Source organism: Apium graveolens, chromosome 3 (genome assembly GCF_009905375.1).
Source record: "Apium graveolens cultivar Ventura chromosome 3, ASM990537v1, whole genome shotgun sequence".
Classification (NCBI taxonomy): Eukaryota; Viridiplantae; Streptophyta; class Magnoliopsida; order Apiales; family Apiaceae; genus Apium; species Apium graveolens.
In genome coordinates, this window is record NC_133649.1 from 185,274,476 (window position 1) to 185,346,032 (window position 71,557).

At 37.7% G+C, this 71,557-nt stretch overlaps 4 protein-coding genes across 16 annotated transcripts; 1 reads left to right on the plus strand and 3 right to left on the minus strand.

Annotated features, from left to right (window-relative positions):
• The first annotated feature begins 8,327 nt into the window (after positions 1-8,327).
• Positions 8,328-11,055, plus strand: LOC141710937 (uncharacterized). Of its 2 annotated transcripts, XM_074513426.1 has the most exons (8): positions 8,328-8,448; positions 8,615-8,702; positions 8,786-8,909; positions 9,012-9,147; positions 9,811-9,892; positions 9,992-10,140; positions 10,234-10,534; positions 10,627-11,055. In XM_074513426.1, the coding sequence occupies exons 3-8, from the start codon at positions 8,894-8,896 to the stop codon at positions 10,744-10,746; spliced, it is 804 nt and encodes a 267-aa protein (XP_074369527.1). In that variant the 5' UTR covers positions 8,328-8,448; positions 8,615-8,702; positions 8,786-8,893; the 3' UTR covers positions 10,747-11,055. The 2 variants fall into 2 exon arrangements, with proteins under 2 accessions (XP_074369527.1, XP_074369526.1); XM_074513425.1 differs by having other exon boundaries at positions 8,338-8,702.
• A 5,759-nt stretch (positions 11,056-16,814) lies between these two features.
• Positions 16,815-17,354, minus strand: LOC141714746 (uncharacterized). The gene has a single exon (XM_074518247.1). The coding sequence runs from the start codon at positions 17,352-17,354 to the stop codon at positions 16,815-16,817; it is 540 nt and encodes a 179-aa protein (XP_074374348.1).
• Positions 17,355-17,366: 12 nt separating this feature from the next.
• On the minus strand, positions 17,367-18,870 carry LOC141714747 (uncharacterized). Its single transcript, XM_074518248.1, has 3 exons — positions 18,740-18,870; positions 17,727-18,555; positions 17,367-17,636 (listed from the first exon to the last, which is right to left on the minus strand). The coding sequence occupies exons 1-3, from the start codon at positions 18,868-18,870 to the stop codon at positions 17,367-17,369; spliced, it is 1,230 nt and encodes a 409-aa protein (XP_074374349.1).
• A 19,511-nt stretch (positions 18,871-38,381) lies between these two features.
• LOC141712971 (uncharacterized) lies at positions 38,382-41,511 on the minus strand. Of its 12 annotated transcripts, none has more exons than XR_012571743.1 (6): positions 41,133-41,511; positions 40,783-40,896; positions 39,342-39,362; positions 39,196-39,255; positions 39,078-39,100; positions 38,382-38,774 (listed from the first exon to the last, which is right to left on the minus strand). XR_012571743.1 is itself a non-coding variant. In XM_074516128.1 (6 exons), exons 2-6 carry the CDS (start codon positions 40,795-40,797, stop codon positions 38,678-38,680), a joined length of 330 nt encoding a protein of 109 aa, XP_074372229.1. In that variant the 5' UTR covers positions 40,798-40,896; positions 41,133-41,511; the 3' UTR covers positions 38,382-38,677. The 12 variants fall into 12 exon arrangements, 3 of the variants coding, with proteins under 3 accessions (XP_074372229.1, XP_074372231.1, XP_074372230.1); XR_012571739.1 differs by having other exon boundaries at positions 38,924-39,100; XM_074516128.1 differs by adding an exon at positions 38,924-38,951 and having other exon boundaries at positions 39,196-39,362.
• Between the last annotated feature and the right edge of the window lie 30,046 nt (positions 41,512-71,557).

The following is a 71,557-nucleotide window of genomic DNA, read 5'->3' on the forward strand; positions in this document are numbered from 1 at the left end:
ATTATACTTTGGAAGAAATCACAGCTCTTCTGCCAGTTCTTGCCATCCCTCCACCTTCGGTCTTCGGCATGACAAGGGAAGAATACAAAGCGAAGATTTTTGATTGGCTTCGAGAACGGGACGGAAAGGCTCCAGCGCAAGATGCTTTTGATAAGCTCTTCTCAGAATATGGTTCTGCTCCTGTTTTTCCATCTGCCAAGGATAAAGCTTCGGGCTCGGGCAAAGACAAAGGGAAGGCTCCAGTTAATGTTGATGATTCAGACTAAGCCTTTTACGATGATGAAGGGGGAGAAATTCTGGATGTTTTTCTGTGTTTTTGTTTAAGTTTTAAGACTTTGGCTTTTCTATGTGGTTTATTGGTTTTAAGACTAGGATGCTTTGATGCTTTTGTGTTTCAGACTAAGGTTGTTTGATGAATGATTTTAAATGTTTTTAAAGACAACTGGACACCCTGGTTGTATGGGTGGGTTGTTCTTTGGGTTTCTTAGTTTTATATATAATTGAGATTGTCTCAGTTGTGTGTTTCATTCTCATTATATGCATACTGTCTCATTCATCCTTAACATATCTTACTGTCTCATTCACATTGTTGCATTCATATTATACCTGTTATATTCTGTTGTTGCTAATTTTCTTCTCCAGGAGCTTTAAGTGTTTTTGATAGGGGGAGCAATTTGTCATCATCATAAAAGGGGGAGAATGTTAATTGTTCGTGTTTATGATGATAAGATCTTTCAATAACAAAATGCAGAAACAACAAAATGGAAGCAACCGAGATTCAAGCATTGCAGTTTGCTCAGATATTTCAGGAAGCTATCCCAGGTTTAGATAAGGGTTAGGGCTTTATGTGTGACTGGATAAATATCTCTTTAACTTATCTCAAACAAACCCTATCTTATAAACCAAGTTTGAATTATTCAAATCCTATCTTTTATTTGGTTTATCTTTTTGAAACAACTAACAGATTAGTTTCTCAAGTATTCATTCAAATATTTTCAAACAAACTTGTATTCAACGCTTATCTATCTTATCATTTGTTTGAAAATAAATCTGTTAGAACTTTGTCTATAAATACAACTCATTATTTCAGATTTGTGGCTAATGCTTTCACCTCAATCTTTCATTATCTGAAAACTCCTTCTTGTTATCTATATACCCGAGATACATATCCAGTAAACAAGAAGCTTAGTTTGAGTTGTAAACTTTCATATTATATTCTTGTATTTGAAAGGCGTATTATATCACTTGTCCCGGGTTGTGGGAGTTTGATTACAACAGGAAGGCCAAGTAGCTTTGTGCTAGGTAGCTGTGTGCTAGGGAAATGTTTCTTTCAAGTAACAGGAAGGCCAAGTAGCTTTGTGCTAGGTAGCTGTGTGCTAGGGAAATGTTTCTTTCAAGTGAGTCAAGTTTGTAATCAAGGAAAGTTTGTAAGTACTTTGTTTTTAAGTGGATATAATACATTCTCTATGCTAGTTGGCATGAGGACTTGGATGTAGGCCATAGACTAGGTGTAGGGGCCGAACCAAGTGAAAACTTCTGGTGTTTTTACTTATTAAGTTTTCAGCATTCTGCATTTTAATTACTGTTATTTACATTCTGCAGTTAATTGAGATTGTCTCATTCATTGTCTCGTTTGTAAAGGGACTGTCCCATTTGCATAAGAGAGTGTCCCATTTGCCTTGACAGTTAGAATATTATTTTATCTATCGAGCCATCGAATTTCAAAAGTATCCATTGTTGTTACGTTTTTCTTGTTGAGAAACTTGCGGCAGTTTGATTTGTAGTTTTATAGACTGTGATAGTAGAATTTGTAGTTTTGGATGAATGCAATAGAATTTCTAATGTAGTTGTCGGATTATTGATATTTTCGGGCTTCAAATGAGGTTCGGGTTTAATTGAGTATTTTGCGTTTATCGTTTCCTTTCTCTTTTGTTGGTATTTTTCTTACTTGGTTTTCCGATTGACTTGAATTCAAATGTACTGGGATGATATACCAAAGTTTTTGTGGTCGATTTGTGAAATGTGCACCTTGGGTGATATAGCAAGTCAGAGGTTCTTTTGTCAGAAGAGGAGGTTTCACGGTAACAGTTTATCTTGCAATCTTATTACTGTCCGTTCTTATGTTGCAAACAACTAGTATTCTTGTTATGCATTGTTCTTCGGGATTTTGTAAGATAGATATCTGTATTTTTGGCTTATGATATACCTGTAGTTGAAGTGTTGATGAAGAGAAGAAGTCTTCGATTTGCTCAATTTATTTCAGCTGCACAGAGGAATATGTACAGGGTTGGTACTTGAAAAACTTTGTTTAACGTTTGTATCTCCTACGCTCATATTAGTTCCCTACTTCTCTTCTTTCTCTATGAATTTCTTACTTCTTAATTAGCCAAAAAAAATCTCTTACTACTTTCTTGTTACATATGTGAATATGCAGTCTTAGGATGATTGTCACACCGTTAAATATAGTGTTGTTTTGATATTTTAACCTGCATTTCTAGAATTGGTTATTATGCTAAATGAGGCTCTGCAAAGTATGCGAGCATGCTATGTTTTGCAGAGGGAGTGAAAGAGGGTTCTTCTCGACTAGGGTTGTTTGAGAAAGTTAGAGAGTACATATGCATTATGACCATTTACAAATCCCCTGTTATAGAAGCCAATGAAACTTGTTCTACTTGTCTCCCTATGTGATTGATGACTTTAAGCTATAGAAGCCTCTATACCTGTAGTCCTTATGAACTTTCTAGCTAGCATATAATAACCCTGTTCCATAGTTTTTGCCGTTCAAAATCATAAGAAGCTCGGTTTTAAAGCAACCAAAGTTAATTCACATGGCGAAGCTGAACTCCATTATGGAGACCCTGCTGTCAATATTCAATCGTCGTGCTCATCTCTCAGACATTCATAGCAGCTTAACTGCAGAGGCCTCCCCAGTGGTACTAATTTTTCGAGACTAAGGATTTGATATATATTATTGCATTGTTTTATATTTAGGTTCTTGCACTGATAATTATATGATCGGAATTTATTAAATTCGTAAAACAATGTATATGTTGTATAGAGGATCTAGGAACACCTAACCCCATAAAATCAAATTTTACTTTTCTTCACGATTAAATTTTTTGAAAACATATGAAAGTGACCCCTCAAAATTCAAAAATCTAAAACTGTATTCTCTAAATTTTCCTTGTATCCCCCTAAACTAAAGTTCCTAGATCCGCCCCAATGTATATATGTTTTATGTTTTGATGTTGCTAATCAAGTTTGTTAAATTCTTTTTATGGAAGGTGTGTACTACTAGGGATTTGCCGGAAGAGATGGTGGCTGACATTGTATCAAGAATCCCCATCAAGACAATTGCTCGCTGCAAGTGTGTAAGCAAAAGATGGAACAAAATACTCTCGGAACCTTATTTTGCTAACTTGCATCTATCAAGATCATCTTCAATCCTTATAACTTGTGGACATAATCTGTATAATAACCTTAAATTGACTGAGCTAGATGACAGATATGACCATCATGGTATTTATCATGAAACTATGATGAGTTTTGACAAAGGATCCGGCCTCGGGTACCCCTACTTGTAATTATGTGGTTCAGTTAATGGATTAATATGTTTATGGAAACACAAACATGAAGCTTGTGTAGTCAATATAGTAACACGAGAGTACATCAGACAATGGAATTTGACTCCAAAGTATGGCTTTGGATTTGTTAAGGCCAACAATGAGTATAAGGTTATATGCTTTTGTAATTATTTTGATTCTGAGTTGATACAAGATCAAATTTTAAACCCATATTGATTATATTTAGAAAAAATCCATATCGTTTTCAAGATCAAATTTTTCATGTTTGTCATTCCTATAAATATAACCCATTCACATTCATCGACATAAAAAAACAATTCAGTTTTATTGACAGAAGATAGTTCTTTCTAGAGGTGATGGGGAAAAATAAATCAATCAGGAACTCTTTTCGAAAATCCACCCATGTCTTATCAAAAATCTTTAACCGGCTGCCAATAAAATGTTTTGCACAGTGTATGCTCGTTCAAAAATCAACCGGAAGCTATTTTTCATACTTTACCGATATCTTATCAGAAATCTTTAACCGACTACCAATAAAAAGTCTTGGAGAGTGCATGCTCGTTCAAAAATCATGGTATTCTTATATAAAATCTCCTGACTTCATTAAACTCCACTTAAAGGATCAAAAGAGTTCTAGTAATTTATATCGATCTTTTAGAGCACAATGTGAAGAATACTACAAGTTGCAATTTCCATCTGGTTGTGGAACATGGTACCGGATGTCGAATGGTGTAGTATGTTTGTCAAGGTTAGCGTTGGAACATTATAGCAAGATATATCTTTGGAATCCTATCATTCAAAAAACTAAAACTCTTCCAGATTCCCCGTTGCACTTTGGTAAGAGGTCCAACCCTATTATTAATGGTACGGTAACATGGCTAATTTATTGTAGGGTATATTTGGGTTTTGGATATTCCAAGGACTTGGATGATTTTCAAGTTAAAATTTTGATGTGTCCTGAGAGGTTGATAGACGGGTCAATCATTGTTAATGTTTATAGTCTCGACTCTAATTCATTGGAGACTGTCGATGATGATCTCTCTCTATGAGTTGAGAAATAATTCCGTGTTTCTAAATAGTTCTGCATATTGGCTAGGGAAGAAACAAAGTGACAGGGAAGCAGTTTTCCGTTTTAATTTGAAGAACAAAAATATTTCAGAGATCAAGTTACCCGAAGAGTGTTCCTCGGGGAAAATTTATATTCAAGCATATGGTGAATCACTTTCTCTTTTTGATTTTAACTGCAAGTCCGATATGCTTGAGCTGTGGATACTTACAAAAACGGGGAACGAGTATGTGGTTTGGAATAGGAAGATGAGTATTAATCTTCAAGGAGTATACGATTGGTTGCCGTTGGGTTTTAGGAACAACGATGAGATAATACTAAGAAAAAAGAATGCGTCTAGATTGGTCTCGTATAATAATGATTAATAATGAGAACAGGGAGGTGAGGAAATTTGCTGATTTGAAAAAGTTACGGCCTTGTAAACGTATCGACATCTATGAGAAGTTACATGTGCCGACGTTTTATGCTTCTGTGGAGAGGTTGCTTTTACTTGGTGATGCGAGTTTGGGTTTACTTGGTGATGCTGACGCAAGTGACATGCTGGAAAAACCAAGAAAAAAGGCGAAAGTAATCTTTAAAGAGTCATTTTTTTTTTGCTAAATTAAAGAGTCATGTTTTGCTTGTTATAGTTGAGCCTTTGGATGTATGATTGGTCTTTGTGTTTAAAAATCACTATCTTCTATGTTTGAACTTGTTGAATTATATGACAGACAAGTTTATTAATCTTTAAAGCATTTTGTTTTGCTTGTTTTAGTTGAGTCTTTGGATGTGTGATTGATCTTTGTGTTCTGTTTTGCTCGTTTTAGTTAAATATTTCGATGTATAAAACGAAGAAATAACCCATGCATATAATACTGAGAAGAAGAAGAAAAAATGTTGTCTTGGTCTCGTATAATAACGAGCTTAGGGTCATGGCGACGAGGATTATGCCCACCTGACCCGTACCCTAATTTAAACCAATGCTCAATTTTCCCAAAATCTATTGTAAAGCTAATGTTTTGATGAGAATTTTACATTTAGGAAGATTAGAAAGGTTAAACAACATAGCACAACATTCAATTTCAACCAGTTGATTGGTTGCAGATAGGCTAAAGTCAGTTCTGTAGTCTAAACACCCTCACCCTTTAAAGTTTGTCACTGGGAAGGAACATGATGTGCACGAATACGTTTCTTTACATTATCATCTCCAGGATGAGAAAGTTTATAGGGTATTCTATAAATAGGGTACCTGTACCACAGACTGATTGATTAATAAAACTTACAGAAAGCAAACCTCAAACTGAAGATCACAAATGTTCGATGACTAAAAAAGTACCAAGCTACAGAAATCCAACTTGAAGGTAGCAGGTCACAGCTCCGGTCTGAACTCAAATCTGTAAATTAGACTTCAAGACAAGATATCTATTAATATGAAAGGGGATGCAAAACAATCAATCATGGGAAATTAAAATATGCTGTCAATCACAAATACTAATTTCAGGAACTCAACTTGCCTTATTAGTTAATGGTCTCCGAGAGTAATCTTTGTTCATGCTCCAAATATTCAAACACAAGCAGCCCAGGGGCATCGCCAATCTCACCCTCACCACCAGATGTATTCATGGGAGATTTATCTTTCAAAGACATTGCTCTTTTCGCAAGTCTGCCAGACAACAAATACGAGAAATAGTTCTACATTAGTAACACGCAGCTGATATACATTCAAAAACCTTGGTAGGGATCTGGTTCACCTACGTGCCCCTATATAAATATGAGATCATACCTAATGAATACATTTAGAAATGTTAAATATTAACTGATTTTGAAGTAGACAACTAACTACTTGACTCAGTAAATAAGATGAGTTTCAGGTTATTGTTGCCGACTAACATCCATTCCATTTTCCCCTTTATTTAATGTTTATTTAAAAAATTTATTATTTATTGAAATCGAAAAATGTTTTGCAACTGCGCAACCCAATATCGTACCACCAATCCACTCAACTATATATGTTGCTAATCTGTTTGTGTATCTTAAAAAATAAATATTTTGTATAATATACTTCATACTATTACAGAATACTTAATTCATATATGAATGTCGATAGTTTTCTTCATACTATTACAGAATACTTAATTCATATATGAATTAAGTATTGCCTCGTAGGCTTATATGCATGAGTGAAGGAACTTAGTTTTCCTGGAATTTTGGGAACTTTAAAATTTATACTTAAAATATGTCTTTTGTCTCGCACGAGTTTTTATACTATTAAATATTATTATTACTAATTTTTTAATAGTTAAATCCAACCATATATCTGTAGGGTAATCAGATTTTAGATTCTGAATTTGGTTTGATTTTGAATTTTGGAATTAATATGCCAGAAATCTTAACCCATATTGATTATAATTAAAAACAGAATCTATATCCTATCCAGGAAAAAAAAACCGAATCTATATCTTATCCAGGAAAAAAAAGTACATGTTTGTCATCCTATAAATATAACTCATGCTGACATAATAAAATCATTCAGTTTCGTTGACACAGCCGGTGATGGGGAAAAATAAATCAACCAAGAACTCTTTTGAGAAATCCACCGATATTTTATCAAAAATCTTTAACCGACTGCCAATAAAATGTTTTGGACACTGTATGCTCGTTCAAAAATCAACCGGAAGCTATTTTCTAGACTCCACCGATATCTTATCAGAAATCTTTAACCGACTAACAATAAAAAAGAATGCGTCTAGATTGGTCTCGTATAATAATGAGAATAGGGAGGTGAGGAAATTTGCTTATTTGAAAAAGTTACGGCCTTGTAAACGTATCGACATCTATGAGAAGTTACATATGCCGCCGTTTTCTGCTTTTGTAGAGAGGTTACTTTTACTTGGTGATGCGAGTTTGGGTTTACTTGGTGATGCTGACGCAAGTGACATGCTGGAAAAACCAAGAAAAAAGACGAAAGTAATCTTTAAAGAGTCGTGTTTTGCTTGTTATAGTTGAGCCTTTGGATGTATGATTGGTCTTTGTGTTTAAAAATCACTATCTTCTATGTTTGAACTTGTTTAATTATATGACAGACAAGTTTATTAATCGTTAAAGCGTTTTGTTTTGCTTGTTTTAGTTGAGTCTTTGGATGTGCGATTGATCTTTGTGTTCTGTTTTGCTCGTTTTAGTTGAATATTTCAATGTATGAAACGAAGAAATAACCCATGAAGATAATACTGAGAAGAAGAATAAAAAATATTGTCTTGGTCTCGTATAATAACGAGCTTAGGGTCATGGCAATGAGGATTATGCCCACCTGACCCGTACCCTAGTTTAAACCAATGCTCAATTTTCCCAAAATCTATTGTAAAGCTAATGTTTTGATGAGAATTTTACATTTAGGAAGATTAGAAAGGTTAAACATCATAACACAACATTCAACCAGTTGATTGATTGCAGGTAGGCTAAAGTCAGTTCTTTGTTTCAAAATATGTGGTTTAAATTTAGTGTTGGTGTTGCAAGCTAAATTTTTGTTGGCTATTTTATTCCAAAACATGTTGTTTAAATTTAGTTGCTACTGATTTAAATTTAGTTTTGGTGTTGCAAGCTAAATTTTTGTTGGCTATTTTATTTCAAACATGTGGTTTAAATTTAGTTGCTACTTAATACAATTTTTATACTACTTTTACATACTTTTGCCTTTCATGGGAAAATTTATGGGCTCTTTCTTTGTTGAAAATACTTGCATGTTGCTCGTATGAAAGTATAATTAAAAAATACCTTCAAGTTCAGTTCTTTGTGTTGGCAGCGACATAATTTCTAATGCATGTAACTTATGTGCAATTTTAGAAGCATATTTGTTTAAATCCCAAATGATTTGAGTATACTAACTCTAATGCATGTAACTTATGTGCAATTTTAGAATCATATTTGTTTAAACCCCAAATGATTTGAGTATAGCCCTTTCCTGACCTGTTCTGCCAAAATTTTGCAGACATAGTGGGTTGCTTTTGTGGGTTTGGCCAGGTTGAGGTAGTCGGGGCTGGTTTCAAAAAGAGGAATATAAGAATTTTCACTGATTAGTAAGTAACAATTGCCCGTTATAATTTTGAACATATTCCGCTTATTCATTCTGCCATATTTTACTCCACTGCTATTGTTTTAGTCTATCACTAGCACTGTTACCTTATGGGGAAAGCTAGGCGAGGTGTTTGACCCCACGTTATACATTGGAGATGCTGCGCCCTATGTTATTATTGTGACCTCTGTTACCATGAAGACCTTTCAACGTCAGGGCTCGCCTCCTTAATTTAAAAAAAATACATATTTGGTTTGTAGGCAAAACCAGTACTTGTGTTTGTATGATATTGACGCCTAATAATATTCTCCAGGTGCTCTGACTTTTGCGTCTACTAGCGCTAGCAAGATTTATGTGAACCTAGATGTTGACCACGTCTCTTCTATACGAGAAAGGTTCTCTGCTTTGCCTCCAAAAATTGTCACTATCGAAAGCCCCAGTTCTGCCAGGTTCTCGACTTTGCTTTTATTTACTCCAAGTAGCAAACATTATTTTATTGAAAACCATGATTTTCTTAAAATATTATGTGTTGGGGAGGTGTAATGCATGCTGCCATATATTAAAACATACCTTTATCAAGCTTTTCTAATTTTAAAACTCTGCTTGCTGAGAACATATGCCTTTAGTAGATTAGGATTCTGCACATTTTTTGTGCTAATTTGTTTATAAAATATAAGGTTTATATTTATTATTGTTGTTTTCTATTGTGGGAAAAACTAGGAGTTTCTATCTTTGTTGAGAAAAGTTGTATCTTACTCATGGCTCTAGATTATTGCAAAATTATACTTTTCGCCGCCTGTTTGTTTCCAAGCAATTGGTTAAAGTTTAGTGCTATTTTCATGCAAAAAATTGCACCCTCTATTTTTGTGAAGAAAAGTTGCATTTTGGTGTTTTAGAATGCTGTAAGTAAATAGTTATGCCAGGCTACCTCTGCAATTAAAAAATTGGCTCCAAATTATTGCGAAGCTATACTTTCCGGTTCCTGTATGTTTGTAAACATTTGGTTAAAATTTAGTGCTGCTTTCATGCAAAAAACTTGTGACCTCTATCTTTGTGGAGAAATGTTGCATTTTGTTGTTTTAAAAAGGTATAAATAGATATATATATTCCAGACTCCCTCCTGAGGAAGCTATGTTTGTTGATCGAATGACTGTGGAGGCACTGGTGAGCGCTACTTGTGCTGGCGAGCTGAAGGTAAATAACAGTACCCATATGTGACCTAAAAAATGTCCGCGTACACCACAAAAAAAATTACCCCAAGTTTGTGATATAACTCCCCCTATGTTATGGCAGGTTGATGTTGTGACTTTAAAGGCTGCCATCAATAATCGCTTCAAATGGTATTATGTGTCATGCAAGGAATGTGTGAAGAAAGCCACACTTCGTGATGGGGTTTTTGTCTGCAATTCTTGCAACAAACCAGTTGACCTCCCTCTGGCCATGTAAGCGACCTGTGTACCTCCACTCACTCATGCGCCCGGTCCTGACCTATTGTTTTACTAAGCCATATTTTTTACCTCTCCATTTTCTTATAGGTTTTGCATTAATGTTCAAGTGGAGGATGGCACAGGAACTACAACTGTTGTTTTGCTCAATTCTACTGCTGAGCGTTTGCTGGACACCTCAGCCTGGAAACTAATGAACAAAATGCCAGCTGGAGATGATTCGGTTCCCCCCGAGCTGCAGGTGCTTTTGGGTAAGGAATATGTGTACAAGCTGAAGTTGAACAAGTATAATTTGGTTGACGGCCTGCAAGATTATGGGGTGTCAGCAATTTTCACCCCTGTGGAAGAGCTGGAAACGACTTATGAAAGGAAGACTAAAAAACTTGTGCAAGTAAGTGATCTCCATGTTTACCTTCCTGCTTCAACCAATATGCCAATCGATATGACCATCTTCCTGTGTTTTCTCATTATCCTTTCCTACAGGTTGCTCCCAGTCCGGTGGGACCTTTGACTACCAGTGTTCCGGAGACCAGCAACGCCCGTAAGAGAAAGTTATCCCCTGTTGCCGAAGCTGTCAAAACTGTCGCGGGCAGAACCCCTTAGATCAAACCCCGCCATGCTAGTTGCAGAGAGCTGAAATTTTTAAAAAAACACTGCTTACAGATTTGCAAAAATAGCCTCTATCAGTGAAATTTATTTCTATAATAAATTAAATATTCTGAAGCTCTGCAGTCAAACAATTGATAAATATGGTTGCTTTGAACCTTTTGCTTTTTATTTGTTTTTTGATTTAAAGGCTTCCCGCACAGTTGTCTTGGTAATTTTTAGGACTGCATTTTATGTATTCAGGTTTCTGCCCATGCTCAGGCCAAGGCAATGGCCACTATACCATTATCATGTCAATACAGTGATCTTTAGATGTACTATGGGGGGTTGTGAGAATATTAGGCATCTTCTTATGAGAAACAAATGCGGACATGGTTGCATAAGAAGAATAGTGAAACTTCAGATCAACTTAAATTAAAGGGAGATCTTATAAAATTTTATGTCTTGTGATTGGCCCAGTTCTTGTAGTTTCCTACCCTAAGCCGTGTTCAATGGTTAACAGATAGCTTTAAAATTTATAACAAAAACTTAATCCCAATCATGAGTAGCGATTATTGTAGCTGTCATGAGAAAAACGATATATCTCATTTGTATTTATCGCATTATTGCCTGCCTTTTAAAGATATTGGAATTGTCTGTGAAATGTAGTGATTATTTGTCTGGCTCCAAGTACAGAGATGACTTCTAGCGAGCAAGTCAAATTTGTCAATATTTCTTCTGGTGATGCTTTCAACTTGTCCAAAATAGCATCTTAAGACCAATTACCAGGCTCCAACTTAGAGCTGTCAAGTTCAATACCCGGCACTTCAAAATAGAACTCCTGTGGTTCTTGACAACATTGTCTGTTCTTTCTAGCAAAAGTATACCTATAGGCTTGATTTAAAAAATCCAGGGCTACCTGATGAGGTGTGATGCAGAGGCTACAAATATATCATTTAAGCATGATGCTATGTCGTAAGCTTGCCTCTAAAACAAACACAATTTTAAATTACTATACATTTAAGCTGGCAATAAAATGGGAAACAAAATTTTTTTGCCTAAAAAAGGCTACAATAACTTGATACACAATCCTAACTAATTGGACATGTAAGACTTTTGTAAATAATTTTATTTTGCCTAAAGAATAATAAAAATCAAATTATTTAAAAAATAACTTAAACTAGCTTTCCTAAGAAAAAATTAAACTATTCTTTCGTAGACAATTTAGATAATAAGTAATTTTAAAAAATTAAATCATTTTAAAAATAACTTAAACTCTTCTTGCATAGACATATTAGATGATAAGTAACTTTAAAAAATAATGTGCAATGTAAGATACACTTTTAGCTAATTCAAAACTAGCTTAGTTGGCCAAAATTTTAACATATTATCTATGAAATATGTAAAAGGATAAATTTCTGAAATAAGACTTGATTGCCCTTCACCTTTTTTATTTGAGATAACTTACAAATTTGGGATGAAAGACAAAAAATAATATAATAATCAATTAAATATTAATCCTATGTTAAATATGCATATATTAATAATAGTACATAAAGAAAAATGTATAGTACCAGACACTTAGGCTAACAATAAAAGGAGTGAAAACATGAAAACCTATAGGATAAGAAAATAGCATGCCAGGGACTTAGTCTAGCAATAAAAGGAGGGGTTATTAAAAAAATATAGATCAACAAACTAGCACAACAGTTACAAAGAGATGTTTGATTTTTTTAAGAAAAAAATTATATTAGAAGGACTTATAAAAAAATTACTAAACTGATATATTTAGATTTTGAGGTTAAATTTACCAGCTTGCTTCAAATGCAAAAAAAAAAGGATAATCCCCCTGGTAGCTTGATTCAATTACCAGCTTGATCAACAAACATAGTGTTTGTAAAATCAATATTTCTCAAAAAGAATATTAAGTATGATCCAAAAAAAAAAGTCTTTAACATAAATTTTTTAAAGGTGAGTAGCAAATAATATTTTGTATCAATGTATATGCCTCTTTTCACTTTTTTTATTCTCACGAACGTATAAGCCTTTTCCGAACAAATCATATTATTATTATTATTCAAATTAAGGGCTATACATATAATTTTTGTTTAAAAAAATATTCTTTTCCTAGGAGTCACACTTAAACCAGGCAATTTATTTTCTTACCAGTTTCTGTAAGTAACTGTGGACTGTTACCCTCCCTCTTTTGAGTTCCACTGCCGCACCGTTTGTTCAACAAAATATTTTGTGATGTAGTTCTGCATCTTTTGGTGGCAAATAAAATAGAGGAGCCAATGGACCAATTTCTTCCGGCTAACAAGGATAATTGTCCTTTAGGAGCTGTATCCTGGAAGAATACATGTTTTTAGCAATGGTTGTGTTCACTTGCGCGACATGAAAGGACTCTAAAAATCTGGCTTAAACGCCAAATGATAGCTTCCTGTAATAGCGAGAGCATTTACTCTCATATGATCAGGAGAAAAATTGCCAAGCAAGCAAGAATGAGGAGAAAGGTTGTAATACTGAGTTGTACATGATATACACAATGCAATTCTTTTCAAACTGTGAGAAGATTTTATATTTCACATTGCAGCACGCGAGCATCAAATGCAAGGGTGGATCAAACATGCTAAAACTTAAATCTATGTATAAATTAAACCCCGTTGGATTGCCTTAAAAAAAGAAGAACATTACTCACGGACTGTGATTATCAAGATGAACTATTAACATAAAAGGAAAAAATATGCCAGAGTCTCTAAACTAACATTTAGGTAATTACACAGAAATTAAACTAATACAAAAAGATACACTAATTACATGTAGAACTCGTAGTCCTCATTCCAAATCCAAGGTCATAATTTATATTTTACAAAAAAATCGATTTTATAAATAGTTAATACTCACCAACATAGTAAGCACAAATAAAAGATAATAACATTCTTACATCATTCAACAACTCCCATATATGTCTTTATTTCATTTTTAGATCTGCAAGTACATTGTCATCATATACTCTCTCTAAAGCCAACCAAAATGCAAAGTAATAAGGTGAACTAAATGAACTTGTTATTCTGTCTTTAGCATTGGCATAGAAATTTTATATTGCATGATAAAGTCCTTTAGATTAAAAATGAAAACCAAAAAATGTTAGACTACAATAGAAAAGAATCTTGAATACTAAAGAACAAAACTATCATAATAGAAATCGTAGTACCTTTTGGTGCCAAAAAACAAAGAGAAAATATAAATCATGATACTGTTTTAAAATAAGGAGATACATATCTAAACAACAATAATTTCCCTATTGAGACAAGGAAGTGGAGAAGATTGCATAAAGTTGAGAAGATTGTTGCAATTATAGACATGAAATAGTTGAAGTTTGCAAGTTGATATGCCTTGTAATAAATTGGCAACTAAGGTATATGCATGTCGAAAGCCACTACATGAACATGATAAAACTTGGACGCAAAAGAAAACACGAAAAATGAATAATAAAATGAATAGCCTGTCATGCCACACACCTTAGATTTCAGTCATTTTCTATCTTTTTTTTCAAGGATTATAATTTTTACCTCTGTTAGGCGCAAACAACCTTTTTGCTTCTCGGCATCAAGCACAATTACATATATATCGGCAAATATCACACAATATAAATCAACACAAATATAAAAATTTATCAGGTTTAAGAGAAGTAATATTTAACATCTTAATACTTTTGAACCTTTAGTACCAACAAGTGATTTTGGTAGCCTTGAGTACAGCAGAGATGTCTGTAACGGTTTAGTTATACATAAAATTGTATTATCAAAACTTTAATCAAGCCATAAAAACTTAAAAGGTTAATGGTATGTGTGCAAAATGTGTATTATTATAAATCCAAACCTTAGAGTAACCAAAGTCACAGATTTTAAGGCGAGGAGCTGGATACTTTTTTAATCTATAAAGCACAAAAAAAAAATTAAAAAAAATTAGTTTTGCAGAGTGCAGGGCAGCCTTCAAAACTACACATGTATTAAAAGTTTAAATAAAATCCAAACAAAGATGTTATAAACCACAATGTTGAAGTTAGTGTGGTTTCAATTCATAAATATTGAATATGGAAAATGATAATGTAGTTAGATATCTTTAATTAATACAATATATAACTAAAAGGTCAAAATCAGTCAACTCTGGAATTGTGTTTGCATTTGAATCTGCATTTTGTTTTTGTTGTCACATGTATTTTATCAGATCAGGGTAGTAACACCGATTAGGTAAAGGTTAATTTCATGGTTGAAATAATAAATTACTGGAAGAAAATAACTATATAACCATAGCTTTGAACATGATGCATTTTGATCCCATTCCTAAAGTTATTTCAAGACCCTTGACTTTCGAGTTATAAATAAGGGAAAGGAAAGACAGGTCTCCCACTACTCCTCAAAGTAAGCCAAACCAATATTTGTTTATAGAGCGGACATTATTATTAAATACCAACATCAAACCCAGCTAAAACTATATTCAAGAAAATTTCGAATGACAGGTCTATAATAATACAAGTTTTCTTTAGGAATGTAATTAAAAAAGGCAAATTACTATATTCACAATGACTTGCATTAAACAATACATATATACAACACTAAATGAGAGCTCCAATCAAGGTTTGTAAAGATATAAGAAGTCATGAAAGTAACTTTGATATTTCAGTAAACTCGAGATAGCATGTAAAATAAAGGGTAAATTAAGTCAGCAACAGTATAATGAACACAAACCATGTCTCTACAGCGTGCGCCAAAAATGATATATTTTGCTATATTGCAATCAATGTACTCTCTCGAGAACAACTTAAAGCTGTAGATTGCAAAAATATATTTAGCATTAGCAAAATGGCAAATCTTCAAATAAAACCAGATAAATAGAAAATTGATAAATTTTTAATTTAATAGGGATACCCGAATTATATGTTGGGGATACTGAAATATATGCTGATAATTCGTAATATATCCGAAATAAGTTAAAGGAATACTCTAAACATCTGCTCATTTCCACACATATGACAATATAACATAGCGGTTTTAGATTTACAGCCTGAAGTATAATCTGAAAAGAGATGTTCAGAGAAAGATCAGAATAATTTTTGCAAACTAAGCAATATAAAATTTGAAGCACCAACTTCCGTCTATATTCAGTCTCAAATGTCTAGAATGAGATGCCAGTGCTGTCCAATATTAGAGAATCACATGTGCATAATTTTAAAGGCAAGGTCAATCTAATTTTTGACAACGAACTTGGCGCTGGTGTGTGTTGCAGAACACCATCTATCTTGTTGTGGCTTCTACCTCAAGCTCAGACATGGTAAAGTGGTCGGCTGAGCATCCAAAATTAAAGCTGTTAGTATTTTGAAGGTTATGTTGGGTGTTAAGTTTGAATCATAATAACTATACTTCAGTAAAAAAATGTAGCAGAGATATATGTGTATCAAATATGAAAAGCAAAAGGGGTTGATGTCATACCGGTATCGCGCATGGGGGCCTGAATGTTGGTGAATACTTCCTTGTAAACAATATTTTTGATAAGAGTCTAGTCCTTCATTTCACTGTCAACATTAACTATGACCAGGCCTTGTAGTTCCGTTACCCTTGATAAGGCCACATATACCTGTCCATGTGTGAATACCTGACTTGGAAGATACAGGCCTACACATTTCAAAGACTGTCCTTGACTTTTATTGATCGTCATCGCGAAACACAGGGCAATTGGTAGCTGACGCCAATTAAGTTTGAATGGCCACTTTGATTCTTTGGGTGACATAATGATATGTGGGATAGTAACATTCTGTCCTGCCTTTTTTCCAGTAATGATGTCGCCTCGAATTGACCATTTCCTAAACGCGTAACTATTAACCGCGTGCCGTTACAAAGGCCTCCCGATCGATTTAAATTTCTAAGCAACATAACCGGGGTTCCCTCTTTACGCTGTATATCATGATTAGGGACGCCACTGAATCTTAAACTGTTCAAAAATTCTGATGGGTATAACAAATCATCATGATCAATGTTAATGCTCTCCCTGTAAACACTATCTGAGCTAAGATATGTCCTTCCTTCTCATGGTATCATGTTCATTAAAAAGTCATTCAGTTCATGAACCGTTTCATTTTTTGGTGTTAATATAACACGTTCTTTTAGGTATGCAGGATCCTTATAATTTTCCAACAATGAAGGGTAGACCTCGCTAACAATGTCTTCCATTGGATTCTCGCTTGTTGTTCTGCATAACTCATGAGGTATTCTTATCATTTCTTGTCCTACAGTGTCATACAAAGAACTATCCCCAATTTGTAATAGCCATCTATCAAATGATGTTATTCTTTCAGCTTCTATTTCATCAACCCCATCCTTACGGAGCCGCATATTTTGTTTCAGCTCGTAAATTTTGAAGTGATCCCATAGGTAGGAGGAATTAAGTGAGGCATCAATAATATCAACACGTTCACCTTGCGGGATAACAGGTAGTATCTGGCGGAAGTCGCCACCGCATACAACTGTAAGGCCTCCAAAGGGTTCAGAACTACTGTTCTCATATCGTGTGCTTAGTATATCTCTCAAGGTCTTGTCTAGAGCTTCAAAACAATATTTGTGTGTCATTGGTGCCTCATCCTAGATAATGAGTGAAGTTCTTTGCAGCAATTCAGCCAATTGTGTACCATGTTTTATCTCGCAGGTAGATTCTGGTGTGACATCCAATGGAATGTGAAATCGGGAGTGCGCCGTTCGACCATTGGGTAATAACAATGAAGCTAATCCAGAGGTTGCAACTGGAAGGACTATCATTGATTCTGATCTTAATTTTGAAGCAATTACATTCCAAAAGAATGTTTTCCCTGTGCCACCATGACCACTGATGAAGAACAATTTACCTTCATCATGCTGAATAGAGCGTACAATTGCATCATATGCAATTCTTTGAAAATGATTTAAAGCATTAAGAGATTTTTCATGGAAGATCTTCTAAGCAACCCGATCATAATCCAATTCCTCATTTAGTAATCTATTTCCAAATTCTCGGGTGAGGGATGAATCAAGTTGCGGCATTTCATCGATTTCTTTTAGGCTTTTTCCTAATTTTTGCATGAGGCCTTCAATTTCAAGTAGTGCGTATGCTTCAATATGTTCTTTTGTTAGTTGGAGGTTAGGGACTTGAAACCTTTTCCGTTGCAAGTGAAGCATATCTTCTGAGAGTATTTGAGAATGAGTTTTCCAGAGTTCTGGTATATTGGAAACCTGGCAAAAGATGAGGATTGTGACAAAGAGATTGCGTAATTCATTCCCTGTTGCCCAAACAGAAGCCTCAGATAAGCAATCCACACATTCTTTATCATCATCAAGTAATCCCAAAGCATAACATGCAGCTTTGAATGTCGGATATGTTACCCCATTCACCATTCTTATACACTCAAATGAGGTGCTCCCTTTTACAAAATTAAGGAGCATACGCATGTAGAAGCGCTCTCCACTTGCTGGATGTGCAAAGTAGATTCTGCCAACGGCCTTTCCCTTTTTCCTCCTGGTCCATATTTTCTCCTTAGAATTCCAAACCCAGTTCTTGGGAAACTCCGCATAAGTTAGATTACGTGCATCTTCATTCCTCTTATTTGTCTCTAACCATTCTGTGAATTTAGTCTTTTCTATTCCAGGTATATTGAGCACATTCTCAATGCATCTATTTTCCTCAAATATAACAGTATGCTCACCAGGCAGGTGAAAATGCAGCCGTTCAACTGATGGATATCTGTAGTTGATGCTAAACTGAAAGATCCTCCAGCAAGCCTCACATGCGGATATGTGCCTGTAATCAACAGTTGTGTTTCTTTTTTATATATCAATTAGTGAGGGGAATCATGAAGTTGGGTGAAAGTATCAAGAGGTGGTTTGAAACCAGAAGGACTGATTGACTTACTCAAAATTGCTATATTGAGAGTAATAATGTTATTATTATTTAGTTTATGTTCTTTCTTCCCGGTATTCTGCACTCTAAATTGACATTACAAGTAGAAGCAAAGTTCTTGAATTCCCGCCCTAAAATGCTGCAAATTTCTAAAAGTAAGCACAATGAATGTCCCTCAGTCTCCTCAGCACAACAAATTAATGATTTAAGTTTCATGTACGAAAGTAAACAAAGGAAGGGGCATACTGCTATGCCTTTGGAAGCATAAGGAAGTATTTAAATACCCATGTATCAACTTTGACTAAATAATGGCAATAATATTTTCTGAAACTGTGTAATGTATAATGTTTTTTGATGTTTACTATTTCAAATTATCAATTTAATTTTTGTACCAGCCTACTGGTTTTGTGGAACACATAAAACCCTAAAAAGTAGTTCTATAATGTTAATAACCAAACACCTCCCCACCAATTTTTTAGTTATTCTTGATACAAGGTTGCATAATCAGCGGAAACTCTCTCCACAAAACATATTTACAAAAAATTATGGCATGAAATTTTAAAATGTAAAAAGTCTATTAAATCTTTGGCTAAAGGCCAAAATATATGTGCAACTAAATTAAATTAATTTTTAAGATGAATTCTGAATTATACCAAAGGGCAACTTCAAACTTTATATTAGGTTAACCATAAAAAAATAAAACAAAAAAAACAGCCTGACAAAAAAACACAGACGTGGCAAGTGCAAGTTTCAGAAGGAATTTTGTTTGTTTACCAAAGAGTACATACCTGCAGTCAAGATATGATCTAATTTCATCCCTTTCCTCGGTGGTCTCAATCACTGCAGTTGCTCTATCCGGCCCTTTATAAATATATTTGAATAAATATTTTATCGATCTTGCACTATTGCAGAGTTCCACATTAATATGAGCATTTGATTATTTTGTTAAAAGAATTTGAGCTTTTCTTGCCCCTCAGTCCGGATTGCGATGAGTTCAGCGAATCAGGACTAAGGTGGTTGTCCTTAGCAGGAGTTAAGCTTTTTCTTGCCCCCCAGTCCGGAGTGCGCTGAGTTCAGCGAATCAGGACTGAGGTAGTTGTCCTTAGCAGGAGTTGAGCTTTTCTAGCCCCCAGTCCGGAGTGCGGTGAGTTCAGCGAATCAGGACTAAGGTGGTTGTCCTTAGCAGGAGTTGAGCTTTTCCTTGCCCCACAGTCCGGATTGAGCTGAGTTCGGAGAATCGGGACTAAGGTGGTTGTCCTTGTCAAGAGTTGAGCTTTTCTTACCCCTCAGTCCGGATTGCGATGAGTTCGGCGAATCTGGACTAAGGTGGTTGTCCTTGTCAGGAGTTGAGCTTTTCTTGCCCCCAGTCCAGATAGAGCTGAGTTCGGCGAATCAGGACTAAGGTGGTTGTCCTTGTCAGGAGTTGAGCTTTTCTTGCCCCCCCAGTCCGGATTGCGATGAGTTCAGCGAATCAGGACTAAGGTGGTTGTCCTTAGCAGGAGTTGAGCTTTTCCTTGCCCCCCAGTCCGGATTGAGCTGAGTTTGGAGAATCAGGACTAAGGTGGTTGTCCTTGTCAGGAGTTGAGCTTTTCTTGCCCCTCAGTCCGGATTGCGATGAGTTCGGCGAATCTCGACTAAGGTGGTTATCCTTGTCAGGAGTTGAGCTTTTCTTGCCCCCCCAGTCCGGATAGAACTGAGTTCGGCGAAATCAGGACTAAAGTGGTTGTCCTTGTCAGGAATTGAGCTTTTCTTGCCCCCAAGTCCGGATTGAGCTGAGCGAAGGGGTTCGGACTTGGAAGTCGAAACGGTTTTGGGGAGTTTCCCCCCAATTATTTGAATTATTACAGCTGTTATAGATGTGGAGAGACGTGCCGTAATTATGATAAGCATTAAACACCGTGTGCGATGAGCGATCAGGATTGTGCCACGTGGCGTGTGGCCTTTGAGTTTTACCACGCCTATAATAGGAGTCCCTGTCTGCTTTTTTAATTTTTACTGATTCTCTGATTTTCTCCTCTTCTTCTCTTTTTTCTCTAGAGCTTTTCCGGTGTTCGTCGTAGAGGTTCGAAGTTCACGGCTGCTGTTCGAGTTTTATCAATCTCTCTGTAATCTCTAATTTGTAAGCTTCCTTCTTTATTTTCTTGTTTTTCTTCTTTGCATTTGTGTCGATTATGTTTTGCTTTTAAGGGTTATGCTTTTGTCGATTTGGTTTGGTTATTTTGTTTTGTTTTGTTTATGTTTGATATGTTTTTGTGTATATCTGTATGTATATAGTTTTTTGGCATATTTTAGTGTTTGATTTTGGTTTGTAAGTGTTTCTGGAATTTGGGTTTTTTGTTGGGGTCCGGACTTGTTTACCTAGTCCGGATTAATAGGCTAGGTTTTGGAGTTTGTAATCGGTTGTTGATTTTGTGTTGTTGTGATATCTGAGTTCGGAGTGATAGGCTAGGGTTGTTTGTTTGGCTTATGGGGTTTCCAGTCCGGAGTGACTGTTTAGTTTGGTATTTTGGATTGGGGCTCCGGACTGTTCACTTTTAACTTGTTATAAAATTGAATCATAGGGTAGTCCGGACCATGTAGCTTTCAAGATAAATAAACTGTAGGATTTTAGACTAACCTTTGCCACTTGTTTTAGATTTATGGTCCAGACTAAAGCTCTTGCCAAGGCATATATAACTTGCTATCCGGGGCCGTCTAGTTCGGATTCTGAGTCTTCTGCTGATTCTGAATGAGTTGAGATGGGGAAGAAGGCTTCTTCTTCGGATTCTGAGGCCGTAACGAAGCTCTCGGTTGCTAAGATCTCTTCCAGAAAGGTAACTTGCAGTCCGGAGGGACTTTGGGTGGAGAATTTGGGATATTTTGTTAGTAAAAGTGAGGAGATTGAAGATAGCTTCTATTATAGGAGTATTAGATCCGGGTACGCTAGGCAGCCTAATGCAGGTCCGGGGCCTTACGATAGGGAAGCTTTTGATAGGAAGTTTACTGATAGCATAGTAGCTAAGGAGCACTATGAACTCAAGGATGAGTATGCTGGCTTAGATTATGCTGCTCAGGATTCTGCGGTCTGGGCTGCTTTTCAGTTGGATCGCCGGATTGAGTGGAGGTGGCCGACTCCGGATGAAAGGATTTATCACAGACCAGCTGATGGGTTTGTTCCGGTATGGCTGGAGCATCTTCGGTCTGGATGGAACCCGCACTGGCACTTGTTTCTCAAGCACTTGTGCAAGTATGTATATAAGGTTTCTCCAATGCAGATAACGCCCAACGGTATAAAATGGATGACTTGGTTTATTGCCACATGCAATAAGTTTAAGGTTCAGCCCACCTTTAAACTATGGCATCATATATTTCATTTGGTCCGTTCCAGCCAGTTTCCCCTGTATGAGCTTCGTTTCCGGGCTCCGGAGTGTGGGTACGGGGGTTCCTACGGACTTGTAATTCAGCAGTCTTCGTTGAAGTACTGGAACTGAGAGCTGATCATGCTCCGAGGCTTGGATTTGTACTATCTTCCTCATTTTGCTTCGGAGGGAGTCCGGACTCGGTTTCGTAGGGAAGTACTCCGGGGCGAAGCTATCTGGCTGATGTTTGCTTTCTGCGAATGCTTGGATTTTCAGATGACTCGCGATACTTTTATGATTCATAGGACCATGAATAGGCTAGGCTGTAAGTAGTATTTTCTTGTTTCCGGACTACTTATATTTCTTATTGTCCGGACTTGTTATCTGCTTCCTTTTGCTATGATTGTTTATTGTTTTTGACTTATGTTTTTTGTTCCGTTGTAGGTTTGCCTCACTACAATCCGGACATGTCGTCTTCCGCGTATAGTGATGCGTTGAAAGGTCTGGGCAAGGCTTTCAAGCTACCCAAGAAGAATGCTGCTGTTGGGTCCGGATCTAACGCCTCAGTGGAAGAGGGATCCCAGAGCAATGCGGTTCCAAATCCAGAGCCTGAAGTTCTTGTGAGTCCTCCTGGTCCGGAGCTGGATGCCGAAGTGGAAACTGGAGATGATTTTGCAAATCTGGAGGACCTTGGTCCTATAGGCGAGGCTCCGGGTGGAGATTATGGGAGGAGGAGGAAGAGGCTGCGCACCCTTGGAAGTAAGCCTCCCCGGGCCGAAAACTTTGAAGCTGGTTCTGGGTCCGGGGCTGGTAAGGGAAAGAATATTGGAGAAGAGAGTCCGGATGGAGGTGGTCCGGGGCTGGAGGAAGAAGTAGCTCACTTCATGGCTGGGATTCCTACTCAAACAGAGTGGAGAAGGATGAATGAGTCCGGATTCGATGCGACTATGAAGGAGTGTTCCCGGCTCTGGGGTCAGGTACTTCTGTCTTCTCTTATTTCTTGTGTTGATTTGCCTTAGAATGTTTTTCTAAGTTTCTCTGTTTTTTGCAGCTTGGTGGGTATATGGCCGGTTCAGCCTCTCTTGCATATAATGAGCTCAAAGGCTTCCGGACTGCTGTTACTGATAAAGATGCTGAGATTAGCTAGCTCCGGGATTAGATAATTGTGAAAGATAATTCTCTGTTCGGACTGAACAAGCACCTGAATAAAGTAACCCTCCGGGCGGAAAATGCTGAAAAGGAGGTTTCTGATTTGAAATCTGAGTTAGCTGAGCTCCGGAGACAGATGTCCGCTGTGCGTCCGGAGTCTGAAGTTATAGATGAGTTTAAGAGATCCGAGGAGTACGATAGAGCTCTTGCCAATGCTGGTGCTCCGGAGATAGCTCGGTGCTGGTTGATTGCTGAAAGGCATATCAAGACCAATCCGGAGGCCGATTGGGATAGCTTCGTCTCTGAGTTTATTAAGGCCAAGGAAGATATTGAGCTTGGACTAGGGGAACCGGAGCCATTCGACGGGCCCTTTCCCAGCTTCCTTCCTTCCAGTGCTCCCGATTCTTGACTTCTTTGATTTATAACTTTGCTGCTGATTTGATACTTGATAAATTTGGTTTTTGTAATATGTACTTTGCTCCGGGCTCGATTGAGTCCGGCGAATCTCTAATATTTGCTTTCCTTGCTGTTATTTTACTCTGTGTTTGTAGTTTGTTTTTGCCTTAGAATATTTTTCCAAGTAAAATTTATTGTACTGGTCCTGACTAACTTCTTGTCTGGACTAGTAGTTAGCTTTGTTACTTAGAAATTTTTTCCAAATAAAAATGGTTTCACTAGTCCAGAATTGTAGAATATTCGGACTAGTGGTTTCCTTTAGTTGGAAAATTAATTCTAAGTAATCGTGGTTGCTCTAGTCTTGACTAATATATTGTCCGGACTAGTGGTTGCTTTTAGTTAGAAAATTAATTCTAAGTTAAAATTGTTGCTCTAGTCCTGACTAATAGCTTGTCCGGACTAGTGGTTGCTTTTAGTTAGAAAATTAATTCTAAGTAAAAATTATTGCTCTAGTCCTGACTAATAGCTTGTCCGGACTAGTGGTTGCTTTTAGTTAGAAGATTAATTCTAAGTAAAAATTGTTGCTCTAGTCCTGACTAATAGCTTGTCCGGACTAGCTGTTGCTTTTAGTTAGAAGATTAATTCTAAGTAAAAATTGTTGCTCTAGTCCTGACTAATAGCTTGTCCGGACTAGTGGTTGCTTTTAGTTAGAAAATTAATTCTAAGTAAAATTGGTTGCTCTAGTCCTGACTAATAGGTTGTCCGGACTAGTGTTTTGCTTTTGAAATATATGTAAAAGAAAAAAGCTTTTCATTAATGATTCATACAAGATAGAAGGAGAAACAGATTGGTTGCTTGCCATATTGGCTACAAGTTTTTTCGTTTCTTTATTTGCTTTCCTACTGGTGGAATTTCCTTAGCCTTAGCCCATGCCAAATGTTTGGGACTTCTGAGCCATCCATGTTCAGGAGCTTGTAGGTTCCTGGCCTGAGGCCTTCTTTGATCTTGTATGGTCCTTCCCATTTGGGCATTAGCTTTCCAGTGTTTGTGGGATCTGATGCTTCATTGTCTCGAAGAACTAAGTCTCCAACTTGGAAGTTTTTGACTCTTGACTTCTTACTGAAGTGCTCTCTTGTTTTCTCCTTGTATTTTTCCATCCTTTCCACAGCTTGGTCCCGGACCTCATCAATTAGCTCTACGTTTGTTCTGAGTCGTTCTTCATTTGCTTCTTCTTCAAAGTTTATTACTCTGTGAGAAAGAGAGCCCACTTCAATAGGAAGCATTGCTTCTGTTCTGTAAGCTAGTTTGAATGGAGTTTCTCCGGTGCTTGTCCTTGGGCTTGTCCTGTAGGACCAAAGTACACTTGGTAGTTCTTCTGGCCACTTGCTTTTGCTTACTTTGAGTCTTTTCTCGATGCCTCGGAGCAGGATTCTGTTGGTTACTTCTACTTGGCCATTTCCTTGGGGATATGCCACTGATGATTTCTTGTGCTTGATCCCGCGCTCTTGGAGATAGGACTCGAAATCTGTTCCAATGAATTGGGGCCCATTATCTGATACTAGGACTCGCGGTACCCGAACCTCATCAAAATGTTGTCCATAAACTTTATGCAGTCTTGCTGATTGATTTTCCTCATTGCTTTCGCTTCAACCCATTTTGTCATGTAATCAATAGAGACTAGTAGGTACCTGAGGTCTCCTTTTACTCGAGGGAAGGGTCCCATAATGTTAATTCCCCAAACAGCGAAGGGGATAAGTGACAGGACTGAGGATGGTAGGACTGTGCTTATCCGGGAGACATTGCTGAAGAACTGGCATTCCTTGCACTTTTTGACGAATTCTATTGCATCCTGATGGATGGTTGGCCAGTAGTAGCCTTGTCTTATAATCTTATGAGCTAAGGCTTTTGCAGACATGTGGTCTCCGCATATCCCTTCATGCACTTCTGCCAAACAGTACTTTGCTTCTTCTGGGCCAATGCATTTCAGGATAGGAGATGAGAAGGTCCTGCGGTAGAGTACTCCTTCTTCGAGGAAGAACTTGGCTGCTTTTGCTTTCAATCTTTGAGCTTTTCTTTTGTCTTCTGGGAGCTCCCCTTTGTTCAAATAGTTTATGAAGGGAGTCATCCAATTTTGAGTGCTTTCTATCTCAAAGACCTCTCCAGATTCGATAGATGGTTTGTGGAGTTCTTCGAAGTAGACTGAGCAGTCCAGATCTGATGAACTCCAGACTAATTTGGATAGGATATCTGCTTCTTCATTTTCTTCTTGGCATATCTGAAGGACTTGGTGGCTTGGAATTGAAGCTAAGTAGCTCTGAACTAGTGCTTGGTACTTCGCCAGAGTAGGGTCCTTTGCTATGTATTCTCCATTTGTTTGCTTGACCACTATCTGGGAGTCGCTGTATATTTTTAAGTCCTGGACCCTTAGAGTCCGGGAGAGCTTTAGTCCTGCGATTAATGCCTCATATTCTGCTTGATTGTTTGTTGCTGGGAAGTTGAAAGATATAGATGTTTGAATCTTGAATCCTTCTGGGCTCTTGAGTATGAGTCTGGCTCCTGACCTCTCGCTTATTGAAGAACCATCTACCTTTAAGGTCCAGGCTCCCCGACTTGTATCATTTTTTGGGTCCTGGTCCATGTCCATTGGTTCTGGGTCTTCTTCTGGGAAGTTGCATTCGATTATGAAATTTGCAAGAGCTTGAGCTTTGATTGCAGTCCTGGGAATGAAGCTTAGGTTGAACTGGCTCAATTCCACAGCCCAATTGACAAGTCTTCCCGAGATATCTGGCTTGTGGATTATTTTCCTTAGTGGTTGATTTGTCACTACTCTGATTTCCCTCCCTTGGAAGTAGTGCCTGAGTTTTCTTGAAGTTGTGACTAAGGCAAAGGCAAACTTCTCCAATCTTGGGTATCTTGTTTCTGCATCTTTTAAGACTTGGCTTACATAGTAGACTGGTTGTTGTGTTCCATTCTCCTCTCTGATTAGGGCAGCTCCTACGACTTGAGCTCCTGCTGACAAGTATAAGTAGAGAGGCTCTCCAGGCTGAGCTTTGTTAGGACTGGTGGCTGAGAGAGGTAGGACTTGATTTCTTCAAATGCTTTTTGAAAGTCCTGACTCCAGTTTACCTCTTTCTTGTTGGTTGCTCCTTTGAGTAAATCAAAGAATGGTAGGCGCACCTTTCTGCTAGCTTTGAGACAAATCTCCTGAGTGCTGCTAGGGATCCTGCTAGTTTCTGCACATCTTTTTGGGTCCTGGGAGCTTTCATCTCCTAGATTGCTTTTATCTTCTCTGGATTGGCTTCTATGCCTCTGTTGCTGATCATGAATCCTAAGAACTTGCATGCTCCTACTCCGAAGGTGCATTTCTCCGGATTTAGCTTGAGTTGGTTTTTCCTTAGATTGTCAAAGTACTCCTTGAGGTCTTCCACATGCCCTGGTACAGTTGTTGATTTGGAAATCATGTCATCGACATAGCACTCCAAGTTTCTCCCAATCTGGGACTTGAATATCTTGTTCATTGCTCTTTGGTAAGTGGATCATGCGCTGGTAAGCCCGAAGGGTAGCATCACATAAGTGTAGACTGCTCTGTGGGTTATGAATGCTGTCTTCAGGATGTCCCTTGGGTTCATCTTTATCTGGTTGTATCCGGAGAAGGCATCCATGAAGCTGAGCATAATGTGTCCGGAGGTGGCATCTATCAGTTGATCAATGTTTGGAAGAGGATACGGGTCCTTCGGTCATACGTCATTCAGGTCAGTGTAGTCCACACACATTCTCCATTTGTCATTGGCCTTCTTAACCATGACCACATTAGCTAGACACTACGGATATTTGATTTCTTTGATGATTCCTGCTTTGAGTAGCTTTTCTACTTCTTCGTCAATGGCTCTTTACCTCTCCGGAGCAAAGTTTCTTCTCTTCTATTTTACTGGTTTCCTGTTGGGGTTGACATCCAAGCTGTGCATTGCTATGGACTCATGTAGTCCTGGCATGTCCCTTGGACTCCAGGCAAAAACATCTCTGTACTCCCGGAGCAGGGATACTAATCTCTCCTTGAAGGATTCCTCGAGTCCTGAGCCAACTTTCACTTTTTTGCTAGAATTGCTTTCACCTACCTGGACTTCTTCTGTTTTAACTACAGCTTCAATTTTTGCTTGTTCTTTGTTTGAAATCATTTGATAAATCCGGGCTTCAGAGTTCTTCTTCAGATAGATGTTTGCTTGTTCAAGTTCTTTGTTTGCTTTCATGGTAGGACTAGGTTGGTCTAGGACTTGATTTTTCTTGTCCAGTACCATGACTTGGTTGCTTGCCAGTTCTTCTGGACTTGTTTTGTTTGCTTCTTCCCGTGTCCGGGGTCGGTGCTTCTTAATGCTTTGTTGTTTACGAAGGACTATAGCCTTCCTTTTGTTATCTTGATGTGTCTCTTCCATAACTAATCCCTGGTTGTAGCATGTTTCAGCAACTCCATAATCTCCTTTAATCTCCCTGACTCCTGTCGGGGTTGGGAATTTGATCTTGAGATGGGAGATTGAAGTTATTGCTTGCATCATGGTTACAGCTGATCTGCCAATGATTCCGTTGTATGAAGAATGAGCATTGATCACATAAAATTTGATGACATGAGTCACTTGGTTAGGAGCAGAACCGAAAATGACTGGTAGGTATAAAGTTCCTTGGATCGGGACTAAGTTATGGCCGAAACCATAGAGTGGGTCCTTCCAGCACTCATTTAAGCGGATGCTTCCTAACTGCATTCTATCCACTGTGTGCTTGAAGAGGATATTTACCGAGGAGCCATTTTCTATGAGCATTCTTCTTACTTCATTATCAAAAATATCTAGAGTGACAACCAAAGCTGTATTGTGATGAGGGTTGACTCCTTCGTAGTCCTTGCTGCTGATGGATATCACCAGGTCTGGGAGTGATTGGATTGAGAGCACTTCTTCGCCGAAGTTCGGGCTCCGGGGTGGGGAGTAGGATCCGCCTAGGACCACATTGACTACATTCTTTCCTTTCTTCTGCGCTTCCCCTCTGCTGTTGTCCCAAACTAAGTACTTGTTCATGTTCCCCTTCTTCACTTGGTCCTCAATGAAGTACTTGAGTGATAAGCAATTCTCGGTCTTGTGGTCATGAGTCTCGTGATAATCACACTGCCTATTGTAGGGCCTGCTCTCCGGAGGAGTTTGCATTGGCTTCGGAGGATAATAGAACGGCTTGTCTTTTACCTCTTTCAAGATTTCCTCCCGGGTCATGTTGAGAGGAGTCCAGTCCGACTCCTGCTTTGGCTCCCGGGTTTGCTTCACGGGTCCTGGGTCGCTGTTCGACTCCTGTTTAGGACCAAGTCTTTGGAAAACCGGGTTGGCTTGTCTTTCTTGGCTTTGGTTGTTTTGCTTGAATTTCTTCTCCTGATGGTAACCCCCTTTCGGTCGATCATCAGTGTTTTTACTCTTGAACCCCCCATTCCGGGTCATCCTCATTGCCTGGAGCACATCTGTTTCCTTAATAAATCTGGCAGCCATTGAGTAAGCTTCTGCCAGGCTTTGCGGCTCCTTATTGATTAGCTCCACTATATATCTCTCATTGTGCTCTGGATCCAAGTTTCTTCTGAAAATGCTTAAAGCTTCCCTCTCATCTAAACTTGAAACTTTATTGATTGCTTCCTGGAACCGGCGCATGTATGCAGAAAGGGACTCATTGTCATGCTGCCGGATTGTCTCCAGGTGACACATGTGTATTTCGTGCGTTTTGTTTGCCCGAAATCTCCGAAGGAAGGAGGCTCGAAATTCCTTCCAGGAGTGGATGCTGCGGGAGGGGATTCTACTGAACCATCTTGGGGCCCCCCCTTAAGAGTTGAAGCGAAGAACCTTGATTTCATCAAGTCATTGTAGTATTATATCTGCGCTATCTGCTCAAAGTAGTTCAAGTGCTCCTCTGGGTCCCCTAGTACATCGAATGAGTCGAAGTTGTAATGCTTCAAGTTCCGCTGCCGGGGGATAGATTCCAGGGAGTGGCTGAATGGAGTTAATGTTTCCCCCACCTCTACTCCTGAGTCTCTGTCCATCTTTCTCTGCAATTCATAGATCATGTCTTTGAGGTCCTTCTGACCCTCTTCTTCTTCGTCATAAGAAATCAGTTTCGGAGTAGGATCTCTTTGCTTAGCAGCTTCTGCTTCTTTCTTGCTTTGATCTTTTTTGCTTTTCATCCCTTTGGCCCCAATTCGGTCGAACACAGACCTCTTTAATTTCTAGGAGTCCCCGGACTCCTCCGGTTCCTCCTCTAGTTCGGCTTCTTCTTGGAGCCGGGTCTGCTCCTGCCTATATAGTCTGATTGCTTCCGCTAGTTCATCGCTTGTAAGGTTTGCCATGTGTTCTTCAGCTACCGGGACATTGGTGTACTTGTACTGATTGAGCTCTATGAGGGTCCTGGCATCCCTGGTGTTTACAATTCTCTCCACTACAGGAGTATGTAGTGGCTGCTCCTGGAATGTTTCTCTCTCGGCTCCCGGGTCGAGGGCCTGGGAGTGGTCCGGCTCCTGGACCTGAGTACTAGCAGATGGTCTTCCAGAGGTATTCTTTCCTGGTCTTGCCATTTCTCAACAATACCAACAACAAATAACAATAATATGCCATAGAGAATATCGATCTAAGGTTGCTTCCTGGGAGCAGTTCAAATGATTTTATGGGACTATTCAACGATGAAGTACAACGCGAATGCTATACTCAAAGTAGAGTAATAACGATTAAAACTAACGATAGCACATACATACGTGACTTAACTAAACAAAATGGGCTCACACAAACGTGGCCTAAAATAACAAGCACACACAAACGTGGCTGAAATAAACAATATTCTTACTTATGGAAAAGGTTGGTTGCTTGGGGTTCTTACAAGTTTGAATACATGGACTCTTTGAAGAGTTTGTTGATGAAGGTGAATCCAAGGGCACCGAGACCCAAGGATGGAGAGCCCCTCCTTCTAGCGCCAAATGATAACTCCTGGTGGCGGGGTTGCTCCTTCGACGGCGTCCTGGATCCTTCTCCGCTGTAGAGTTGTAGCTGTGGTTGGGTTCCTACAAAACAACACCGGAAGGGGGGTTGGAGTCCCGCGGCGCCTCCGGCGTGAGAGTAAGAACTGGCTTTTCGGGAAGATGGAGATGAATATGAATGTAAGGTGGCTGTGTGTGTATATGAGTGTGAAAAAATGATTAACCCCAAAACCTCACCTTCTTGGGCTATTTATAGCCCAAGGAGAGAGTTTGGGGTTGGTACCTTTGAATCGTAGCCACTGGTTCTGGGAGCGGAGGACACCTGGCGGGAGTGCATGCTTTACACGTGTCAGTACGGGACTGGCCGAGAAATGTTTTGAGGATCCTCTGACACGTGCCTTGATTATTCCCATGATTGATGCGTGACAGTTACTCCCATCATGTGCTTGGGCCAGCATCTCACGTGCTGGGATTACTCAAGGTTGGGGTCGCGGGACTGGACTAGTCAGGACTGGTAGTGTTAGGACTAGACTGAGTTGGGAGACCAGGACTAGTCCTCCCAGGAGCTGTATGGAGTTAGGAGTTTGGGGCCAGTCCTTCTAGGAGCCGTATGGAGTTTGGAGTCCAGGAGCTATATGTACTATCAGATTGTATGAGTAAGTATGTTTCTATCTTGCAACATATATATTTATCGAAATAATTATCTGATTTTCTGAACTATCTTCTGCAGGTAGGATCCCGGGTCCACTGTTGGAGATTTTTATAGGCACTCAAAGAGAGTTCTAAATTGTGCATTTAAGCCAACAAGGCCATTTCAAATTGTAACATATGGGGAGGACTTTTTACTAAATTTTCGTGAAGGGCCGACATCCAAATCCATGCTCTATTTTATGCTCCTGCATGCTGCCACGTCTTATGCCTCTTAAATCTCTCAGGATACTCTTAATTCAAGGGGTAAATTCGATTTACCAAGTGTTTTTTCAATCTTCTAAATAAATGGAACAGAAGGTGAGACACGTGGTAACTTCGAAGAATTTTTTCTCGTAGTCCCGAGATATCTTCATTTTCAGTACCGTCATATGTTACTTCTGGACCCGAAAATGATCTATAATGAGTATTTATTTTTTAATGACCATGTATGTAAGCAAATTACTGAAAATTCCTGGTTTCTATTATTTTACAAGGATTAGGCGCCTGGAACATGATATTCAACTATATTGACATTTCCATAAAATTTAAATTTAAGTCAAAAAGGGATGGTTAGCTGCATAGCTTCATTTGAGAAGTTGGTAGGTATATGTGCGAATAAAGATGTCACTTTTGGAGGAGGCTGTTATTGATAATTTGTCGGAGTTCTGTAGGATTCTTGGAGCAACAAGCATTCGGGAACTATGAATATTGTTGCTACTTGTTGAGAATTTTGGAGATAATGAGGCCAGAAACTTATTGATAAAGAAACAAGATCTCGAGGTTGATGAAATCTTTTTTTAAGAATTTATTTAGTTTAGAAGTGAACTATGATTCTAGAACTGCAATGATCTCAGCTAGGTTATTAGTAAAGTACATTGGTCGTAGAGTTGCTAAGTGATTATGGTTGTGCAAGTAAACATTGTACATTTTGGTTCCAAAAATGTAGTTTACATTGTGATTATGGTTCTTCGGAAGATGTAATGTATCATTATACAAAAAATTATTTGCACTCCTTGCAGTGTAATGATAAGAGTTGCTTATAAATAATCTGCATGTTAATTTTAGGAATTTTGCTGTCTAAACTGAATACTAAAGAAATTTAATTTTTAATGACCATGAGCTATATTGAGATAACTACTCACCAGGGTTTGTTGGTTGAAGATAGTGTTCCACAACAGCTATAGCGATGCTCACTCTAGCATTATGTTCTTTCTCTTCTCCATCTAGCATTTTGTTATTATTCTTTTACTACTGGACATTGCGGCTGGATCTCTCGAAGCAAGAGTGCTAAGTGAGTTTTAATAGTTTCCTGACATGTATCAACAAGTATAGGAAAAAAATCATTTCTTGATCTTGTATCATTTATTTATAATTTGATTTTTTTTCTAATTTTTCGTGATATATATTTTTTCCCTTCCAACCAAACATAATAATAGCAAAAATAAGATATGAGTTCTTCGATTAATAAAAAAGATTTTCTCATTTCAACCGGGTAAATTTGAATGATAAGGTTCCAGAATCAGTTAAGATCTTTTTATGGAAAGTTCATTCCAAAGTAATCCCAACTAAGACATGGTTGGTTGATAGGATTAACAATTTTGAAGGGTCAAAAATGTGTTTACTTTGTGCTGCTGAGGAGGAGTCTCTTGATCACCTTCTATGGAGATGCATTTTCTCTCAAAAAGTATGGACTTTTGTGTTTGATTGGTGGGGTGTAACATCTAAGCTTTTTATAGGGGATTTGGAGTTTATGTGAAAGTCTAGAGCTTTGTTCCCTCAAGCTAGTATCAAGAGAGTTTGGTCAAATGTTCTAGAGTACACAATTTGGACCATTTGGCAGCATAGAAATAAATGCTTATTTCAGAATAGTTACTTGAGTTTAAATCAAGTATGCTTTCTGGTTCAAAGAAGAGCCTTGGAATGGAGCTTAGCAAATGGAATTCTCAGTAAGAAGAGAGATCAATTGTGGAGAAATAATCCTATTGGAGCTATCATAGCAAGTGAAAAGGATATGTGGTGGGATATAGTTTTTAAGGAAAAGTATGATATCATTGCTTTTATAGATGGTAATTTTAAAAAGGGTTCAAAAGGAGTATTAGCAGGAATTGGTGGAGTCATTCAGTCAATTTCAGGGGAAATGTTGATGCAATTTACGGCTCCTTTATGAAGTTGAACTCTCTGCATTGATCACTATGCTAAAGATTCTGAAGGAGAGTAGTTGGAAACTTAAACAAATTTTTAATCATCACAGATAATAAATTGGTTTCTAATGCTAGTTTGAGTGATCTTCATAAGGTGCTGTGGAACTGTGAGTTTTTATCAGTTCAGATTAAGTATATTAGAAGAGAGTGGAATGCACTTGCTGATGTAAATGCTAGAAAAGGAGCTCATTTGACAAGCTTAGTACTAAGTGGAAGGTAACTCTTTTTATTCTTCATGCATGCAGCTTAAGAGTAATAGTGTGAGGGTGGGGTTTCTATTGGGAAATTAGCTTTCATTTTATATTTTTTTAGAATTCCATAGATCTTTAAGCTCATTTAATTTCCCTACTAGGGTAATTATGCTAACTTGGACAATTAAAAAGCTTCCGGATTCTTCTTGGGAGCTTAATCGATTGCTTAGGGAGATGTATTAATTTATAGGGGTTATTATCACAGCTTGTAGGGGGTCCTTTTAGTATCAATATAAACCCCAACCTTACATGCAGTTGTTACTGTCTTTTAGTCTTTCTTTTTTCAAGTTTGTAGTCGAGTTTAGTTAGGGTTTTTTAGTTTCTCAAATGGAGGCAACAAATGTTAACGTGAATGCAAGATGGTTGATGCCCAGAAAGGGGAATGTTAAGTGTAATATTCACAGCTTCTTCTCTCAATAAGCATTGCCTAATGGATGGCGATCGGGAATAGAAACAGTTTTCAGAGATGGGACTGGGGTCATACTTCATATGACTGTTGGTTCTCTAGGATTTGAAGATCAGCTAGAGAATGAATTGCATGCGCTGTTTAGGGGGCTTAAGGAAGCTTATTTCAAAGGATATAAATATCTTATATTGGAAACGGATCATGTGGATGCCTACTGGGATCTGTACAACTCAACAGTGTTAGGGGGAAGGCCTCAATATGCTCATATATTGTGGCTGTTAAATCAGAGAAAGACAAACAAGAACTACAAATGTGAATTGAGGCTTTTTGATAGGGAAGCCAATGCTTTGGAGGCTTCTTTGGCTGAACATGGTGGTCGCAATTGAGGAAAGATGGTGATTGTTGAAGAGGATTTCAGTAGAATCGAGGAGTTCTGGTACCTGGATATGGGTTTGTGAAGTATTGAGCCCATGTTTAGAGCTATAAGGCAAGGGGAGATTGAGCCTGCTATGTTACAGGATGAGGTTGTGGATCCTAATGTGGATGTGTTGCATGCAAATGAGGAGGATGCTTTGGGTCAAGATTTGCAAGAAGCTGGGTTGGCTGGTGAAGAGGCTGAAGCAGAAGATGTTGGAGAGGGAATTGGTAACAATGAGTTGGCAAACTTTGAAGTGGTGATTGGACTTCCAGCTGCAGGGTCTGTTATTGGCAATGGAGGTGCTGAGGAGGAAGATAAAGCTATAGAAATGTGAAGAAGGGAAGTTGAACAATTGTTGCTGGTTTCTATTTTTATTTTATTATATTTGTCTGAATATTTGCAATGCTAGTGGGTTGGATTAGTTGGTTAATGGGTTGCTTGTTGGTTAATGGGCCTATAGTTTCTTTAAGATATTTTTGGTTGTTTAAGCACATTGATTAAGCCCATTTTGATTGGGGTGATGTAAGGATCCTTACTTTGGCTTTGCCCTTTTCTAATATATTCTGATTTAAAAAAAAAGCTTTATCCCCCTGCAATGCACGAGATATCTTGTAAATACTTTATATAAACTTTTAATTTGAATAAATTAATTTATTTTTTTGAAAAAATTATAAAATGACATCTCTAACTCCATTTAGTTGGTAAAACTGATTTTATTAATATTAATATTTTTTATTTTTGTTGTCTTATTGTTTTTTGCTTAAAATTTTATATCTTTCTAATTTTAAAATTAATAAATTTTTACATATTCACTTAATAAATTTATTATACCATATATTATTAAATTTTTATTTTTTTCATTTTATGCCAATTATGTATAGGATATAGTACAATATTAAGATAATAATAAAAAATATGAAAATTTATTATGATCATAAATAAGTTGATAATATTATTTTTATTAGTATTAATTTGAATTTATTTACTTTACTTGCTTTACTCATAAAATTTATATTTTTTGTAATTTTTAATTTATTAAAATTTAATAGTTTTAACTCTATAATTTTTAGAAGGTGAATATTGTAAATTTTAATTTACTTTGTCTAACTTTTTATATTAAAAACTTTTTAATAAAAAAATTTGGGTGAATTTTGGTGTGACTTTCAACTAAACTGAATTCTTCTTTTATACAGTTTGTCTACTACTTTTATTATATAAATTTTCTTTTTTATTAATTTTTCATTTCAGTGACGCATGTGTATATAAAATTTTTAAAATTTTGCTTATACAGTTTTCACACCTAGTATGTTTTTTTAATTTTTTTTGCTTTTCAGTTAATTTTTAATATAATTTTTATTTATTTTAATATTTGGTGTATTAATTAATAAATATAATTTATTTGCTCATTTTAAGTTTTTTTCTTATGTATTTGTTCTTCTTAATTATTTGTTTGTTTCTTTAACTTATTGAAATCTGTTTGCAATGCATGGATATCTTATAAATATTTTATATGAACTTTTTATATTAAATTAAATTAATTTATTTTTTAAAAAAAATTATAAAATGACATCTCTAACTCTAAGTTGCTAAAACTTATTTTATTAATTTTTTTAGTTGTTGTATTGTTTTTTTGCTTAAAATTTCATATTTTTCTAATTTTAAAATTATTAAATTTATACATATTCAGTTAATAAATTTTTTATATCATATACAATTATATTTTTATTTTTGTACTTTACGCCAATTATGTATAACATATAATACAATATTAAGATAATGATAGAAAATATGAGAATTTATAATTATCATAAATAAGTTGATAATATTATTTTCATTAGTATTAATTTGAATTTATTTAATTTAATTACTTTACTCATGAAATTGATGTTTTTTGTATTTTTTAATTTATTAACGTTTTATATTATCCGACTCCATAATTTTTAGATGGTGAGTATTGTAATTTATAATTTATTTTGTCTACTTTTTTATATTAAAAACTTTTTAATAAAAAATTTGGGTGAATTTTGGGGTCTGAATAGAAATTTTGGTTGTATTTCTCATATTCTACTTTCTGCTCAATCTACACATGGAAGTATCTTCAACAATCAGAGCCTGCAATTTTGAAATACACATGTTTGTTCTTTTTTTAGCCACATTCCAAGTAATTTCAAATTTCAAATCATTATTGCTAAATTGTATAAAACGGTTTTTGCATATGCTGAGGTAAAGTAGTATTTATACTTCTAAAATTTCCCAAGAGTTAGTCCTTCCATCACGTACGATACAGAAATTGCAACCCTATCCGTCAATAGATCTTTGGGATCTGCTTTGAATTTATAATTTTCGGTCCATTATTTATGTTCTATACTTGTTAACCAAATCAAAACTTATTTGAATGTGCATTGGTCTGCATTTTATTACTTATAACATCTCAGCAATTCTGCAAATGTATATTTCTATTTATAAAATATTGTTAACAGGTACCATCTCTTGTTCTTTTGGAACTCTATTTAGTCTGAATAAATGCTTATGCTTCAGGTTGTGGCCTTCAGTGCTCTCCATGGACCAAGTAACCTTGCTCTCTCGGCAAAAGCAAGGTGATAACTCTATTTTTTTTGGGTCTTCTCTTCTCTCACATAAACTCGAGCCCACGTATGGTGTGGTAACGTGCTAGGCAGGGGACTCTGCAAAACACAATCGAGGGGGCTGTGTCCCCGCAGCAACTCCGGTGTGAGAATAAGAATGAGGTTTGTTGAAGAAGAAGAGAGAAGAAAGAGCTATTCAAAATATGTATATTGGTCTATATAGATGTGTAGCAGTCAAATATCTTTCAACCCCTAAAACCCTTTTCTTGGGGCCTTTTATAGGCCTCAAGATTTAGGGTTTTACGGGTTTGTACCTCTTCATCCTAATCCTTGATCATTCTTGGTTGGTGAGTGATTGGACGGTTTGGATGGACTGTGGGGCCGGATGTCCTTCTTCCACCAGTGTTGTCTTGGGATCCTTACATATGGACGATTGTGATGCAATTGTTCCATTTTGGTTACATGAGATGATTGACATTTTTGTTTTGTACCACGTGGCCCCGGGCCCACCCCAGTTTGGTCATGGGGTGTATTCTATCTGGGCTTTTGCTTCACTTTATTTGGGCTTGATTATTTATGGCCTATCATTTGCCTCACACTCCCTTATGCGGGTTATCCCGGATGGGGGAGTAGTCTTCTTTTCCGGAGTTTGTGTTATTACCTGCGTGACTTAGAATTTTTTTTGCATGTCCTCTTTGATTTGTGGCCCCTTAGCCCCGGGGTGTTGTTGGGTACAAGTCCTCGGGGTTGTGTTTGGTTAGACCTTTTGAATTCTGTAACTTGAAAAGTTTTGCATTTCTTCTTTGATTTGTGGCTCCCTAGCCCCGGGGTGTTGTTGGGTACAAGTCCTCGGGGTTGTGTTTGGTTAGGCCTTTTAAATTTTGTAACTTGGAAAATTTTGGCATTTCCTTTCACTACGCCATAAGTGAGCTATTATAATGCCTAAATGGTGTTACAATAGGCCCCAAAAGCGTTAGAATAGGTCTATTGTAACACCGGGGGCGTTACGTATACGAGCATTACAATAGACACTCTAATGTAACACTTCACTGATATATTGTAACAGAGAGGAAAACGTTACAATAGGCATCTACTGTAACACTAAAAGGCCCAAATATAACACAAAATGAGTGATACAATAGCTTGATCAAGATTGCATAAGTGGGACTCAGAAGGTGGGGCCCACACGGGCCCCACCTATGGGGGCCACGTGGACCCCACCTTGAGGGTCCCACATAACCTATTGTAACAGTAGATTTTATCTATTGTAACACCAATTTTTTTAGTTAGGCAACACTGGAATATGTGTATTGTAATAGTTTTTTTATTTATTGTAACACTAGTAACATATATAATGTAACATTATATGTAAACAAATGTTACACTAGAACAAGCAAATGTAACAGGTATTCTAAACATTTTTGAAATATAAGGTTTGTTTTTAGAACAATCCATAATCAACAAAAACAACAAATCTGTGTACATAAGAGTCTCAGCTCTGCAAACCGAACAACTACATAACAGTTCATTCTCCAAACCATCTCCAACGCAAACGACGACCAAAGTACTACAAATAGTCTCTTCCCAACGCCAACGATGAAAAACTAATTTAACTTTGTCTGTGGTTTGTGTTCAGAAGTCCAGCAAGCAGTTTGTGTTGAGACGTTGTGTCTATGATTTGAGAGAAAATATCTCTCGATACTGTAATAAGGAAGATAAAAGGCGATCATGTTAGCATAAAATTCAGTTATGTCACTTAAAATTACTGTAATTGGAAAGTCAAAAAAAGTTGTTTTGAATATAAAAGCAGTGCATGACAATGATATAAAAAAAAGTTTGATGGAAAGTACATCAAGGATATCGGTGATTTCTCGAACACTTTCAAAAAATGGGCAGAGTTTCCAAGAGATTAGCCACATACAATAGATTTCACTTACAAAATCCTTGTATTATATGAACCACATTGATGACACTTGTGATAAAAATAGTGGAATGAAGAATTACCTCTCTTTTCACAATCATGGAACCTGCACATAATTGAGACAGTTAAGCAAATCTAGCATCTTCTTACACTACATAAACTGGAAAACTAATTAAGCTGTTAACAGGAACCACTATCAACCTGAGTTTGGCCAGCATGTTCATCTGGAATTTTCTCATCAGCCAAGTATGCATCCAAAATCTCAAAATACAATTACAATTAAACCATTTCAAAATTAAATCTGTCCTAAAAACTGTAACAAGAATGGCAACAAAGTTTGGTAAAACCTGCATGTCTCGAGCGATTTGCTACAAATTCAGACAACGAGTTAATCAATTAGTTTTAAGTTGATCAAATTAAATAAAGTTATGAACTTGGTTTAGGACTCTTAAACAAAAATTTATTTCTAGTTACAAATTTAAATATGAAGCTGATACATATTTTATATAGAATAGAAAGAGTAAGCGCAGAAAGAAGACATGTCAAGTTGAATTGGAAGACTTCGAATTTTCTACATAAGAATCCTCTTTGTTACATAAAAGGGATTATTTCATATTTCATGTATAATTGTTAAAATATTGTTAACCCTGAACCCGTGGATGATGTCTTTAGAATCTCTGTTGAGAAAACTTGAATGCACGTATATCATAAGTTTCAAACATATTACTTTTACCAATTTCTAATAATCAAAGAGCATTGAAAGAGTTATGTACGTACTAACTACTCCTACTTAAGGAGTGTTGAATGGGTCAGTGGATGCTAACTGCTGAGTGTGTGATGGTTCAAGTAAGTTGAATTAATCAAGATTCTAGTAGGCCCTAGTCAACAAATCAAACACTAATCAGTAATTAATCAAATATTCAGCTTCCCTCAGCTGAGCGAGCCGCTTAAGTGTGAACAAGAACAAGCATATGACTTTTATAGGTTTTCTCGTTGTCTGAATTGTTCTTCAAGTTCAGCTAGAGACATTTTGAATAATCATTTTCTCTCTTTTTCAAAAAATTAATTTAGCAATTATGAAATCCTTACCAGCGAAGATGTTTATGCATTAGTTGTTAGTTTAGTAAAGAAACCAAACACTTTTGATGTGCTTTCTGTTACAAAGAATTGTAACTTCATATATGGTTTTATTTCAACTAAGCAGGATCAAATTTAAGGAGGATATAAGAGAGAGAGAGAGAAAGAGAGAAAGGGAGAGAGAGAGAGAGAGAGAGAGAGAGAGGGAGAGAGCGGAGGGAGAGAGAGAGAGAGAGAGGATAAAAGGGAACAGTCACAGAAGTTGTATACAAGGGAACACCAGCATAAAATTTTACATTTTTCTTTGTGATTGGAAACCTAATCAAGTATGAGCTATTCACACTAGTGTTAATTACTGCATAGGAATCAGCACATCTCAACTTATCTGCTGGAAACTTGTTGCTTAACCTGGAGATAATATATCCATTGCAGATCTACGCAAAACCTATTAAATTATATAAGTTGATACTACTTTGCTACAGATATATACCAAGTCCCGTGCCTGACTTCAAAATATGCAAGTTTCTAAGATATTTTACAAATATATATACTAATCACATTCGATTTATCTGTTATCACTTTTTTTGTTCTATGTTTACATGAATTTCATGGTTTATACGCTATTACCAATTAGGTAATTTGTAAAGCTGAAAGGAGAGACAGTAGAGCAGTATAATAAGAAGCTACCAAGAGAAGAAGCTTGATGCTAACCTGGTAAGCACGCATTGAATAATGTAAGACTTCTTTTGAAGATCCAAAGCTGGCTCACGGGTTACACACCTTATTGCCGCATCCAAATCTCATACACAAAGGATTATCAAAACACTACATTACAGTCGAATTATACTCAGCTAGAAATCACTAATAATAATAAAAATTGTTTCCAAATAACTTAATTTTATTCAACACATAACATTTTCAACAGGAGATGCCTAACGGATAACATAAATACATATAAATTAATTAAATTAGAGAGAGAGGGGTAGAGGGAGGCAGAGAGAGGCAGGGAGAGAGGGGGAGAGGGAGAGGGAGAGGGAGAGGGAGAGAGAGAGAGATTTGACCTTCTTTTTTTGTTTGCCACAGCCAGATTTTGCTGGCTTTGAAGACGGAGGATGCGCCTTTTCTTTCTTAGGTGCCTCCAATTCATTTCATACATATATGAATTAAAATACTCACATACATATACAATCGAACAAAGCACTCAACTGATTAGTTGTTAAGAAAGAACTAAGGTCTAAAACCCCAATTTGAAGCCATCGCAACCTACAAAATAAATCAAAAAATTAGGAACAACCTTTAATTTAGATTCATACATGTGTGTGTATGGATTTGAATAGCAAATCTTCACTTCCTTTTTCAATTCATCATTTGACAGTCACCGAGAGAGTGATTGAGAGAGTCGAGATGAGAGAGATGTTTGAGCCTGTTAAAGCGTTAAATCTGTTTTGTTTGAAGTCCGGATATGTTTTCATTTTAGGGGAAAAACCCCGCCATCTTTTATCTAATAAATTTTATAGTATTTTATTTTATTATATTTTTTGTTTTTAATTTTAATTAATTATTTATTATTTACTAAATAAACACTAAAAAGGTAACTTTTAAATTTATATATATAAATAAATTTTTTAATTTATATTATATTATATATTACATTCTTGATTCATTAATAATCCATGATATAATTTTATTACTAATTTATGATAATATTTCTATTTTAATATTCTTAAAAATTAAAAAAGTATATAATGTAACACCAATTATTGGTGTTACATGTTGTGCAACACCGGGAATTCTCCGCAACACAAACTTTATAGTTATTGTAACACTGCAAGAGAGGTGTTATAATAGGCCAAAAATCTTTTAGCAAATGTAACGCTCCTTGTAACACTTGCATTACAGTAGCCCACTTATGACGTAGTGTTTTTGATTTGTGGCTCCTTAGCCCCGGGGTGTTGTTGGGTACAAGTCCCCGGGGTGTCAGGCGGCTGTTGAGTTTCTTGTAGGAATATGTGTATACATATGTATATATATACGAGACGTTGCAGTTTTCCCCCCCTTTTCTCCTCAAAAGTCGCGCCTGCTAAATAATTACAGCTGTGTAATCATTAACTACAGCGGTTATTATATGGACGTCCAGGATCTTGCCACGTGTATGACTTTAACGACCATGATTCTAGAACGGTTGAGTGGGCTTTTATCCCACTTGTGTCTATAAATACCCCTCCATTGCCATTTCTTTTTTCTTTACGCAAGTACAAACACCAAAAACTCTCAAATTTCTTTCTTCAAGGAGTACTTCGAGATTCTTGCTTTTTGAAGCCGTTCGATTTCTCTGACTGTGTTTGATTTGATGAATATTCGTATTTTGAATTTTTCGAATGCATGTGTATCCAATGTCCGAATCGGTTTACTTTTGTTGTGTCGAGTTTTGGCGATTTGAATGTGGAATCGATGTTGTTCGTTGTTTAGAGTTTTAGGTTTGGTTTGCATAAAAAATGATTGATGTTATAGAAAACTGGGTTTGTTTTTTGGCTTATGTATATGTAAGAAAAAGGGGTTTGATTTCTGTAGACATTGGGTTTGTGTTTAATGCTTATCGCTGTTCTTCGTGTTTTGTTGTAAGTATATGTGTGTATGTATAGACTGTATGATATATTTTGGTGTTTCGATTCTAAGTTTAAGTGTTTCTGAGTAGCTTTCTGTTTTTTCTTCTTTTTCTTTTCTTCCCGAAATGGCATAGACTCTGGGGTTATATGGTTAGGAGGGCAAGAGTGAAATAACTAGCTAACCTTAAACGTAGGCCCGACCGTCCCCACTTCGGACTTCCTGACCATTCTTCTAGTGACTCTTCCCCGGAACCTGATAATATGCCTCCGCGACGACACCCCGTAGTTGAGGAATTTCCCACCTTCCTTCTGAATCATGGGCAGACCTTGGGTAGGAGAGATGGGTCTTGGATAGACATAGACCACTACTTCGTTCAGACTCGAGAGAATAACCCCCCAATGACTACTACTTCAAGGATCTATCTGATGCTTATAGGCCCGGGGGCAAAGAACCTTATGATGGGGCACGTATGGATGAGATTTTTTATAATGCTCCCGGGACCGGCTATGTTCCAGCTCCCCGTCCCCCTGACCTTTCCACCTATACCTTCGAGCAGATAGATAACCAAGTGAAGGCAGTTTTTTACTTCGGGGAAGATATGGAGAGGAGGTGGCCCGAGCCTCACAAAAGGTTTTACCACCGTCATGTGGGTGGATGGGTAGCTATTCCTGTAGAACATCTCTGTAGTATGAGACCGAACCTCAACCAGTTCACCAAGTCTTTATGTCGTGATGTCTACGGAATACCTTTTACCCAGCTGGCCCCGAACTCTATTAAGTGGGTTTCCTGGTTCCTTGCTTGCTGTCACGTGAAGAAATATTTGCCCACCTTCAAGCTTTTTCACTACCTTTTTAAGATTAAGAAGTCCACCCTGCCTCCCCTATTCGAGTTCACATCTAACATAGATGGTTGGGGGTTTCCTGCTGATGCCAATAGTGCACCTGTTTTTATATTGAATTCGCTCCGGGGCTGGCACCAGGATTTCATCTTCGTCCAGGGTGGGGACTTGGAGTTTATGCCTGTGTATAAAAATGCTTTAAAAAATAACAGGTTCCCAACCGAACGGGTCGGTGGAGCTGCCTTGGCGAATATGTACGACTTTGTGGTGGCTCTGGGTGCACAGTGGACACGGGATACTTTTTTAGATAACCAAATATTGTATAATGTTGGCTGTAAGTGTTTTACTTTGTAGTTTTTCCCTTGTATTTTTTCTTGACATATATTTGTGCTCCGATGCCTCCTTCCTAAACTGTTGTTTTCCTATGCAGGTCTCCCGTTGCTCAATCCTTTCCATTACGCCATATCGCAGCAATTCAAGGATTTGGCTGGTAGGTTCAAGAAGATCGGTGGTGCTGTGCAGCTGGATTCGGGGAAGAAGAAGGTTGGTGTTGGGAATGGTTCACAGGCCCGGGATGCTGGTTCCTCGGGGAACAGCGTAAGGCAGAGTGTTCCGGAGGTTACTACGCCTGTTATTCCGGGGCCCGATGAGGTGGAGGTGCTGGAGTTGGAGGAAGAGGAAGTGGGCGCTCTAAACCCTCGTAAGAGGAAGGCAGCGGAGGATACGGCTGGTGGCTCCGGGACCCCCCAACGGAAGGGGTGGCTAGCTCAGGCCCTACTGAGGAGGAAAGTCATAAGTTGGTGGAGGAGGATGCCCTGAAGAACCTCTTGGCCCGGATGACTCTTGACGATCACCGGAACGAGATGTTTGACAACTATGCCTCCCCTACTGACTTCGAGTGCTATGCCAAGGAGGATTTAGATACTTTCCTGGATCATCTCGTTCGGGATGTTTCGGAGGTATGAGTATTCCCTTATCGTCTTTTCTCTTTTCCTTTTGTATTAGCACTTAGTCTTTTTTATTTCTTTTCAGGCTAATGCCCGGATCATAGGCTGGTCTACCATCCTTCACAATTACCATGTGAGGGAGGCTAAGAATAAGGCTGCGGTAAAGGAGTTGGCTGGCGAGAAGGAAAGGTTCACTAAGTACAGGGAGGTGAAGGAGAGGGAATCCCGAGAGCATAAGCAGGCCGTTACTGAGGCGGTGAAAGCCCGGGATGTTGCTGAGCAGGTAGTTGGATCCCTCCGGGAGGAGGTGGAGAACTTAAAGAAAGAGCTTGCTACCAGACCCCGGGCATAGGAGGTCCTTGAAGCATTTCAGGGTACTCCCACCTATTATGAGGAGCTCAACAATAAGATCTTTGAGAAGGTTAACATCTGCTGGGACATCACTTCTGCTTATCTGGCTGAGAATCCGGGTGGTGATATGGACGGGTTCATAGAGCTGTACCTAGTAAAAGAGCTCCGTCGTGAGGAAGCCAAAGTTGCTGGAGAGAGCACCTCCGGGGCGCAGCCACCTCCACCTCCCGAAGAGGTCCACAAGAAGACTCCTCCTCCTCCCGAGAACTGATGGATGAAGACCCAGGCTTCGTGCCTTGTAATTGCTTTCTTAGTTTATTTACGTTCAAGACTTAGCCCTTGTGGCTTTTAAACTTGTTTCTTAAATTTTGTATGAAATTGGTTTGAATTTGGTCCGGGGTTGGTTGGCCCCAGATAGGCATGTAAATATATTCCCTTTTGGTTTCTGCTGCTTTCCGGTAAAAAATTTTGAAGTACACATGGTTGTGTGTTGGTCCCCAGGATGGGGTTAAAACTTTTAACTGAAATAAAAAATCTCTAAGTACACATGACTTATATATTAGTCCCCGGGACGGGGTTAAAATTTTAACTGAAATAAATTTTTTTTAAGTACACATGATTTGTGTAACCGTCCCCAGGATGGGGTTAAAACTTTTAACTGAGTAAGAATTTTCTTACACATGGTTTGTGCAATCATCCCCAGGATGGGGTTAAAGCTTTTAACTGAGTAAAAATTATCTTACACATGGTTTGTGCAATCATCCCTGGGATGGGGTTAAAACTTTTAACAACAAAAACTTTTCTTAGTACACTTGGTTTGTGTATCCGAAAACCCCGGGATGGGGTTGGTTTCTATCTTACAAAAATTTTTCTAAGTTATATGGCGACAGTAAACAAGTGATATAATAAAATTACCTTAAGCTATGAGGTGCTCAAAGTGAAGTTTTTCATTCAAATCAAAATAAAGCAAAAATTACATTCTGGGGTGAATGAGAATAGTATTTACATCAAGTTGTCATAGCATAAAAGTAGAGATGATCCCAGAATGTGCACCTTGCCCTTACTGGTAGAACTTCCTTAGGCGGGCTCCGTGCCAAGTATTTAGGACTTCAGATCCGCTGAGATAGCTTAGCTTGTAGGTTCCTGGGCGGAGCACTTCCTTAACTATATAGGGTCCTTCCCAGTTGGGTTGTAGCTTCCCTTGGTTGGTTAGGTCCGATGCCTCGGTGAGCCGAAGTACCAAATCTCCCATTTCATACTCTCTGTCAAAAAATGAAATAAATTGCCGAAAGATTCTTTGCTTTCTTTGTAAAGTAGAGCTTTGTCTTTTCTTTATAGCTTTCTAATTTTTCTACAGCCCCATCTCTTACTTCGTCCAGGAGCTCCAAGTTGGTTTTGAGGCCTTCAATGTTTGAGACTTCGTCAAAGTTGGTAATCCTGTAGGAGGGGGACCCGGTATCGATCGGTATTCGGGCTTCGGTGCCGTAGTCAAGTTTCAAGAGGGTCTCTCCGGTTCCCGTCCTGGGGGTGGTCCTGTAGGACCACAGGACTTTCGGGAGCTCATCTAGCCAAGATTTCTTAGATTCTTCCAACCTTTTCTCCAAGCCACGGAGTATGGTTCTGTTAGTTACTTCGACTTGTCCATTTCCTTGGGTGTGCTAAAGATGCCCTTTTGTGCTTGATTCCGAGTTCTTTCAAATATGCTTCAAAGTCAGACCCAACGAACTGTGGACCATTGTCGGAGAGTAAAACCACCGGGATCCTGAATCATATAATGATTGAATCTATAAATTTGATACAATCTTGTTGATTGATTGTCCTCATGGCTTTAGCTTCTTCCCATTTCGTCATATATCAACGGCTACCAGAATGTAGCGGACGTCTCCTTTTTTCCGGGGAAAAGGGCCCATGATGTCTATGCCCCAAATGGTAAATGGGATTGGAGATAACACCGACGCTGGCAGGCTCGGGCTTTGCTTGGGAACATTGCTGAATTTCTGGAACTGAGGGCATTTCTTGACATAGGCGATGGAATCGGAGTGGACTGTGGGCCAGTAATATCCTTGCCTAATGACTTTGTAGGCCATAGCTTTGGCTTCCAGGTGATCTTCGCAGATGCCTTCATGAACTTCCCGGAGACAGCAGTTTTCTTCCTCCGGGTCTACACACTTTAAGGTATGCGCTGAGAAGGTTCTTCTGTATAACTGACCATTTTCTAGGAAGAAATGGGCAGCCTTGTGCTTCAGGTATTTGGCTTTGTTCTGGTCTTCTGGGAGCGTTCCGTCCCACAGGTAAGCTATGTAGGGAGTCATCCAGTTGTCCGGGATGGTGATGTACAAGATCTCGGCCCGTTCTGTGCTAGATTCCCCGAGCTCTTCAAAATAGACCGAACTGCTGAGATCCGAAGTGTTCCGCACGAGATTGGATAGCTCATCCGCCTTGAAGTTTTCTTCTTTGTTTATCTGGAGGATGGTGATATCGGGGATGGTTTCCAGGATATCTCGTACCATTGCTTGATATTGTGCCAATTTGGGATCTTTCACAATATACTCTCCACTGGTTTGCTTGACTACAATCTGAGAATCGCTATAGATGATCATCTTCATAATCCCGAGAGATCTTGCTAACCTGAGCCCGGAGAGGAGTGCCTCATATTCAGCTTGATTGTTTGTTGCTTTGAAGGAAAAGGTTATTGCTTGTTGAATGGTGAAGCCTTCCGGGCTAATCAGGATGAGGCCAGTCCCGGACCTTTCGGCCGTTGATGACCCATCCACATAGAGCTTCCAAGAGTCTGTGCCTGGGTTGGCGTCTTCCTGGGCAATCCCGTTGAAAGCAGGTGGTTGTTGCTCCGGGAAGGTGCATTCCATAACGAACTCTGCCAGGGCCTGGGCCTTTATCGCCGTCCGTGGCATAAATTTGATATTAAAATGGCTTAACTCAATGTCCTAGTTGACTAGCCTTCCGGACGCGTTCGGCTTGTGAATGATTTTCCTGAGCTGCTGATCTGCGACCACTCTGATTTCTCGGCCTTGGAAATATTGCCTTAACTTCCTGCTGGAGTGCACGAGGGCCAAGGCGGATTTTTCCATGTTTGGGTACCGAGTCTCAGCATCTTTGAGGACTTGGATAACATAGTATATGGGGCTCTGGATCCCTCCTTCCTCCCGGATGAGAGCAGAAGAGATAGCTTTGGGGCCAGCGGCGATGTAAAGAGACAATGGCTCTCCGGGCTTGGCTTTTAATAGCACCGGGGGGTTCATCAAATGTTGTTTAACTTCTTCAAAATCTGTGTGGCACTCCAGAGTCCAATCTACCGATTTCTTGTTTCGGGCGCCTTTTAGTAGTTCGAAGAATGGGAGACATCTTTCTGCAAGCTTTGGGATAAACCTGCGTAGGGCCTCCAGGAATCCCGCCAACTTCTGGATGTCCTTCTGAGTGCGAGGTATCTTCATTTCCATTATGGCGTTGATTTATTCCGGGTTTGCTTTGATCCCTCTTTCGCTGACTAAGTAGCCCAGGAATTTGCCTGAAGGTACCCCGAACGCGCATTTTTCTGGGTTCAACTTCATGTTGTACCTCCTCAAGTTGTCAAAACACTCCTTGAGGTCCTTGACATGATCCGGGACCATGAGTGACTTAGAGATCATGTCATCTACATAGGATTCCACATTCCTCCCCAGTTGCTTTTGAAGATGGTGTTCATCATTTTCTGGTAAGTGGCCCCAACATTGATGAGCCCGAAGGGCATCATGATAAAGGCATAGACTGCCCGATGGGTAATGAAGGATGTTTTAGCGATGTCTTCAGGATTCACGTGAACTTGGTTATACCCTGAGAAGGCATCCATAAAGATGAGCATAGTATGACCCGAAGTCGCGTCGATTAACTGGTTGATATTGGGGAGGAAAAAAGAATCTTTTGGGCATGCGGCGTTGAGGCTTGTGTAATCGACACACATTCTCCATTTCCCATTCGGCTTTTTGACTAAAACCACATTGGTGAGCCAGTCGGGGTACTTGATTTTGCAGATGATATCGGCCTTGAGCAACTTTTCTACTTCTTCGTCTATAGCCAGTTGCCGCTCCGGGGTGAAGTTTCTCCTCTTCTATTTGATCGGTCTCTTCCGCGGATCTACATCCAGGTTGTGCATCACCACAGACTGGTCTATCCCGGGCATGTCTTCCGTTGTCCATGCGAACACGTCTGCGTATTCTTTTAGCAGCAGGATGAGTTCTTGTTGGAAAGGTGTCTCTAAACCTTTTCCAATCTTCAGCTTTCGGGTAGGGTTCCCGGGCTCCAACTCTATCTCTTCAGTCTGTGCAGCAGGCTCCACTTTGGTTTTTTCCATTACCTCCACAAATTTCTATATCCGGGCATCATCGTTGGTTACGCCGTACCCCGAATCCTCTATTACATTGACATCCAACCTTGGCCTTTTGCTAAGATTTTCACGATATTTCTTACAGCATTGACCTTTGGGTAAGGCCATTGCCTTCTTCCTGTTTTCAGGTTCAGTTTTTGCCATCACTAGAGCCTGCCCATAGCATCTTTCAGACACGTCTCAATCCCCTTTAAGTTCTTCGATGCATCCCGGGGAGAGAAATTTTAGCTTTATGTGAATTGTTGAAGGGATGGCCCGAAGCTTGGTGATGGTGGGCCTCCCCAAAATCATGTTGTAGGAGGATGTAGCACTTATCACATAGAATTTCATGACATGAGAGACTTGCTGGGGTGCAGTACCAAAGACCATGGGGAGATATATTACCCCGAGGATCGTGATCATATTATTCCCGAATTCGTAGAGGGGGTCTTCGAGGCATAGGTCCATACGGAGGTGTCCCAATTTTATCCTGTTAAGTGTGTGCTCGAAAACAATGTTAGCCGAGGAGCCGTTATCAATCAAAATTCTTTTTACCTCACTGTCGGTGATGTCGAGAGTCACGACTAGAGCTTGGTTGTGCTCGGGATCCAGGCCCTCATAATGAGCGTTAGAGAAATATATGGGTTCATCTTTAAAGGGCTGGATCATCATGACATCACTGTCCATGTCTGGGCTCCAGGGTGGAGAGGAGGTTCCTCCGAAAATCATGTTGACCACGTGCTTGCCGCTGTTAGAAGCCTTATCTTTGTCACTGAATCTCCTTTGCAGGTACTGGTTCATGTTGCCTTTCTTGATCTGGTCTTCAATAAACATTTTGAAAGAAAAGCAGTTTTCCGTGGTATGGCCATGATCATCATGATACCCACAATGTTTATCACGCGCCCCGTTTTCTGGAGGTGCTAGTAATGGCTTTGGGGGATAGTAGAAAGGTTTCCTTTTGACCTCTCTTAAGATGTCAGCCCGGGGTCGGTTGAATGATGTCCATTCGGGCTCTGGCTTGGGCTCTCTCTTGAGTTTTGGGTTTCCTTTCAATCCTCTGGGGTCTGGAGTAGTCGTCCCAGAGTGGGGTTCCCTGAGACTGTTGAACGTAATTGGTCTGCCTATCTACCTTGTGCCTCTTTTCTTTTCTGTAGGAGGAGCGACGTTCCGGGGACTTATCATCATCCCAGATTCGCCTGTTCATCTTCATGGAGGTGAGGAAGTCATTTTCCTTGATAAACTTTGAAGCCATCGCATAAGCATAAGCTAGGCTTTGGGGTTCCCTATAGATCAGGTCTTTGACGTAGCCCTCGCATGAAACCGGGTGGAGGTTTTGCCGGAAAATATTGACGGCTTCCTTCTCCTCGAGGTTGGAGAGCTGGTTGACCGATTCTTGAAACCTCTTGATGAATTCGGGCAGTGTTTCTCTACTTCTTTGTTGAATGGTTTCCAAGTGGCACTTCTGGAGCTCGTTAATGCGGTTTTCCCGAAATCTCTTTAAAAACATTTCCCGAAAGTCCCTCCAAGAGTTGATGCTCCGGGAGGAGATTCTACTAAACCATTTATGCGCCCCTCCCTTTAATGTTGAAGCAAAGAAATGGAACTTGGTGAGGTCATTGCAATTGTATATATTTGAGATCTGTTCAAAGTAGTTTAGATGCTCTTCGGGATCGGCCAGCCCGTCAAAAGAATTAAAGTTGAAGTGTTTAAGACTGGGTTCCCTGGGGGTGGACTCTAGTTTCCTGGTAAAGGGCGTGGCCGCCGCCCCGACTTCCACCTCTCCCTTAATTTTTCTTTTGAGATTCCGGAGAGCCCGGACCATCTGCTCCTATTTAGATTCTTTCTCCTGCTCTGAGTATGAGGAGACATGAACTCTGCATGCCTTCTTCTTTTGTTTTGCCTCCACCTCTTGGATCCTTTTTTCAATATTGGCCTTAGCCTTGGCCTCCTCTTCCTTCCGAATGCGGTCCCGGAGTGCAGCTATCTTGATTTCGTCACGGGCATCTTCAAATGGCCTCTTGGTTTTTCCAATTCGGTCCAAGACTGAACCCCCACGATTCTCCGGAATGTTTTTCCTGGTCCCTGGGACAGGTTTCAGGAGTCTTGTGATTATTTTCCTTCCATAGGTCCATAGCTGCTTGGATTTGCTCCGGGGTCATGTTCCCCCAAGGGTTTGTAGAAGTTTCTGCATACTTGTGGGCCGCTTTCTCTATAATAAATCTCTGGTCTCCGGGCTGGAGTTGAGATGAAGCACGAGTTATGGGGGGCTCCTCTTCTATCTCCTCCATCTCGCCGTCCCTGGGTGGGACAACGGTGGGCTGAATATTGCCCGAAACCGACATTTTACTCTTTCTTGTGACCATTTTTTCAGAATAGAGTATGGGCAAAAGTAGCAAAAGTGCAAAAATGTGTGTGACTGTAATGGAATGAAAGATATGAAAAATGTGTTGTAAAAAGAGTGAGGGTACTGTCCTTACTTGGGAGGGGGTTTTCTTGATCTTTAAAACTGTATAACGTAACTGTAAACGGCACCACACTGCCAGAGGTTCAGGCCCCCTCCTTCTAGCGCCAATGATAACTCTATTTCTTCCCGGGTCTTCTCCTCTCTCACGTAAGCTCGAGCCCTGCCCACGTGGCATATGGTGCGGTAACCTGCTACATAGGGGACTCTGCAAAACAGAACCGGAGGGGGGCTATGTCCCCGCGGCAACTCCGGTGTGAGAATAAGAATGTGGTTTCTTGAAGAAGAAGAGGGAAGAAGGAGCTATTCAAAATATGTATATTGGTGTGTGTATAGATGTGTAGCAGTCAAATATTTTTCAACCCCTAAAACACTTTTCTTGGGGCCTTTTATAGGCCTCAAGATTTAGGATTTTAGGAGTTTGTACCTCTTCATCCTAGCACTTGATCATTCATGGTTGGTGAGTGATTGGACGGTTTGGATAAACTGTGGGGCCGGATATCCTTCTTCCACCAGTGTTGTCTTGGGATCCTTACATATGGACGGTTGGGATGTAATTGTTCAATTTTGGTTAACATGAAACAGTTGACATTTTTGTCCTGTGCCGCGTGGTCCTGGGCCCACCCCGATTTGGGCCTGGGGTGTTTTCTATCTGGGTTTTTGCTTTACTTTATTTGAGCTTGATTATTTATGGCCTATCACAAGGAGATAATTTTTATTTCAGATTCAAGAAGCTATGAAGATAGATATCTCTAGTTTTGCAGAAAGAAGATCTATTACACACTAGTAATGAATCTGTACAAAATCTAGGGTAAAGTGAAGTGTGAACTTAATGTCTAGAGTGATGTTGTGACAGTGTTATGGTGAGTATTTACGAAGAAAACTTGGGAAGAAAAGAATAGCTAGCAGAATGAGGGAAGGGTAGTTAAACTCTACATGACATCTATGAAGGAAATCCCGTAAATACTTTCATGTCAAAGGCATTTTCTACACAACATTTTCATTGTACTCTTGTTTATCAGAGTTGGACATAAATCTTAGCTTACTTTAACTCTAGACTCAGTCACTTATCCAATGATACAAACTTAACATCTCGTCCTATTTTTTAATTTTACTAATTTGCCATATTGAAGAAGCATACCAAGTCAGATATGTATTACTATTTAGTGTTGATAGAAAGTAAGGAAATACGGTAAACCCCTCCTTTTTTATTGGTTTGCAAGATAAAACTTTTTGTTGTTATATAAGTGTAGGGCGGTCTTCGTCAACTTTAAAGGATTACATGTGATTTGTACATATTGATAGATATTATTGATGAAGTGAAGGATACAAGGTTAAAAGGTTAATAAGAGTTGTAGGAGAACTTGACATAGATTGATAGAGTATTTAGTGTTAGACATGTATCTATATATTTTGTTAACCATAAAGATCATTTGTAAAACTTGTAAACTTGTCATTCATTATCTTGTTTTTTTAGATTTGTAAGATTATGAATTTTGTAATATTATTAAATACAATGTCAGTTGAATTAAAGTATAGAATTTAATTATCAACTCGAATTTGTTGTATAAGAAATGCATTATTATTATGGTTACCAGTAGGTCCCACCCGACCACATGCGGGGCCCATATTTTCTTTTAAAATTAATTCCTTTCGGTAACACAATTTTGTTGCTAGAGGGCTCCCAAGATGTTATCATAGCCCTCTATGCCAACGTTTATTTGCATGTTGCTATAACTCATAAATATGTTACCTTTGAGAGCAAATATGACATCCAAAAACTTAACATGAAGGAAACATTGACTTAGCTAATTTTGGCCCTATAATAATATTTTTTAACTTATGGCTACACTACCGGCATGTGGCAGAAAGCCATCCATGACGTAGTGAAGCTTAGCATTAGGTTCCCTGCTCTTGCATCAATAATTTGGTGGATGCTTGTAAGTGAGAATGGGTCTTTGGGCACATGTCATTTCGGTGGGTGTACTCCATACACACCTTCTATTTTCCGTTCGCCTTCTTGACAAGGACCGCGTTTATCACCCATTTGGGGTATGTGACCTCACACATAAGTGTTGATTTGCAGATTTCTGATGATGACCTAATTCAAGATGTACGTGGAAAATGCAGATTATGGGTCTTAGTTGTTGTAAGTGATAGGGTTTGGTGTAATTCTATTTGACTGGATAAATCTTATCTCAACAACCCTATCCTATAAACCAAGTTTGAATCTTTCAAAACTTATATTTTACTTTGTTTATCTTTTTCAAACAATAACAGATTAGTTTTTCATTCAAATATTTTCAAACAAATAGATTATCCAATCTTATCTCTTTTTTGTTTTGAAAATCAAACCCGTTAGATTTGTGTATATAAATACAAATCTTGTTTTTCAGATTCAAAAAAAAAAGAGTGCTTATTCCACGTTATATCTATTTTCTCTGAAAAACTCTTCTTATTCCATTCTCTTGAATATTCTTTCTAAGAAGAAGACACATCTCATGTTTTCAGATTACACCTAATGATTCCATATTCTATCTTTATAATCTGAAACACCATTCTTGTTTTATATCTCTTGAATATCCAGTCAAACAAGAAGCCTAGTTTGAGTTGTAATCAATTTGTTTATTCTTGTACTCGTGTATTCATATCAACTTTGTGCCGGGTTGTGGCAAGCTTGATTTCAAAGTATAGCAAGGTAGCTAGAAGGCTAAGGAATAGCAGTGGGCTAGGTAGCAAGGTAGCTTGGGAAAGGGTTTCTTTCAGGTGCTATATTTGTAATCAAGGAAAAGACTGTAAGTTCTTTTATTAAAGTTGATATAATACATTCTCTATGCTAGTTGGCATGGGGACTTGGATGTGGGCCATAGACTAGGTGTAGGGGCCGAACCAAGTGAAAACTCTTGGTGTTCTGCATTGTTTAATTTCTTTATTACTACATTTATATTTCAGTAATTTACTTTCTGCAGTTAAAAGAGACTGTCCCATACCCTGTCTCATTTGTAAAGGGACTGTCCCATTTGCATAAGAGACTGTCCCATTTGCCTTGACAGTTAGAATATTATTTTATCTATCGAGCCATCGAATTTCATTTGGTATCAGAGCAGGTGCATTTAATTCTCTTTTTAGTGTTTATTTTGCTAGCGATCCATGGCTCAACCAGATAGGTATTCAAACAATTATCCACCACTGCTTCATGGTGCTGAAAACTACAATGACTGGAAGTTTCGGATGAAAATCTTTCTCCAGCGTGATGCATTTGAATGGGATGCTGTAGAAAATGGTTTCACAATTCCTATGAAAGAAGGGAAGCCAAAATCTCTCAAGGATCTCTCTCCCGAAGAAGTGAACGCAATGAATTCCAATGCGAAAGCTATGAACTCACTTCTCAATGGCATGGTAGCTACAGAATTAAGAAAAGTTTCAGCATGTACTACTGCCAAGCAGATTTGGGATACGATCAAAGTCAGCCACGAAGGCACGTCTAAGGTACGTGAAGTAAAATTAAGTATGCTAATGAGTGACTATGAAGGTTTCAGGTTGGAAAGAGATCAAAGCGTGCGAGATGCTCAAGGGAGGTTTCTGACATTGATGAACTCCATCTCACTTCTGGAAAGGATCATTCCTCAATCTGAGATTAATAGGAAAATCCTCAGAGCAATGCCAAAGAAGTTTGCTCCAAAGGTTACCATTCTGCAGGATTCAACACTGCTTTCGACTATGGATACTCTAACACTGTTCAGTGAATTGGAAGAATTCGAAAATTAGCTACATAGATATGATGAAGAAGATGAAGCTCCTCACCTATGAAGTCACAGTTTCTGAAGAAGGACTTCAAATCTAATCCGAGCAAGGAGGTTAAAGTGAATCAAAGCAAGGATACTTGTTTTGAGTGTGGAAAGAAAGGGCACTTCAAAAAGGACTGCTACAAGCTGAAGAACAAAAAGAAGGCATTAATTACTTGGAGTGATGATGAATCTGACGTGGAGATCGATTCAGACGATGAAGTTGCTCAACTTTGTTTTGCAGGACTAGAGGACAACTCCAGTGATAATGATGAGGTACAGAATATTAAGTATAATTCAAATATATCTCCATCTATTTTAAATTTGCAGGTCCAGGTTAAGAAGTTGAAAGAAAAGAATGCTTATTTAAAGCAAGCTTTAAGTGAAGTTCTTAGTGAAATGGATGATCCCATGAAGGAAGAAGCCCTAGTTGCTGAGAACAAATCATTGCTTGAAAGGGTTTCAAAACTCACTGAAGAAAATCAATATTTCAAAAATGAGATTGAGATGAAGGATGTATGCCTTGAAGCCTTGAAGAAAGAGTCAATATCTGTTGATCCAGAAACCGTTAAAGAAGACAGTGCTCCTGATCCCTTGGTTCCTGAATTAAAGCAGAAAGTCGAACAGCTTGAAAAGGATTTAGCTAAATGTTTTCATGGAGAAGGAACTTTGAATGCTCTTCTTGGTGAACAAAAATCTTCTCTTGATAAAGGAGGTTTAGGATGTGAGTCAATCAAGAAACGTGCATTTCAAGGCGGTTATAAGCGAGCTCCTATGAAATATAAGATGCCTTATGAGAAATGTCAAGATTGTGGCAAAGCTAGCCACCCTACAGCTTAATCTAGATTATGTGGTATCAAGGACCACTTCTCTAACTCATCTTATAAATCGTCTACTAGATATAAATCTGCTAATACTTCTGTTAATATTGTTCAGATGTGGATTAAGAAATCAGATAGACATTTATATAAGATTTGTGATACTAACCAACCAGGACCCAAGGTTAAGTGGGTACCTAAGTGATAAATCAATTCTTGCAGGTTTGTTTGAAGGTCCATGTTCCGCGAAATAAATGGATCATCAACAGTGGTTGTTCACGTCACATGACAGGTGATAAATCCAAGTTTCTATCTCTAGTTGCCAAGGAAGGTGGCTTAGTTACTCTTGGAGATTCAAACACCGTCAGAATTATTGGAAAAGGTACCATTGGTAATGACAGGTTTGCTATTTCTAATGTTCGTTTAGTTGATGGTTTGAAATATAATCTTATTAGTGTAAGTCAACTCACTGATGCTGGTCATAAGGTTAAGTTCGATAAGGATGTATGTTATATTGGTACTAAGACTAACAAATTTTCTTTAGTTGCCAAAAGAAAAGGAAATATTTTCGTGTTAGATTTTGATGAACAGCATGAGGAAATTTGTCTTGCTACTGTTCAAGATCAGCAGTATCTTTGGCATCGACGTCTAGGCCATGTTCATATGGATCTTCTTCGGAAGATATCCTCTCATGATCTGGTTCGAGGTCTACCAAAGCAGAAGTACAAGAAAATAGAACCTTGTTCAGCTTGCAAACTTGGAAAACAGGTGAAAACTTCCTTTACTCCTAAGAATAAAGTATCAACTTCTGTTCCTTTGCAGCTTCTTCATTTAGATCTTTTCGGTCTAGAAAGGTACGTAAGCTTGGGAGGTAAGAATTATGCCTTTGTTATAGTTGATGATTATTCTCGTTTTACTTGGGTATTATTTTTACGAACTAAGGATGAAGCTTTTGTTGAGTTTAAGGATCTTATTACTAACCTTGAGACTAAGTATTCATTTAAGCTCAAGACTATTCGTAGTGATCATGGAGGTGAATTCGAGAATGATTTCACAACCTTCTGCAAATCAAGAGGAATCACTCATGAATTCTCAGCTCCTCGAACTCCTCAGCAGAACGAAGTAGTAGAACGCAAGAACAGAACTTTACAGGAAACTGCCAGAACTCTACTGCATGAGAGTAAGCTTCCAAGAAAATTTTGGACTGAAGCGGTACACACTTCCTGTTATGTTTTAAATAGTGTACTTATTCGTCCTATTTTGCTTAAAACACCATATGAATTGCTTAAGAAAAGGACTCCTAACATTAGTTATTTTCGAGTTTTTGGTTCCAAGTGTTTTATTTTAGATACTCAAAATAATCGAGGCAAGTTCGATGTGAAATCTACGGAAGGAATCTTCTTTAGATATTCTACAATAAGCAAAGCTTATCGTGTTTATAATTCTGTCAAGAACAAAGTAGAAGAATCCATCAATATTGCGTTCAATGAATCCTCAAGGAATATATCTCAAATTGATGAAGACACTGCGGATCTATCGTCTCATTCCCAAATGAGATAGTCTCATTCTGAAAAGAGTCAGTCTCATTCTGACAAATCATACAGTCAAGACTCTCCAGGTTCATCTCAGTTCTCTGATAATTCTTCAGGATCTACTCAAGCTTCAGATGAATCTTCTGGCTCTCCGAAGACTCCCGATAGTATTTCAAATGTGAATTCTGTTACTCCTCTGGATAAATCTTCACAAGCGGAAATGAGGCAGTCTCTTTTGAATGAGACAACTCCTATTCATTTCCAAGCAGACAATTCTAATGAGGAAGAAATGAGTAATATTCAACTTCCTAAATCTTCTAGGACTGTGAAGAATCATCCACCAGATAATCTTCTTACTGATTTAGATCAAGGGATTTCCACTCGAAGCAGACTTCATAATCTATGTGCATTCTGTGCTTTTGTTGCTGAATTCGAACCAAAGAATGCTCAAGAAGCAGTTGCAGACGAACATTGGTCTGTTGTAATGCAGGAGGAATTGAACCAGTTCGAGCGTTGTGATGTTTGGGAACTCGTCCCACCTCCTCAGGATGCCAAGATCATTGGTACTCGTTGGGTTTTCAAGAATAAGAAAGATGAAGATGGAAATATCATTCGAAATAAAGCTCGTTTGGTTGCTCAGGGATACAATCAGCAAGAAGGAATCGATTACGACGAGACATATGCTCCAGTAGCTCGTTTAGAAGCTATTTGAATCTTAATGGCTTTTGCAGCTCACAAGAAATTCAAGCTTTATCAGATGGACGTCAAAAGCGTATTTCTAAATGGCTATCTCAAGGAAGAAGTCTACGTGAAGCAGCCTCCAGGTTTCATTCACGAGAAGTACCCTAACTATGTTTACAAGCTCAAGAAATCTGTCTATGGATTGAGACAGTCCCCTCGCTGTTGGTATGAACATCTCAGTCAATTTCTTGTGAACAATGGTTTCATTCGTGGTACACTCGATCCAACTCTCTTTATTTTTCATAAACGTGATAACTTTCTCTTAGTACAAGTTTATGTTGATGATATAGTATTTGGATCTTCTAACGAATCTTTGTGTAAGTGGTTTTCTGATTGCATGCATAAGGAATTCGATATGAGTTTGATGGGTGAATTGCAGTACTTCCTAGGTTTGCAAATTAATCAGTCTAATGCAGGAATATTTATTCACCAAGGCAAGTACATAAAGGATCTACTCAAAAGATTTGCACTTGATCATGTCACACCTAAATCAACTCCGATGAGTACTTCAGTTAAGCTTACAAAGGATGAACAAGGTACACCTGTAGATGTCACTAAATTTCGAGGTATGATTGGTTCATTGTTATATTTAACTGCCTCACGACCTGACATTATGTATAGTGTATGCTTGTGTGCTCGTTTTCAATCTCAACCTAAAGAATCTCATTTGAATGCCGTTAAACGTATTTTTAAATATTTGAAAGGTACGAGTGACTTGGGATTATTTTATCCAAGCTCCTCTTCCTTTGACTTAATCGGTTTTTCAGATGCTGACTATGCAGGGTCACAGGTTGATAGAAAAAGCACAAGTGGTGCTTGTAAATTTTTAGGAGATTGTTTAGTTGCATGGCATAGTAAAAAGTAAACTTCAGTAGCTCTCTCTACAGCTGAAGGAGAGTACATTGCAGCTGGAAGTTGCTGTGCTCAAATTTTGTGGATGCAACAAACATTGCAGGATTTTGGTATTTCTTACTCAAATATTCCTATTTATTGTGATAATACCTCTGCAATTAATATCTCTAAAAATCCTGTTATGCATACTCGTACTAAGCATATTGATGTTCGTCACCATTTTCTACGAGATAATGTTTCTAAAGGTAATATTGAACTTATTTATATTTCTACTAAGAAACAACGTGCAGATATCTTCACTAAGCCCTTAGCTGAAGATAGATTTTGTTTGATGCGTCGAGAACTTGGTATGTGCTCCTTGTGTGATTAATTCTTTTGTCCCTTTTATGATGTTGAGGGGGAGAAAGAGTTGTTATTCATTTGGTTCTATATTAATTGTTATATCTGTTGCATAGCATAAAGATATAATCTGCATATGCTATTTTCTTGTTACTAACATCTTGAACAGAGCTTAAAGTGTTTTTGATAAGGGGAGCAATTGTTCTCTTTGTCATCATCATAAAAGGGGGAGAATGTTGATTTGCAGATTTATGATGATGACCTAATTCAAGATGTACGTGGAAAATGCAGATTATGGGTCTTAGTTGTTGTAAGTGATAGGGTTTGGTGTAATTCTATTTGACTGGATAAATCTTATCTCAACAACCCTATCCTATAAACCAAGTTTGAATCTTTCAAAACTTATCTTTTACTTGGTTTATCTTTTTCAAACACTAACATATTAGTTTTTCATTCAAATATTTTCAAACAAATAGATTATCAAATCTTATCTCTTCTTTGTTTTGAAAATCAAACCCGTTAGATTTTTTGTATATAAATACACATCTTGTTTCTCAGATTCAAAAAAAAAAGAGTGCTTATTCCACGTTATATCTTTATTCTCTGAAAAACTCTTCTTATTCCATTCTCTTGAATATTCTTTCTAAGAAAAAGACACATCTCATGTTTTCAGATTACACCTAATGATTCCATATTCTATCTTTATAATCTGAAACACCATTCTTGTTTTATATCTCTTGAATATCCAGTGAAACAAGAAGCCTAGTTTGAGTTGTAATCAATTTGTTTATTCTTGTACTCGTGTATTCATATCAACTTTGTGTCGGGTTGTGGCAAGCTTGATTTCAAAGTATAGCAAGGTAGCTAGAAGGCTAAGGAATAGCAGTGGGCTAGGTAGCAAGGTAGCAAGGTAGCTTGGGAAAGGGTTTCTTTCAGGTGCTATATTTGTAATCAAGGAAAAGACTGTAAGTTCTTTTATTAAAGTTGATATAATACATTCTCTATGCTAGTTGGCATGGGGACTTGGATGTAGGCCATAGACTAGGTGTAGGGGCCGAACCAAGTGAAAACTCTTGGTGTTCTGCATTGTTTAATTTCTTTATTACTGCATTTATATTTCAGTAATTTACTTTCTGCAGTTAAAAGAGATTGTCCCATACCCTGTCTCATTTGTAAAGGGACTGTCCCATTTGCATAAGAGACTGTCCCATTAACCTTGACAGTTAGAATATTATTTTATCTATCGAGCCATCGAATTTCAATAAGGTCCGCTGAGAGTATTTTATCAATTTCTACGTCAATGAACCATTGTCTTTCCGGGGTGAAGGTCCTTCTCTTTTGGATTTTTGGTGTCCTTTTTGGGTCCATGTTTAACCTGTGCATGACTACGGATTGGTCAAACCCTGGCATGTCATTTGGGATCCATGCGAAGATGTCCGTGTATTCGCATAGTATGTTGGTTAGCCTTCTTTGAATTCTGATTATAATCTCGCGCCGATACTTATTTTCTTGGAAGGATCGCCTTGAATGACCTTGATCATTTTGGTCTTGATGGCGGGAGTGAGCACGGGCTTTTCATATTTGTTTAAGCATCTTTTCAGGTTGGCTTCCATCCTTGAGGGATCTTCGTGGTTTGGGTCATATATTTCAATTAGCTGGACCTCTTTTATTTTCCTTGTGTTATCGAGCTGGTGTTCGATGTGCTTTTTTTTTTCTCCTACCTTTTCCTGTTCACCTTTTCCCTTCGAAGGTTGACTTGTAGTTCTTGCTGATTTGGGGTCTTGGAGGTAAGGTGAAACGTCGCTGTGGGTTAATCTGATTTCCAGCAGGGATGGAGGTTCAGTCATCGGCTAGAATTGAGGGAGCGTTATGCTGGGGGGCATTGTGCACCCTAAAGGTGTGAGATTTTCAACGAGGACTTAGTCTTCCGCGCTGTTGGTTAGGTTATTTTTTGATCGTGTTTTTGCCATGGTTCTTGGTTCCTTTGTATGTTGCTGGAAAGTTACGTTGTTCGGGTGGAGTGGTTTCTTACCCCCTCCTTATAGCGCCAAATGATAAGTTCTAAAATCAGCTCCGTCGTGTGATTACGGCTTTGGGGTGATTCTGATCTGTTGTGGACAAAAGATGTCTTGACAGCTTGCTTAGTTTTGTCCGCTTTATGACTGAGGTTATTGATTTGATAGGTATATAGGGTCGGACCGTGAGTTGGGTTAGGTTTGGCTCAGCCGAAGTCAAAATCAAGCAGTGATCATGCCATATGTGGCGATTTCTGATTTGACGGAAAAGGGTACTTATCAAATCTTTAATTCGAAATCATGCCACATTTCGCAATAGGTTTAAAGGTTTATGTTCTGCGGTATAATTTTAGCCAATATATACATAAAGTCATTTTGTGCTTTAATCTCTATAGTCTATATAGAAAATTTGATTATATTTAATAAACACACGGTTAAAAAATGATTGTGTTGTAGAAAAGGATGTACCCATTTCATTTTTTTGGTCATATATGATATATTGATTGTTAGATTTAACTTGCTTACAAAATATGCAACTTTTAGTGTATACAACTATACATACAGAGAGAAAAAACTGCCCACATACAGAATGAAAAATACCTGCCCAGGTGCTGAAGGCCCAAAATTGCTTCTCTTCGGCTGCCTTTATCTTATGTTCCTCGTCACAGAGCTCCTTTTTCTTGGCTTAAAATGACTTAGAAATCATACAAATTACTTGAGGAGTAATGCTCGATTTATAAGGAGTTGGGAGAACCGTCATAGTCGGGGACAAAGATAGTGTTTGTGTGTCATATTAAGCCTCAAGGCGCTGATCCAATCAACTATAGTATAATTTCTGCTTGATCATTATCGTTTGTTTTTTATGAGTATGGAGATATTTTTCTTCTAAAGTGCATCCCCTTACTATTACTTCAATGTTAATTAAAGTTTATTTTGTATGTGAGTTACATTTATTGACAATGGATGTATGTGACATGACTTCATGATTTGGAGCAATTAAAGCTTTAAACTTAAAACTGATAATTATTATTGTAATTGACCATTTTATTTTATTTTTTGAAATAAAATATTACTTACATCTAGAGTTTTAGTTTCGTTAAACAGTAGTTACAAATTTTGCACTTTTGGTGGCATTAAAAAAGTTGTGTAACTTAAGTAAATGTTCATTACTTGTGTAAATTATGGAAAAAATCAACATTTGTTTATCCATTCTTGTGTAAGATCAATTTTTATATTTTGAATCTATATTACTCGAATTTTTCATTTTACCTTCGATTACCCATATCGGACATTCAACACTTGTTCATGAACACCCCGACTCGGACACTTATTTTAGGCAAAAAATATGTATATTTTTTTAGAAATATTGTCGAGTCCAATACTTGTAATCGTGTCCATGTCGGAAACTTCTAGACAAGTCTGAGTAACATAGTTTTGCATGCATTGTAACAATGAGGAAGTGGTAATTGTGTTTGAGCCCAAGTGTAAGGTCTAAACACTAGAGTCCGGGCAACATAGAATCAAAAAATTGAAAGGATCAACTTCTTCCTGATTTTCTTCTACACTCGTTATGGCCATGATAAGTTAGGTTTATATGCTCCAAGTTATTCAGTTGGAAGCCAGGTATTGGTTCAAAAAAAATTATTTGTATCCTTGCTACAGTTTTCATTTACTACATTGGTAAAATGAGGTTTTCTTACACATGTTATTATATATATTTTTAATCTGGTTTCAATTCCTCAATAAAAAGATTAAATTCATAAATTTTGCATTTGTAACTTGTTATTTTGTGAAAACAGAAAGTGTATCTCATTTTGGTTAACTTAAAGACTTTACTGACATGTAGTTTTGATCCTGCAAGGCATATTCTGTGAAATATTATATATTATTGACTTACATGAAAAAATAAGTTACTTTTTAGATGTGTTTTTATGTTGATGGGAATATAAATTTCAAAGGTCTGAGAACATAAATATATTAGTGTTGAGACAATCGTCAAAGGGAAGTTAAAGACCGACATTCACTAGCGTTTGTGCGTATATGGGAACTCTTTTCCCCTATCTATTATACTTAGGTAAAATATAAGTTTAGGAATTAGCTTTAATGATTTTCACAATGTCAGGTTACTAGCAGCGCTCTGATTTTAATTAAATTCTTGTGATAATGCTTTGCCTACTGATAGTGTAAATACACAAAATCATTGTTCTAGGATTATATGATATACAATTTAGTGTTAAGACGAGCCTTGTGCCATCTTTGAAAAGCACCTGGGATGCGCCAAAGTCTCTAGCTATGCCAGCTCCACTAAGATAGCTCTTAACTCTGTGAATTACTGTAAAGGAGGAGTGAAATATAAAATGTGTGTCACGAACGTGATTCTTGTACTAATTAGTAATTGATAATTTTTTATTTATAAAATATTTGAACACTATTTAATCTTAAAAATTTATTAAAAAATAAAAATAAAAATAAAATTAACAATGTTGGGCTTTCGTTGGGCTCATCATCAAGCGGATAAAGCAGGCTCAAATTTTTTGAAGAAGAGCCATTTTTTGGACAGCCCGGGTAAATTTTAGACAAGTTATCTCTCTCTATATTCTCTCTCTAAACAACTCTCACACACTTTCTCTCCGCTGTCAATTGAACTGAATCTACAGATCGATGATTCGAGCTAGGGTTTTATATTCTCTCAGATTCGAGCTTCAAACAAATCACGGGTTTCACTATCACGTATTATGGTAACAAACAACGTCATTTGACGTTCAACCCACTCATCACTTGGTCTCCGATCCAGAACGGGTCTCCCCATCGGCAAATAAATCGTCCCCGATAAACCCGTAATCTCCTTTATCTTTCTCTCTCCCTCTCGCGCCCCCGCATCTCTCTCTCTCTCTCTCTCTCCCTCGCGTCCCCGCCTCTCCCTCTCCCTCTGTGTATCTCTCTCTCTCTCTCTCTCTCTTTGTATCTCTCTCTCCCCCTCCTTCTATCTCTCCCTCTCTCTGTGTATTTCTCTCTCTCTCTCTCCATCTCTCTGTGTATCTCTCTCTCCCTCTCTTCCTGTATCTATCTCCCTCTCTCTCCCTATCTCTCTCTGTTCATAGTTTGTATGTATTCTGTTGTTTGTGATTGAATTCTGGCTGTTTGTGGAACAGTTAATTGGTAAAACCCCATTAGTCTTTCTTAACAATGTTGTTGAGAGTTGCGTTGGTCGTGTTGCTGCTAAATTAGAGATGACGGAGCCTTGCTGTAGTGTTAAAGACATATACCATTTTCTTCATATTCATACAATACTTATTATAGACCTTATCTTTGTTTATATACAGGTACAAACCATTTGTTTCTGAAATTAGCGAATGCTATATGTATTTCTAGTTAATCTTGTGTTTGACAATTGGAAACTATATTTTTAGATAATCTTATTTATGATTTTGTGAGTTTCGTACTGCATTTAACATTTCTATGTTTTTTTTTGTGTTTTGAAGGGATTGTGGAAAACAAGTTTATTTAGGTGAGAATTTTTTTTAGTACCGAGTCTTGATTGTTCTGGTTTAGATTTATCTGCAATTTTTCGGATCGATTAATATTGATTATGTTGTCTTTTGATCTATGTATATGCTTGGATTGAAGGGGGATTTGATACTGCACATGCTGCAGCTAGGTAACAACTGAACTCACTTAACAGCAGCTACGTAAATAATCGTCGTGTTGAATTAGTATTTCTGAGAGTGGTTTCTGATGTTAGGGCGTATGATCGAGCTGCCATTAAGTTCCGCGGAACTGGTGCTGATATCAATTTTCTTGTTAGTGATTATGAAAATGACCTTATTCAGGTAGGCTGGTGTTGGTTTTATACTGTCATTTGAGTCTGAGAAAGTTAATTCGGAGGAATTTGAGTGTCTTATGTAGATGAAGAACCTGACAAAGGAAGAATTTGTGCATATACTACGACGACATAGCTCAGGGTTCTCGAGGGGTCTTCAAAATACCGGGGAGTCACCTTACATAAATGTGGTCGGTGGGAGGCCCGAATGGGACAGTTTCTTGGCAAGAAGTGAGATATAGTTGTAGATTGTTAAATTATATTTATGCTGAATGTAGTTTATAATTGTATGTTGTTTTCTGCAGGTATATCTATCTGGGGTTATTTGATAATGAGATTGAAACTGCTAGGTTCCGATTATCATAAGTTCACTGGTCTTGTTTAGTCGATTCTGTGGCTTTACTTTTACTCAAAATGACTGTTTCTATGTCCACAGGGCTTATGATATAGCTGCTTTAAAACTGTTTTTGGGACTATTGACTATACTATAATATATAATTTTAGAATTTCTTAGTGCATAAATTATGAAGAAAAAAGGGCTATTTATTTGGTTAGAAGAACTAAAATTTCATAGGTTTCAAGGTTGCCTGGTGCAAAGAGTATATAGTTGTCCAGAAATTAATTTATATATACCACTAACTAAATCAATATAGTAGATGATTCTTATGATTATGTATTTAAAGAGTGGTCCATATAAACTAATGCCTATTTTAGTAAAATGTAAAATGAAAATATCTCTTGTTAAATTTTGTGACAGTTGTGGTTTTACCAAAGGTTATTTATTTGGTTTCTGAAATTTTTACATTATGTGTTACTTGTAGTGGAAAAGCTGCTTATGGAATGATGAAGCATATGGATGGGAATCCAACCAAATGGTAAGGGAGAAGAGTCCTTTTCATTCACACTGGTAGACTCTCATGTACTTGTATGGCAAGGTCAGGAAAGCTTGATCCAGTAATCGGAAGAGATGATAAAATAAGGAGATTCATACAGATTCTTTCAAGGAGAACAAAGAATAATCATGTTCTTAAATATCGTAATTGGAGCTAAATAACGTGAAGATGCATACAGATTCTTTGTTTGGTTGTTTGAATTGCTTATTTTGTTGACTTGTATGAAAAACAGGTTTATGGCATGTTCAATTTACAAACAAATCATGTCAATTTTTTTTGAGAAATATGTTACATTTGGTACTTCAATATTACAAATAAATTAGTATAATATAATACAAATTATTATAAAATGGTTATAGTAGGGAAAAAAATGTTACAATGATTTGGTGACCCACATGTGGGGCCCACAGTGGCCTTACATGTGGGGCCCATTTTTTTTTGCAAATTTTAAGTGCAAAGGTAACATGTATAGTGTGATACTATAGACATACTTTAATGTTACCTTTGAAGCCTATTGTAACATAAAATTCAAGGTTGCATCAGGGTAAAAGAATGTTACCTTAGGGGCCAAAGGTAACTCGAAAAAAAGCAACTTAAATTTTACCTTAGGCCTTTTTCTGGCTGTGGTAACACTCTTTTGGGCCTGTTGTAACATTTTCTTGGTGTTGCTGTAGGTCATTTATGGTGTAGTGCATGTTGTTGTCAATTGCTTTGTAATAACCCCAATTTTTTGGAATTTTTGAAACACGAATGAATAGTAACTTTTGTTGATGATGCTGATTAAGGAAAATTATCAGACCACGCTATATAGGAGTACAGTTATGGAAATTCTAAGATCGTATTAATATTCCATAAAGTAAATAAGTGTATGTAAAGATCGTCAGAATCCAAATTCGAACACTTTGATTTTTCCCAAAAATCGACCAGATACCGAAAGAATTGAGTATAAGGTAACATGATTAAAAGGATTTAATTCAAGGATTATAAGAGAGGATCATAAATGGAATATAAAATATTGAGAAAGGTTTAGGGGAACCCAAGTAATAAGATCCCGGGTATGATCCCTCAAACAATAAACGAGAACGAAAGTTAAGTGAACCGTATAACAGATCAGCGGTCATTAGCCAAGTAATTAGGGGTTAAGCAAAGAGGTTAATGGACGATGATGTCATCACACCAACAAGAGGAAGACAAGTGTAACAAGATGACATAAGCAGATGACATAAGCATGACCAAAAAGGGAAGGAAGTGTTGGTTGATTATAAACCACACAAAATTTACCATGGTTAAAAGGTTAATTAATCAATAAAAAAACAAAACAACCAATATAAGGAAGAACAAATCACAAAACACAAATTAGAAGTTGACTTTTGCTTTCCAAGAACAAAAACTCTCGACCAAAACCAGAGCAGCAACTTCAAACTACCATATCTCCTTCAATACTCACTCAAATACTATGTTCTATAGCTCTTTAGAAAGGTATTGCGATGGCCTACAACTCTTGTTCACAAGTCTCATCCAAATAAGCATGGTAAGACCCTCAGTTTTACAGTTCTTTCAATCGGACTTTTAGAAACTTCAAAGCCTAACTTTGTGTTCTTGATTTCTTTGGAAATATCAAGCTTGTAGGAGGCTCCCTAAGGCTTCCTAGCAACTTAACACCTCCCAAGGAAGGTATAAACTTCAAACCCTATCCTTTAATTTGATTATTAGTGATTTTGATGGTTGGTTTTCTAAATGAGAAGCATGACCTTTGATTATTAGTAGTTTGATTTGGATTTGGAGTGATTTGGTGAATGAATCTTGATATAGTTAATAAAACTTGATTGTGGTTGGTTGAGATGAAGAATCTGAAGAATAAGGACTGGTATAGTATTATTTAGTTGAGGTTTTGATGTGTTAATGATTGTGGGTTGTTTGGTGAGGTTTTGGTGTAGTGAGAAACTTGGAAAACTTGTAAATATAGCCGTCGTAATGCCCATTTTTATTCAACTGCTTGTTCTTAATGTTCAGGACAGAAAACTCAATAAACAATCGGTAACATTGCCATGTTTAGCTAGAGCATGTCGTAAGCTTCGTTTTGATATGCGGATCACTTGGTTTCGATGTACGGTTTAGGAGAAACGACCGTTTTAAGTAACGTCCTTTCGCGAACGAACCATTACCCCTCGCCTTACTTTGAAACCTTGGTTAAGGCCCTCAAATGACTAATTGGAGTATGAAACAATTATGTAAAGTGTATTAGGCAGTTGTTAGGGTACTCGCGAAAGAATCGCCTTAAAATTCTAAATGATTAGTTTATTAAAATTAGTGGAGCCGAGGGTGTGCGAACGATTAATGCAAATTGTTAAGCGTATAAGCGAATGTTAGGGTCTAAGTGGATAAGGTCTAGTTTCTTAAGCGACCATGGTTTAATTCCAGCTTATGTTGTTGTTCATAGGTTACTGGACCCACTCTAAGCTTAAGTCTACCCCGGAGCACTCAGACAAGTTTTCTACCCGTTATACTGTTGTTGTGATGTATATATGTATATGCATTATCTTGTGATAAGTGCATGAATGTTATTAGCAAATTTTGTGATATATTGGAGCATGCTGATATGGTATATATGCATGTCTGTTTCATAATATTGATATCTAATTTTTGATTCAAATCCTTATAAGTTGCATAATACGTATGCTAGAGATAAGCAGTAGTTGCGTATACCCTTAGTATAGGGGACCCAAAGGTGAACATATTTCTAAACCGGGAGTCGATGTTGCAGAGTATATTATATATATATATATATTTATATATATATATATAGATATAGTTTTCAAAACTATTAATCGAATAAGGTTTATTCGATAACTTTATTTTTATTAATGAATATTACTTGGAATATTCATTCGAGGACTTATGACTCTGTTAATTCTATTTAATGAATATTACTTTGAATATTCATTAGAGGATTTATGACTTTATTTATTCTATTTAATAAATATTATTTTAAATATTCATTCGAGGACTTATGACTCCGATTATTTACTAAATAATATTCTTTATTTTATTAAAGAATAATGTTTCGATAATCAAACTTATTTTCGATTATTCAAATAAAGATAGTACTTTCGTATAAGTATATCTTTGGTTATTTAATATTCATTTCAAGTATGAGTTTTAAAACTTCTACTTCAAATTATTTATATAGAGATTATCCTTATGGGAATATTATTTAAATAATAATATTCAGATATTTTCTAATATATCGGGACTGATTTATTTCATTAAATCAGCATTACTCCAAACATTCTTAAAAATGTTTTCGAGTCTTCAAAATGATTTTAAAAGTTAGAGCGGATCCCAAAACTCATTTTTATATTTAAGATCTTTCTTCAAAGGGGATTTAAATACTCGCTCAAAACCTGAGGGATCCGGCTCTGTGATGTATTTTATAGGTTGCTGTTTTGATAAATGAATTGATTAGTTACCCAACGTTCGGGAAGTAAGTCCATCTATTGAGTTGGTATAAGCAACATGGGCTCAATGGGCGTCCATGAAAGTGTAAGTGGCTCAGTGGGAGTCCATCAAATGCGTAAGTAGCTGAGTGGCAGTCCAGCATAAGGTCCTATTGCGGCCAGGGTGATGACCAGTGGGGAATTCGTCCATCTACTAGTAGAAAATGTTACTTATTGGTATCTTTTCCTGATCAGCAAGATATCTGGTTTATGCCAAGGTTTTCTCCTTTTCAAATTCATTGGATATTGCAACTCTGTTTATAATTTTCATAACAGAGGTTTTCAAGGAGTGTATGAAATGTATATATATATAAGTGTATATATATATCGGGACTTAATGAAGTACCTCGTAACTTCATTATTTATAATGATATTCAAAGATTGAATCTATTCAAATCTTGTCTTGTAGTCTCATTAGTGTGATGAACTTTTGAAACTGATTATAACTTGAACGGTGGTAGTTCAAGTAGTATTTGGAAAAGATATAAGTATATTGGAGTATCTTGTAACTTCATCTTTTAAACTTATATCTGGTTAATGATTATCTTATGCATGACAAAGATTTTCACAAAAACGTTGAGACAAGGTTAGATATATGAGATCACCTTGCAACGATATTTTTATACAGTTATAAACTGGAACTCTGTGTATATTAGGCATGGAAGAGGACTTCCAAGATTTTGAAAAGTATATAAGTATATATACTGAATATCTTATAAGTATATAAGATATCAAACTTGGTTCAATTCTTCTTAACCAAGACTTTCATGAGTACTATGAGAATGCTCATGTATTGTTAATTATTATACATATTATTTCGGTGGGCTTGTTGCTTACCCTTGCTTTCTTCTTCATCACACAACAACAGATAGAAAAGATGAATAGGACCAAGCTCCCGATTCGCAAGCGGTTAGGAAATGTTCCGCAGTTTCCTGTAGGCGTTGATGCCATTATAGCCGAGGTAGGATCTACCAATAGGCTAGGCTTTCAACTTTTGATGTACCAGACTTATGTATATTTATGAATTGTAATAATGGCAAGGAAATGTAAATTTATTCAGAAACCCTTTTAAGGTGTAATGACATACAATTGTGGAATAAAGCGACTTGTACTATTTTTTTGGTATTCATCTCTGAGACTATAACTTGTGGTGTGTGTGTATATTGTGGGGTTACAGTATGTAGTAGTTGGTTGTTTATTAAGATTAAGTGTTATTAAGGGAAATGGAACTCGTGACAACCCGGATCCCCGACTCCGGATTTGGGGGTGTTACAGAAATGGTATCAGAGCTAAGCGTTATAAACCTCAGAGATGATGTGACATTAAAATAATAAGTTCACTAAGATAATAAGAACTCTTGCCAAGTTCATAGTCGGACTACCTAACGTAGTACTGACAGTTAAAACCCTTATGGGAACCCTTATAAATATCGTGATAGAAGCGTAGTTCGTTATCGTATATGGTAGTGGGACTCCAAACCCTGAGGTTGAGGAGCAACAACGCGATGATGTTTTATTACTTATTGGAGATCAGATTATGGATCTGATAGAGCATCCTAACACGGGACTGGATGATGTTCATATTGAGGATGTAGCGGCTGAGGATGTTATCCTAGAAGGGATTGTTGCTG

Excerpts from the sequence above, each read along its gene's own strand:
- LOC141714746 (XM_074518247.1), bottom strand. The coding sequence starts at position 17,354 with ATGACACACAAATATTGTTTTGAAGCTCTAGACAAGACCTTGAGAGAT.
- LOC141712971 (XM_074516128.1), bottom strand. Across the intron at positions 38,952-39,077 it reads CCATGATTGTGAAAAGAGAG|TGTTCGAGAAATCACCGATA; the intron begins GTAATTCTTCAT and ends ATTTTTTGAAAG. Across the intron at positions 38,775-38,923 it reads AAATCACCGATATCCTTGAT|TATCGAGAGATATTTTCTCT; the intron begins GTACTTTCCATC and ends TCCTTATTACAG.
- LOC141710937 (XM_074513426.1), top strand. Across the intron at positions 10,141-10,233 it reads GTTGACCTCCCTCTGGCCAT|GTTTTGCATTAATGTTCAAG; the intron begins GTAAGCGACCTG and ends ATTTTCTTATAG. Across the intron at positions 10,535-10,626 it reads AGACTAAAAAACTTGTGCAA|GTTGCTCCCAGTCCGGTGGG; the intron begins GTAAGTGATCTC and ends CCTTTCCTACAG.
- LOC141714747 (XM_074518248.1), bottom strand. The coding sequence starts at position 18,870 with ATGAAACTTAAATCATTAATTTGTTGTGCTGAGGAGACTGAGGGACAT. Across the intron at positions 18,556-18,739 it reads ACTTGTAATGTCAATTTAGA|GCACATATCCGCATGTGAGG; the intron begins GTGCAGAATACC and ends TGTTGATTACAG. Across the intron at positions 17,637-17,726 it reads AGGAATTGGATTATGATCGG|CATGATGAAGGTAAATTGTT; the intron begins GTTGCTTAGAAG and ends CGCTCTATTCAG.